We start from the raw sequence: 72,089 nt of genomic DNA, 5'->3' as shown, positions 1-72,089 counted from the left end.
AACCCCTAAATTGTGAATTGAATGTTGAAGTCATGAGATGTTAGCATGTTGTTCATTCCCATGTACAAGATTATGCCTTCCAAGTGTTTGATAAAATGTATAGATGAGTGAAGGTTGAATAATGCTTATTTTCTATGCTTTTAATATTGTAGTATGGTCCTATTGTCAATGATATTGAGTCCTGGGAGTTATAATACTCGAAATTTAGCTGTTTACTTAGTTTTTAGCAGTTATAGAAGTGTCCTAATTGTACCATGAGCCATAATACTTAGTCAGTTAACATGGTACGTGCGAGTTCAGTCAAGCTCGATCCAGTCTTGTGATCAGGGTCATTTCAGTTGGGAGTAGGATTCAACACCGAGCGAACCCAGGGATGGGGGCATTCCTACCAGTTTAGGGTGTTAGGGTGTGACCCTTAGTAGCAATCCCTGAGTTACAGAACTACGTAGACAGCGTAGGTTAATATGTCTTCCTGCCAGTCTAGGGTTGGCATACATATTTACATCTCATGAGTCTTCCTGCCAGATTAGGGTTGACCCAGCCTTTGTTAGTAACCCGTGGTACGGTACTAATACCCTTCCAACTGGGGTTACAGGTTGGACCCCAATCAACCTATATTGGGGTATGTCGGTTAGATGAAAGCTCCCACAGTTTCAGTTTCAGTACTCAGTTCAGTCTTGCTCGACCATAACATATAGTTTACCAGTTATATAGTTATCAGATTTCAGTATCTCAGTTTACAGGCTACTTCAGAACCTGTTTTATGCGTGGTCATGCATTATAAGTCTTTACAGTTTTCATGCATTTTTACTCAATACTTCATATTATACATTTAGTCAGTTATTACTCATGAACATGAACCCATGCATATTAGCCTAACCTCATTTAGCATACCAATATATTCAAAAGTACTGACCGCCTACCCTTTTCTTGCGTTATGATGTCTTATATCATAGGTTCAGATGCTCGAATTCCTGATCGTACTTAGACGTTCCAGTGCATCAGCAGCAGCAGTCGTGGTGAGTCATCTTCTTTCGAGGATGAGTTATCTTCTATTCAACTATGTCAGTAGTTCAGTTATTTAGTCGGTCGGAGTTAGTTGGGGGCTTGTCCCATCAACTCCACAATCAGACAGTTTATAGGCTTTCAGACTAGTATAGACAATGGTCGATTTTCAGTTGTTATTCTCAGTTGTTTTATCAGTATGTTTCCAGACGTTTTAAACCATGATTCAATATTGATTTCAGTTATTAAAACTTTATGGCATTACAGTTGGAATTCCGCATATGTTGTTTATCAATTTTATTCAGTGCTCACAACAGATACCAACTCATGGGTTAGCTTGTGGTCCATGGGACCGTCAACATCGTGTGGCATCCAGGGTGTACTCCTGGGGCATTACATATAGACAACCTATCCTAATACAAATATTGGTGACTACTTCTACATCTCGAATCCATGATATCTTGTAAATCACAAAGACATAACTTTAATTAACCCTTTACTTAGTTACTAGAAAACTTATCCGTGCTTCCCACAGTTGATAATAATATTGTACCGTTGAATTCTGATGGGATGCTCCTCCTTTAACCAGATGTTTCGATTTTGAATCTTGAGAATTAAAATGTTTTTAATAGAGTAACACTTTTCTGATTACATGGCTCAAATCTAAAGTAATTGTGCTCTAATATAAATAGTGACTATCAAATGAAAAAAAAAAGTATTTTAAAAGATTGTATATTAAGATATTTATTTTTGGTACATCACAAGCACAATGCCTTGAGAATTATCAAATACATTGTAAGTAGGATCCATTTATATCCATATGTGATATCAATTTAATAAAAAAATATATTATTAAATTTCTTTTATAAATAGTACTTTACCTTAGTATACCTTATCGATGAGTTTAAATGTATGAATTCATGCATAATGACGCCTCTCTTAATCTTTTAGAAAGAAAATTAGGTGATTATATACTAAAAATAATATTGTTTAATTTCAGTTAAGAAAATGTACTTGATGATAATATATTGTCATTTACCTAAAATCCTAGATCATACTTTATCATAAAATATCATTTAATTTAAAAAATAAAAAACGTGCACAGTATACAAAAATGGAGCAATTGTTCCCTTCTAAATTCTTTTATTGATATCTCCTTTTCGTTTTCATTTTATCTATGACACTCTCGATTTTCTTATATTTATTCATTTGCTTAATTTTGTTACTTCTTCTTCTTCTCCTTCTCTTTCTCCTTCTCCTTCTCCTTCTTCTTACCTTTTATTTCTTCGTTTTTTTTTTTATTGTGAACCAACCTAAATATAAATTAGCACACCAAAATTGTCAAAAAAGAAAGAAAATTAAAAATATTTCCAAGATAAGAAAAAAAGGTAATAAAAACATTTTAAAAGAGGAAAAGAAAAGTAGCTTATATGAAAGATCTAAAAGAAAGTAGGGTGGTAATCAATTGGAATGTCCAAATCCCAACCGTTGTTGTTTATTGTCTTATTTGAAGTATATATAAAAAGATTAAAATTACATTTTAATTCAAAATGAATATCATATGCATTATACACTAATTAAATTCACAAGCAATGAAGTGGAAATTAAAAGAAAACTAAGAGTAACTTATTATTAATTAAGAGGCTTATGATGGCGACTGAAGTTGTTATAACTTATCATTAATCGATAAAGAATATAATGAATGAAATAAATCAATTTTCTTATTGCCACTATGATAATTTGAGATAAATATTTATACAAAGACAAAAAGTATGTCACATATAGGAGTCGGAAAAATTACATATAAAAAACATATATTTGCACCCCTAAATGAATAAAAGTGAGGTTGTGAAGCAAATAAAAATGAAGAAAATACAAAAAAAAAAAAAAAATTGATGGAAAATAAATTCAACGTACACATCACAAAATTCATATAGTGGATTAGTAACTTAAAGAATGTATTTGACCATGAGATTGCTTTTACTTTCTTTTTTCTCGAGTTGAACTTCAAAAAAAAAAGATTTTTACTTTTTCTCACTCCAAATTACTCATAAAATTTAAAATAATTTCAATTTATATTATAATTCAATAAAACTCTAATTTTCAAATATCATTTTCACTTTGAAAACTACTTATTCTCAAATACTCACAATTTTCATGCTCAAACATACCTAAAGTTTCTATCAAAATACAATCCAAAATTTCCCTTTTTGTTGGCCTTGATAAAGGACATTGACTTAGTAATCCTCGATAACAAAATAGATACGTTAAAATATTTCTTCTCACCAAATTTCAATATTCCACCTTTAAAAAAATTTAATTGAATAACCAAATATTATAACGTGCAGTATGAAGTACGTCGGTAACTTAACATGTTGGATAAGATATTTCACGAACTGATAAACATACAAGTCAAACTTCTTGATAGATTTCTCTTAGCAATTAGAATGCATATACCAACATAAGTTGTAATATATACCAACATGAGTTGTGGTACATGGAGGGACTGGTGGGACTGCTCCTGTTGGGGGAGCCACTTTAAAAATAGGCTCTTACAATGCACAATTTAAATTAGTCGAGGTCTCAATACGAGTATCAAATATCAAGATAAAAAAATTAGAACGTAACTAAATAATGATATGAAATATAATAATTGTACTAATTTAATGACATCAAATATAATGGTTGTACTAACTATTTGCATCCAAAAGTCTCATAATATTAGAAAAACTTACATGAGAAGTCCACCTCTAAAACAAACCTTTTTTGCCTTCATTGATGGAAAATCTCCAAGGCTTCTTCAAAGGTATGACCTGATTAAAATAAGGGAAAATTTCAGAAATAACAACTATAAAATCTTGATTGTAACTTTTATAGCAACAGTTTCATAATTACAAAAAATAGCAAATTATATTTTATATTTAAGTAAACTGTTGCTATACAAATATATATACATCAAGATTTACTGTCTTTGTTTTACTCAAATTAGTTGAGTTAAATAAGGAATAATTATTCCATCTAATTAAATTTCCATAAATTACTCTTATTTATATTAGTAGATTCCTTTTCCAAATCAAACTCAAATATGAAGATTATTATTTTCATGATCTTCAAAATTTTAAAATATCATTCTCTTGTATCTCTAACTATTTTTTCTTGTTAGTTTTTTTCATTTTTTTAATCTTTCTTTTTCTTTTTCTTTTTCATTTTTTTCTTTTCACTTTATTTTCTCTCTTCTACTTCTCTTCGTTTTTTAATTTATTTATTTTTCTTTTTTCGTTTTCTTCTTCTTCTTCTTTTAATTTTTTTTGCTTTTATTTTTACACTTCTGTTTCTAGTTTCTATTTCTCTTTCTTCTTTTTTTCCTTTTTCTCTTCTTTTTTTTCTAGTTTTTATTTTTTGTTTTTGTTTTTTTTTTATTTTTTTATTTTTTTTACTCTTCTATCTCTATCTTTCATTTTTAAAAGACAAATATCTATATCATATATATATATATATATATATATTCAAAAAATATACAAAATAAAGAGACATACAGATTTGCATATGTATTTACGGTAAAAAAACATACATGTATATTTGCATATGTATTTACAGAAATAAATATCTGACTCACATGTATATATAAACATATAGGACACAAAATCTCTATAAAAAAATGACAATTATATACATATATATATAGGTAATAAAAAAATACATGGTACATATCTTAAACAGTAAAAGAAAATAAATAAATAAATAAATAAGTACATATATTACCTTCTAAAATGACATAATATGTATAGTTCAAAGATAAATTCTACACCGTATAAAATACATATAGCTCTGCATATGTATTTACAGAATACATACCTGATCCATATGTATATTCTTATTTTATATGAGTCATCTTTGTATTTCGAAAATACATATGAAGATATATAGTATAGTTATGTTTGTTACTGTTTAATATGAGTATGATATGTATTTCGTAAATACATATGTATGTTTTGTACTGAAATACATATCCACATCTGCATGGCTATGTATTTTGTATGTTTTTTTGAATATGTGTATGTGATATACATATTTATCTTTTCAAAATAAAAGTTGGAGGTAAGAACAAAAAATGAAAAAAAAAATATAAAAAGAAAAAATGGGAAAAAGAGAAGTGAAAAAGAAAAAAAAAAGGAAGAAAGAGAAATAGAAGTATAAAAAGGAAAAAAGAGAAAAAAGAAGAACAAAACGAAACTAGAAAAGGAAAAAAAGATATGAGAAAGGAAAAAAAACGAAAAAGAGAAATAGAAGAGAGAAAATAAAGTAGAAAGAAAAAAATGAAAAAGAAATTAAAATAAGAAAATAAAATGATGAAAAAATAGGATGAAAAAAAACTAATAAGAAAAAAAAGGTAGAGATATAAGAGAGTGAAAGACAATAATGATGTTTTATATTGAAATCTTGAAGATAATTATCTTCAAATATAAAAAAAGGAAGAAAAAAGAAAACAAAAAAAAATGAAAAAGAAAAAAAAAGAAATAGAAGAGAAAAAATAAAGTGGAAATAAAAAAATAAAAATAAAATAAAATAAAATAAAAAATGATAAAAAAAAAAGATGAACAAAAGGTGAAAGATACGGCTATATTTGAGGAAGGTGAAATAGTGGAATAAAAATAGGAAAATGCAAAGTAGTGAGAGTAAAACATGCATTTGCTTAGTTGATGAGTAAAATAATATTACTCTTGCTATAAAATGTAATTTTACAAAAGTATCGTTATTTATTGTAATTATAATCTTAAGTATGCTACTTTTTGTAATTTTTTCTTAAAATAAACACTCAAAAACATGAAAGAATATTATAATATTAATATCAGAAAAGATACAAATATACCTTCAAACTTTAATAAATGGTACAAATATATCCTCCATCATACTTTGGGTACAAATATATCCTTGTTGTTAATGAAAAGGTATAAATATCCCAATGAAACTTAATAAATGGTACAAATATACCCCCTGTCATACTTTGGATGCAAATATACCGTTGCCGTTAATGAAAAAGTATAAACCTTCTCATTAACGACGGAACACGTGTCACCATCATATTAGTTGGCCCTTTTTAATTTATTTTATCTGTGAATAATGTAATCTATCCTAAATTATAATTCATACCTGATCCAAATAACCCAATCTGACCCATGTAATAGAGAAGCTTCAAGAGATATATCATGCGTCTCTATTCACGAGTGTTTCTTTCTTCCACTCTCTCACACTCACACTCTCTCACTAACCCAAAAAATCCTAACAAATGTGTCAGTTTGATTCATATTTCGATCAATCTGCCATCTAGAATAGAGTAAAGATTTGTTTAATATTGTAATTTTGTTTAATGTTCTGATGTTAGATTAATATTTTGATGTTGTTTAATGTTCATCATGAACGCTTGTTTTTTTTTTTTTCTGATTCATGAATGTCGATGAATCATAAATTGTTTTTGATTCATGGTTGTTACTACCCACTTTAAATTCATTGTACACCATTGTTCACCAACTTCAAAGAGTGAACAAGAAGACAACATTTTAAGAACAAAGTTTGGACATTTTTCGGCCAAATCAAGGTCCTCATTGTATCACAGGTCGGGTCGAGTTATTTGGACCAGGTATGAGTTATAATTTAGGATGGATTAAATTATTCACAGATAAATAAATTAAAAGGGACCAATCAATACGATGCTGACACGTGTCCCATCGTTAATGAGAAAGGTATATTTGTACTTTTTCATTAACGATAAAAGTATATTTGTACCCAAAGTATGATGGAAGATATATTTGTACCATTTATTAAAGTTTGGGATATATTTGTACCTTTTCATTAACGATAAGGTATATTTATACTTAAAATATGACGAAAGGTATAATTATACCTTTTCCGTATTAATATTAATATAACCACAAAAGTATGATTTCCATCAGTATCAGTACTTCCACTATACAACGAGAAGTGTCCATTTTGCATCTTGACACGCCAGAGTTTGATGTCTAACTATCTATGATTTAGAGTCAACACCATCTCCAAGGCATTGATGGTCCAGGATAAGATTTGCACTTCGAAATCAGCTGGTGGGCTGAATATATCAAATACCTATTTATAAAATAAGACAACTATGGTAAAGAACATTTGGGATTTGGCTCACAAAGGAGATACATTGTGGATTAGATGGATTCACACTTATTATATTAAAATACAGGGCTTGATGAACATGAGGGAACAAGGACAGGCTTGCTAAATTGTTTGAAAAATTATTGAAGCCGAGGATACTATATAACAAATTCAGTTCATACCTAAAACTTGAAAAAGATTTACCTGACAAATGTTTTTTTTATTGCTTAGAAGTAATCGGCAGAGGATTGAGTGGAAGTGCCTATTGTTTTACAATGCTGCTTCGCCCAAGGCAAGATCTACTATGTGGTTATAAATGCATGAAAGATTACTTAATATGGATAGATTGCTTAAATTTGGTTTAAATGTAGATCCCAAACGCGTCTTCTGTCAAGCAACTAATGAAAGCAGAAATCACTTATTCGCAGAGTGCTCATTTACCTGAATAAAATTGTTGCAGTGAATTCAAATGCAGACTCTACCACCTATTACATGACTGATCATAAGCATTGGCGTATCCAGAGGCGGAGCCAGGATTTCAACGAAGGGGCCCATATTCAAAGAAAACTTAGGATTTCAACTAAGGGCTTCCATATTCAAAGAAAATTTAGTGGAAGGGATTCATCCCTTACTAAGACCTCATAAAAAATAATTTTAATAATATGTAAATAATATATTTTTCCGTCGAGGGGTTCGGCCGAACCCCGGAACAGAAGGCTGGCTCCGCCCCTGGGTATATCCAATACAGTAAGGGGATATCTCAAAAGGCTCAAATTGTTAAATTAGTAAATGAAGCTCATGCCATCCGAACTGATAGAAATCAAAGGAACTTGAGCATAAAAGTAGAGATTAAAGTACGCTATCCCCGACAAAATCAAAGCCAAACTTATGCATTTATAGTTTTCCTTATCAAAGATTAGGTCTAAAATAATCTATTAGGGGTCGTTTGGTAGAGTGTATTGAAATATTAATGCATCCATTAGTTTAATGTGTATTAGTAGTATCTTGTTTGGTATACCTTTTTACCCTATGTATAACTAATTCAAGCATTAGTTATACACTCTATTGTGTATTGAGCATTAATTGTACACTCTATTGTGTATTGAGGTGTGTATTACTAATACTTCAAAATCCATGGCATTAGTAATGCAATAATGGATCTAATGCATACATTAACATGCTTAAAAACCCTATTACCCCTCAAAAAAAATTTCGCATCCTTTTCCAATATATATATTGAGAGTAATATGTAAAAAAAAAAAATAGAAATTATGTAATTCATGTTTTTTTTAATATATCGAATCAAACACTGCATAAGAAAAATTCAAGCATAACTAATACAAGCATAACTAACACAAGCATTACTAATACAAGCATTATTAATACACTATAGTTTGCATTATTCTTATACACTCTACCAAACGCTCCCTTAGAACATTTTGAGCTTGGACTTGGATTTGAAAATCCTTATTTTCAAATCCAATTGAAACTAGTTGAAAATTTTAAAATTATAATTTTTTGGGGTAAATAACATAAATCCCACTAGTTTTCTCCTTAATTACTCTCCCTCTCCCTCTCATTTAAATTTCTCTCCCCCGAATTTTAGATATTCATATACATAAGTCAAGATGATTTATATTAGAAACTAATGTATCTAAACTAACAATTTTATCTATATTTATAAAAAAAAAAATTCATCGTCATTTATTATATCCCCCAATTAACGTCTTATTTATTAAAGTTTGATTAATTAATTCCTTAAATTAAGTAACAACTTTTCAATTTCAAATTTAAAACAACAAAATCAATTAGTACAATCAAAATATCTCCCTTTAGATTATTAAAGTTTTGTTTTTCGAATATCTTCTTTTAAAAAAAATTTGAAGCTTTGTTTTTCGTCACAATTTATCAATAAAATGAACATTGGAATTCTCTTTATTCGATATTTCATGCCCTGTAATCACAAACATTGCATATCAATATTAGTTAATTCTAAAATCAAATTTAGTCATAAAAAGTGCAAAATGATGAAGAAAATTTCATAAATAAGTCAGATATACATACTATACATACCTATTATATGTTTCTGATTTGCATTAACTTGAGCTATTTAGTTCTTATTCATAATACAGTTATGTATCAGAAATGGCATATCATTATATATATGTAAGAAAATGTATCCATATACATAGGTATGATATGTATCAAATTTTACATAATATCATCCACACTAATCCTGTACATAGCACAGTTATGTCTATGAGTTGGAATAAAACATAATACAACTGATATTGTCATATATATACATAACTCGCTATGTATCAGAAAAAATAAATTGGCTTCACTATATTATCCATTCATATACATAACAATGTTATGTATATGGACTGAAATAACAACATATCCCGTTCAAAGGATGTTGCTTCTGTATTTTCGTCTTTTTATGCAGATGGACGGATAGATAACATAAGGAACCAATGCAGACCAAAGGATGAAAAATTGCTCGTCATTAGCAATTCTAGCTATAGGATGTATATATATCTTGCTGCACATAATGCTCTCTCAATATGGTATAATTGAAATAAAATAGCGTAAAAAAAAAGAAGAGAAAAGATGAATTTTGGACTTCAAAATTAAAGGTCTGAACTTTAGATGTTATGACGAACATGATATCGACGGCTTCAGGGGTGATGAATTTAGAAGGAAGAATACGGATTGAAAAAAAAAAGCCGACGAAGAATTTTGGTCTGAAGTTTAGGAATTAGGATTTTGTGGCGGAGAGGTTGAAATTCTTTGCAACTTTTTTGGGGAGATTCCAACCAAGATTCCAATTTTCAAATCCACTTAAATTTCTCTTTTTTTGTAGCAGTCTTTTTGGATATCTCTTTGTAGTTCTGGTGAACAAAAATGTGTGTATATCCATCCAATCACATAGTTTTGCTTTTTTCTATGCTAGAAGTTTGGAATAACGGCAAAGGATCTAATAGATGAAAGAAACAAATTCTGTATTATTTTATTCAAAATTTGAAAACCCTTAATTGATGTACCTTGATTTTAGACACTTTTTGTGGAAACATAAGTGTAGGAATTGAGATATTGTATGTATATGAAGTTTTGAGAGAAAAATTATAAAAAATAAATTATAATTACTTTTGCGATTTGAAATTTTATGTAACAATAGAAAGTTAGATTGTAGTTTTAAGTATTTTTTACTAATTTTTTTCTTGCAGTATCCAGAAAAAATGCAAATATTTTTCAACCAACATTATTAGAGAAAAATTATTTTCGTTGTTGGAAAAATTAAAATACTACTCCAAAAGTGTGCTTCCGTTTAAGGAGTATATTTCAGTTGACAAAGAATTTCAAAAAAGTTTAAAGATGTTATAAAATAAGAAAGAATAAAGAAGAAGAGTAGAGAGAATAAAGAGAGTAATTGTTATTTCTTCTCTTGAGGGATGATTTACAATGGAGGAAGCCCTTCTATTTATAGAGGGAATTTGCCCTAGTTTCACAGTAAAAGACAAATACATCAAATCCTAATAGACATTAAATAGATCTTGATAGATCTTGATAGACATTCACTATAATTGATATATATCATAACACTCCCCCTTGAATGTCTAACAATACGCATATATGCTGCCTCATTAAAAATCTTACAAGGAAAACCCAGTGGGACAAAACCTCATAAGGAAAAAAGAGTACAGCGCGTATTAGCTCCCCCTAATAAGAACATCCTTGAACCTTTGCATTCCGATCATGTGCACCATCTTCTTGAAAGTTGCAGTTGGAAGAGACTTGGTGAATAAATCAGCCACATTTTCACTTGAACGAATCTGTTGTACGTCAATATCACCATTCTTTTGGAGCTCATGTGTATAGAAGAGCTTTGGCGAAATGTGCTTCATTCTATCTCCTTTTATGAATCCACCTTTCAGTTGTGCTATGCATGCTGTATTATCTTCATATAAAATTATGTGTACTTTGTCACATTTCAAGCCACATTTTTCTCGAATGAGATGTATTATGGAACTCAACCACACACACTCTCGACTTGCTTCATGAATAACTATAATCTCAACGTGATTCGATGAAGTGGCTACAATAGACTGCTTTGTTGATCTCCAAGATATGACAGTACCCCCACATATAAATACATAACTTGTTTGAGACCGAGCTTTATGTGGGTCGGATAAGTATCCAGCATCAGTATAACCAACAAGATCGAAATTGCAATCTTTAGAATAAAATAAACCCATATCGATAGTCCTCTTTAGATACCGTAATATGTGTTTGATCCCATTTCAATGTCTCTTAGTAGGAGCAAAACTATACCTTGCTAGCAAATTTACTGAAAAGGCAATATCAGGCCTTGTAGTATTTGCAAGATACATTAGTGCACCAATTACACTAAGATATGGTATTTCGGGACTAAGGAGTTCCTCATTCTTTTCTTGAAGTCGAAATGGATCCTTATTCACATCAAGTGATCGAACAACCATCGAAGTACTTAATGGATGAGCTCCATCCATATATAACTGTTTCAACACCTTTTCTGTGTAGGCAGATTGATGGACAAAGATACCGTTTGTCAAATGCTCAATTTGCAAACCAAGGCATAACTTTGTCTTTCCGAGATCTTTCATCTCAAACTCTTTCTTTAGGTAATCAATTGCCTTTTGAAGCTCTATTGGAGTTCCAATAAGGTTTATGTCATCGACATAGACAGCAAGTATAACAAACTCCGACTTTGTTTTCTTTATGAAAACACATGGGCAAATTTTATCATTCATATAACCTTCTTTAGATAAATATTCACTAAGACAGTTATACCACATACGTCCAGATTGCTTCAAACCATACAATGATCTTTGCAATCTAATGGAATACATTTCCCGAGGCTTTGAACTATATGCTTTCGATATTGTAAATCCTTCAAAAATTTTCATGTATATCTCATTATCAAGTGATCCATATAGATAGGCTGTTACCATATTTATCAAATATATTTCAAGTTTCTCGTGGATAGTGAAACTAATAATATAACACAATGTTATTGCATCCATAACTGGTGAATATGTTTCATCATAATCGACACCAGACCGTTGTGAAAATCTTTGTGCAACAAGGCGTGGTTTATATCTTTGTATTTTATTTTTTTCATTTCTTTTTCACACAAAGACCCATTTATAGCCAACAGGCTTAACACCATTAGGTGTTTGAGCTATGGGTCCAAAAACTTCATGTTTGGCGAGCGAATTCAATTCAGATTGAATAATTTCTTGCCATTTTGGCCTGTCATTTCTTTGTCGACATTCTGTGACAGATCGAGGTTCAAGATCCACGCTATCTTGCATGATTTTTGTTGCAACATTATATGCAAAGACATGATCCACTACTATTTTAGATCGATTCAGATTAGTTTCAACATCACTTGAATTTATGGATAGTTCCTCATTTTCTTGAGTCTTAGGCTCATTGATTCCTTCAGGGATATCAACATTGCTCAAATCTTGAACTTTCGTATGTGGATCTTTCGTAGTGCCATCTTGACCATTTGTTTTTCTTTTTTTAGGATTTCGATCCTTAGAACCTAATGGTCTGTCACGCTTCAAGCGTGCTTTAGATTCATTAGCTATGACACTAGTGGATGGTCCTATAGGGACATCAATTCGAATTGAGACATTCTCTATAGGAATATGTGATTTAGTAATCCTTTTCAAATCTGTAAATGTGTTCGACATTTGATTTGCAATTCTCTGCAGATGAATAATCTTTTGTAGTTCTTGCTCACGAATAGAAGCACGTGGATCAAGATAAGATAGTGATGAATTTTTCCATAAAATTTCTCTTTTGATGTCACTATCTTCTCCCCCTAATTTTAGAAAAAGCATCTCATCAAACCGACAATCTGCAAATCGAGCAGTGAACATATCTCCCATTAATGGTTCAAGATAGCGAATAATGGAGGGTGATTCAAACCCAACATAAATTTCTAACCTTCTTTGGGGGCCCATCTTGGTACGATTTGGTGGTGCTATCGGCACATAAACACCGCACCCAAAAATTCTCAGATGAGATATATTAGGATCTTGACCCAGAACTAATTGCAATAGAGAAAATTTATGATAATTTATCGGTCTAAGACGAATAAGTGTTGCAGCATGCAAAATTGCATGACCCCAAACAGAAGTGTGCAACTTAGTTTTCATTAGTAATGGTCTTGCTATCAACTGCAGACGTTTAATTAATGACTCAGCACGGCCATTTTGAGTATGAACATGGGGTACAGGATGTTCCACTCTTATCCCGATCGATAAGCAATAGTCATTAAATGCCTGGGATGAAAATTCTGCAGCATTATCAAGGCGAATAGACTTAATTTAATAATCAGAAAATTGTGCCCGTAATCGTATTATTTGTGCCAATAAGTTTGCAAATGCCAAGTTGTGAGATGACAAAAGGCACACATGAGACCATCTAGAAGAAGCATCTATTAGGACCATGAAGTATCTAAATGACCCACTTGGTGGGTGAATTGGTCCACAAATATCCCCATGTATACGTTCCAAGAACGCGAGAAACTCAATCCCAACTTTTGTTGGTGATGGTCTCACAATCAACTTGCCTTGATAACAAGCATTACATGAAAATTCACCATTCGAAAGAACCTTCAAGTTCTTTAATGGATGCCCATTTGAATTTTCTATTATTTGTCTCATCATTATTGATCCTGGATGTCCCAGACGATCAAGCCAAAGTACAAAAGTATTGAAATCAGTAAACTTCCAGTTTACTATAGAATGTGCCTCAATTGCACAAATCTTTGTCCAATACAGGCCAGAAGATAAAGCAGAGAACTTTTCAATAACACATGTCTGCCTAGAGACATTTTTGGTGATACCAAGATATTCAAGATTCTTCTCATCAAATGTCTTGATATGATAACCAGTTTCACGGATATCTTTAAAACTCAACAAGTTTCTCCGAGACTTGGGAGAGAACATAGCATTATTTATGATGAGTTTAGTTCCCTTGGGCAAGATTATAATGGCTTTTTCGAAGCCTTCAATCAAATTAGCACTATCAAAAATTGTAGTAACATTAATCTTGTCCATGTTTAGATGAGAGAAATATTTCTCGTCTTTGAATATCGTATGTGTAGTGCCAGAGTCAATCAAACAAATATCGTCTTGAAAATTATCCATATCTTCAACCAAATAAAATATATATTAAGTTTCTGTACAAAGTGAAGCTTATAAGAAATTGTTAATCACAAAAAATAATATGTCCAAATTAAAAACTATTGAATATAATATTTGATAAAGAATGTAATATATTATTATTATAATTAATAATATGGAACATTAACATACAATAATATAATATTGTTATATTATATTTGTACAGGACGTTGATATGCAATAACAATATAATATTACTATATTATACTTGATAAAGAATATGATAATATTATTGTATTTTATAATATGGATAATTAATGACATATATATGTGGACATTATAAAAAAAATATCAATAGGCAAACATTATGTGAATCAATAGTACTATCATCGCTGTCATTTTAACATGCAAACAATATTAGCATGCAAACAATTTGTCTTTTTTTTTCTTTCAAAAACGTGTAGTACTGGAGAAGCAATAGTATTATTATGTTTTTTTTTTCCTTCAACAAAAAAATAGAAAAATTAAAACTCAATTTAATTTAATAATAAATTACAATAATGTAATTGATCTAATCAATAATAATCAAAAACTAATAATCATGCAAACAACTACTTTTACATGATTTTTTATTCACTAACTATTATCAATAAAAATAAAATAAAATTAAAAATCATTCATTCTTTCATGTTTACGGAACCATCACCAATCAAGTGATCAATTTTTCCTTCAGCGTGCTCGAAAAAGTCTGCTACATCCAAACATGTGATGTCAACATTATTTTCAGAGAGAAAGTTAGCCTCGGGATTTCTCTCTTTCTTCTTTAGTGATGCTTGATAAAGATCAACCAAGTGCTTGAGAGCACAACAATCACGTGAATAATGTCCTTTTCCGTCACATCAAAAAGAAGTAACTGCTTCACGTTTCTCATATTTTCTCCTTTTGTTTGATGAATTATTAACACCCAAAACAGGGTTTCTTTCTCGGTCATCACGACCATGACCACGACCAGGGCTGTGACCTTTTCCATGCCTAGCATGGTGAGCGTGCACATCATTCACCTCAGGGAATGGTGCAGATCCAGTTGGTCGATTCTCGTAATTTTTCATCAACAATCTATTATTTTGTTCAGCCACTAGAAGATGAGAACTCAGTTCAGTATACTTCTTGAAACCTTTTTCTCGATATTGTTGCTTTAATAGCACATTCGAGGCATGAAAAGTGGAGAGCACATTTTTCATCATACATTATCATTGACCGTCTCTCCACAAAGTTTCAATTGAGAATAAATTCAGAACATGACAGAATTGTATTCATGAACAGACTTGTAGTCTTGAAATCTTTAATGCATCCACTCATATAGTGCTTTCGGGATGATGACCATATTTAAGTGGTCAAACCATTCTTTTAGGCTATTCCACAATACGAGTGGATCCTTAGTAGTAAGGTACTCAATTTTCAGAGCTTCGCCAAGATGATGATGCAAGAAAATCATAGCCTTAGCACGATTTTGACTAGATGCTGTATTTTCATTCTTTATGGCATCTCCAAGACCCGTAGCATCTAGGTGGATTCCAGCATCCAACACCCATGAAATATAGTTCTTGTCCGAACTTTGAAAGGCAACGAACTCACACTACGTAAGATTGTTAGCAATATGGAAAAAGAAAGAAATAAAAAAAATAATACCTTAGCCTTAGCCTTCAAATTTGAGACGGTAGAGTCTCGTGCTGATAACGTGTTATAAAACAAGAAAGAATAAAGAAGAAGAGTAGAGAGAATAGAGAGAGTAATTGTTATTTCTTCTCTTGAGGGATGATTTACAATGAAGGAAGTCCTTCTATTTATAGGGGAAATTTGCCCTAGTTTCACACTAAAAGACAAATACATCAAATACTGATAGACATCAAATAAATCTTGATTGACATTCACTATAATTGACATATATCATAACAAAAGAGTTTTCACATTTTTTTACACTTTTGGGAACAAACCCAACAAAAGAATTTGGATTGCATATATGCCTATTTGTCCAAATAATATATACATTATTTCATATAAGTATTTATTTATCAAATTGACCATTGTTCATATACAATTTTGACTTTTGGTTGTTCAAATATACAATTTTAATTTTTTTTATTATTGACAAGGAAGTTTGAAATCAGATTTTTCAGAAATGCATAGGACAAATTCTGCTCCATTTTAATATACCGCAAACCAAATTGAAGAGGAAAGTCGTATTAAACAAACATCCTACAAAAGTATGATAAGAAAAACATGTAAAAGGTTTCGAATGTGTGATACTCATTTGGAAGACCACTTGCTCAAACAATAGTCGGACCTCTCTATAACATCACCTTATTATATCGGCATTTCATTATAGTGACCTGATTTTCTCCGAAACTGATTTTTCATGTTATATTTTAGTCTTTACAACATGTTAGCTATAACAACAAAGACGTTTATTATGACGATACAATCTTAGTAAAATTATTCCTCTATAATAAGATACTCAAATATTATATAATAATATTTTGTAAAAAAATATTTTATGTACGAAATAAAATGTCAAAATATTTATGGTAATCATTATTAATGTCATGCACACATTAACTTTTAAGTATGAATTTTTAATTTAAAGAAAAATTATATGTAAATGATGCACATCAGTTATTTATAACTTTACGAGAAAAAACTATTATTTTTTGTCTTTTTTATATTCATACTTTATCTAATTTTACATATTTTTGTTTATAACAGTTAAATAAAATCTAAATGTCAAATAATAATATACATATAATAACTTTTTTTATAGTAATCATAAAATGTTCGGACAAACGCCTGTCAGTATAGAAATATTTGACTGTAGTTAGCCAAATATTTGAAATTTGATTTTAAAGAGAAAATTGGGTTGATAGTAATAAAAGGATTAAAATCGTTTACACCTCCAAACTTTACTGTAAAAATCAAACCCCCCTCAACTTTGAACAATAATCATTCTCCCTCCTTTTTCCTATTTGTTTTTTTTAAAATCATATTTATATAAACATTTATATCTCTTAAAAAAAACCTTTTTTATAAAAATATTTTTTTATTTTTAATCTATATAACATATTTTCTATAAAAGTTAAAAATTATTTTTAAGATAATAAAATAAAAGTCAGAAATGTTAATTGAATATATAATTTAATGACAAACTATAATATTATAAATGAGCAAAAATAGTAAAAGTTAATTTTATTAAAAATCAAAACTCTAATATATATTTATACGTGAAAATAATACGTAATTATAATTTTATAAATATATTTCAATGTAGGTATACAAAATAATTAATAGTCGAGGGTCTTTCAGAAACAATCTCTCTACCTCTCCGAGGTAGTGGTAAGGTTTGTGTACCCCTACCCTCCTCAGACCTCACTTAAAAAATTTCACTAGATATGATATTATTGTAGATGTATATTTGTTACAAATCAAATGATTGTTGTTGATCAATTTGAAATTATAATTTAGAAAATAATTCATGTTAACAACCAAAACTCGTTTATCTATATAAACATTAAAGAATAAGAGAAAATCAAAATATGCATCTATACACATAATTACATACTCACATACATGCTTAATACATATAATATAAAAAAATTGAATGTAAAAAGTACCTTTAGATTTTGTAATTAATTATAAAAGAATTTACTAATAATGTTAAAAGGTGGGCTTGAGAATTTGTATACCTGCATTGAAATATATTTATAAAATTATAATTATCTATTATTTTCACGTATAAATATATATTAGAGTTTTGATTTTTAGTAAAATTAATTTTTACTATTTTGCTCATTTATTTCATTATAGTTTGTTATTAAATTATATACTCAATTAATATTTCTTAATTTTATTTTTTTATCTTAAAAATAATTTTTAAATTTTATAGAAAATGTGTTATATAGATTAAAAAATAAAAAAATATTTTTATAATTTCTTTTTAATAAAAGAAATACAAATGTTGATATAAATATAAGGGTAAAATAGATCTTTTAAAACATCAAATAGAGAAAAGAATGGAGAATGATTATTGTTCAAAATTGAGAAAATATTTAATTTTTACGATAAAATTGAGGGTGTAAATGATTTTAACCCGGAATAAAACGAATACTAGGACTATTTCTTTTGTATTATGGACGGGCAAAAGCCCAAAGCTTAGATAAATGCCAAGGCTGAAAAAGTGCCTTCATAAATGGACAAAAAAGCGATCACAATGTGTCCAAAAAGTACGCAAAGCCTTCTTTCACCTTCTAAAACTCAATGAGTGCATATCAGTTCAACCAATAATTCACACATTATTTCTAACGAACTGCACACTTTTTCATCACTGTCCACTGAATATTGGCTAACTCATACTGACCTATTACTTCACTAATGATCCATCTGTGAATCAATTTGAATTGATACGATATTTTAAAAAAATTGATTTTTAAAATTTGTAGTATAAAATAAATCATAGACATATTATTTTATTAAAAATAAAATAAAATAAAAATTTTAAAGCTAAATTATTACTTATTAAATATAAACATGTTTCATTCCTTTTTAGATGACTAAAAAGAAAAACGAGTTATACAAAATTGAAACAAAGGTAGGCGTATGCGTTCAAATTATTTTACGTGAAAATTATGTACATCTCAGCTAATTTTAAGAGATATGTGCTATATTACATTAGCAACATGTACCAAGTGACTCTATCTACGCTGCTATATTATATTATATTATATTATATTATATTATATTATATTATATTATATTATATCATATCATATCATATCATATCATATCATATCATATCATATCATATCATATCATATCATATCATATCATATTATATTATTACCATTAACAGGATCTCACTAGGCTAGGGTATGCCGCTCAGCCTGCCAGACCTATATAACAACATTAACAGGATCTCACTAGGCTAGGGTATGCCGCTCAGTATGCTAGACCTATATAACAATATCGGATTTAGCCATAGTCGGACAATCAAACCAAAATACCGATCGAAAAACGAAAGCATTTTTACATAGCTTAATGACTATATGGAACCTTTTACCCAAACAAGGGGCTTGTCAGAGATTCAATAAATTTATGTTAAACCCATGTGTCTAGAAGTTCTAATTGCGCAAAAAGTCACCCTGTCTTCTTTAGTATAATGGGCGAAAGAGGCACAACTTACTAGACGTAGTCACTGAGACAAGGTCAACATAAGTTTATTAAACTCGACTGTACCACCATTTTGGAGCCAAGAAACTATATAGAAATTCCTTCATATTTTGACAGAGTCTGGATCTTTCATAATTACTATGTAGACGAAGTTAGATCTTCAACATAGGTATAAGAGGTTTTTTTAGCCAGACATAGTCACGGCTGGAAGAGGGCAGAAGTTGTATTAAAAGTACAACAAAGAGAGAAATAAAAAGTACCTTAGATTTGGTCGGTTGCAAGGCTTGAATAGTAATAAACAGTGGCTAATGCCCTTTATTTATCTTCAGAATATATTACAAGGGGTAGGAAGTAGAGAGAAGGGAGAGCTAGAGAGAAAACTGAATAAAAGAAAATGAAAACTTCTACCTCTCTAACAAGAATGAGGCGTCTATTTAAAGAAAAGAAAAAGAAATCTAGCACAGTATATAGTGGGGTCCTGTGCACAGTATTTTTACTTTTCTAAATAAAACAAGCATAGTAGAAGTTTTTTAATAATGATTGCAATGGGGCCTGCTGTCTGTCATACTTTGTCTTTTCCTTTTTTTTTAGCTAATAAAGAAGGACTTCAGTTTGTTCCAATTCTTCATTGGGGAGGATATGTGTTAAAGGTAGTGGTTGTGAATCAAAAGCATCTTCAGTATTTTCTTCTTCTTTGCTTGTGATGCTTTTCATGGATGTATCTGAACTTTGTTCCACTGTCTTTGATAATTTGTTCCATACTTCGGCTAGATATTTTTCAATCATTTCTAGCTTATCTCCTTCGTGGACAGAAATTCTTTGAGAAATATAATTTAAGCCTTTGTCATCAACAATTTTCTTTCTGGGAGCATGAGCATTTTCGACATTTTTTCGAATAATGCTTTTGCGCAGTTCTTTTCCATAAGGGGGTTTTGTAACTGGGTCGATACGAATCAATTTATCCCAGAAGTTACAATAAAAACCCTATATATTTCAGGAATCTGTTCTTTTGTGAATCTGAATTCGACATCCCACTTGTGAATCCATGGAATTGAAAATTCTATAAAAAAAATAGATTTGATCAAGGGTGTTTAATTTGCAGACATGTTCAGAAATATATAATTCGATTAAAAATGGTGAATGCTTCTTCCATTCTTGGTAGAGATGAAGATATTCTGGTGGCAGAATTTTAACTGTGGGGCCATGATATGACCACCATTAGAGAAACCAATTGGGAATTTGATTTTCAAAGATTTTTGCACAAATTTTAAGAAACCAAGTATGTTTGTGTCTAGACTTATTGTAATAAAGTGTTTGGGTAAAGGCTTTAATATAATCCCAGTAGGTAAAAGAGACTTGAGAATCTTTCACGGTTAAATATCTTTCAGTCATGGAGGTTGTGCCCCAATCTTCAATAGAAAGGAGTTTTTTAATCACCATTTTAGAATAACCATGCACATATTCAGTTGTAACTTCAGCCAATTGATGATGTTCTATTTCTGCGCTACCAGTGGCAGCTAAAATATTTTCATAATAGGATCTTGTTTTAAATGATTCTCCTGCAAAATAGAGATGAGTTAATAAATGTTTTTGAAGTAATCTCCACGGATCTTCCTGATTGCATATTTGAGAATTTTCAATAATGAGTATTAGCTCCTTTTTTTCAAGCTTCTCATAATTGGGCCTATCGCCAGTATTTTCTGAAGCGATTGTCACAAATGAATCAGCCTTTTTAGCAGACATATAGGATTGTATTTGTTCATATAAAGGATGATCTTCTGGAATATCGGCCAGACAAATTGAAGGGCTTATATTTTGAGTTTTTTATGAAGAAGATGGTCCAGCAATATGCTGTATTTTTGAATTTATCAAACTCATATTTCCTCTTTGTAATACGGGAAAATTAGAAGAGCTTGAAACATAAGATGAAGATGAGGATCCCCTTACTCTAGTGTTTTGATTTTGGCTTCTGCCGCTATTTCCTCTCCCTCTGGCCATCATCCATGGGGGTCCGGTACCCATAATGCTGTATAAAGTAATTATTGATCAGCATACCAAGCCATATATTCAGATAAATCTTCATAAAGTGTATCCTTTGTAATAAGATTAGTGATGACTTTTCTCAGAATAAGCATGTGTATGTCAGCATTCATAGGAGTTCCCTTTATAAAATTAATTAGAAATCTGTGAGAGAAGAAATGAATGAAGAACTTCATTGTTTCCTTTTGATCCTGTAAAACAGGGAGTGGTGTAAAGATTAATCATTTAAGTTAATATCAAACCAATAGATGTGATTAACATGAAATTCGTTAGAGATTAATTCTTCTTCAATTATGTCATTAACAAGTTTTTCTAGAATAAGAAAATGAATATCTTCATTTAAAGGTATGCACTTTATTATAGTAATTATTATTTTTTCAGAAAGAAAGTATTTGTAGAATTCATTTAGTTAAAAATTCTCGAGATAAAAAATCAGGTAAAGAATGTTCACTACCCCTTTTATATTGAATGTCAAAATCAAAAGGGACTAATTGAGCTTGCCATCTTGCAAAAATTAATTTTGAAGCATCATGTTTAAAGTCCTTATCAAACATATACTTAACAGATTGTGCATCAGTTCTAACAATAAATTTTTGGTTATATAAATCATCTTGAAATTTTAGAACACACTTAACAATAGTTAACATTTCATGGGCCACAGTGGCGTACTTTTTTTGACTTTTAGACCATTTTCCTGAATGAAATCTAATAAGACGTTCAGTATTATCATAGGGATTTACTTGTTTAAGTATTTCACCATAATCAATATTAGATGCATCGGTCTCAATGATTTTTAACCAATCAGGGTTGGCTAAAGTTAAGCAAGGAAGAGTTTGAACTCGTTTTTTAATTAATTTAACGAGATCAGTGTGGACTTGAGTCCAAGGTTTTTTATAATCCTTCTTTAGCCTATCATATAACGGGGCAAAATCCCTAGACAAATTTTTATAAAAAGGAGAAATATAGTTAAGACTTTCAAGAAATCTCTACAACTGAATTTTATCAGTAATAATATCAGGAAATTTTTCAGCAAAGTCCAAAGTTCTTTGTATGGACTGAATAGTGCCTTTCGAAATATTATGTCCTAAAAATCGGATATTCATCTGAAACAAACTCATTTTTGGCTTAGAAATAACCAAATCATTTTGTAAAATAATTTGTTTGAACATATTTAGGTGTTTAAAATGTGATTCAAGGGTTTTTGAGAACACAAGAATATCATCAATATAGACTATTATAAAATCCATATAAGGATTAAAGATGTCATTCATAATTTTTTGAAATTCAGAAGGAGCATTTTTTAAACCAAATGGCATCGCATTCCATTCATATTGTCCAAAAGGGACATTAAAAGCAGTTCTATAAGTATGATCTTTATCAATTTGAATTTGTCAATAACCAGATTTAAGGTCAAATTTAGAAAATATGTTGGCATCATAGAGTCTAGAAAGCAAGTCCTTTTTATTAGGTATTGGGTACCTAATTCATTTTAAAACTTTATTCAGGGGTTTATAATTAATGACTAGTCTAGGCGTACCACGTTCCTTTTCAACAACATTATTAACATAGAAAGCACTACAAGACCAAGGGGATTTTGAGGATTTTATAAGACCTTTTTGCAAGAGACTATCAATCTCTTTTTTACAGAATTAGTACATTTGGTAGGGTCGAGATTTTGTGGGAATTTTGTCTTCACTGAAACCATCTTCATAAGGAAGAGAAACAATATGTTTCTTGCTATCCCAGAAGGCATTAGGGTGATCAGCACAAATATCAATAGTCAATTGATCAGAAATTATTTTTATTTTTTCTTGGACTTTTATCGATTTCATTGTCTCATGAATATTTATACTCATTATTTCTAATGGTAAGAAATTTACCTATCGTTGCTTCATATTAATTAGAGCATTTATATCTCTTGTTACAGGATCAGTAACAAAAGGGTAAGAAATTTCTTTACTTTTATATGTAGCCTTAAAACCGTTCGCATCTATATGAGTATAGGGATAAATAACATTTATAAAAGGTGTTCCTAAAATAATAGGAGGATATAACTGATTTTTTACCCCCAAAAAAAAAAAGAAATACGGAATGCAAACCTTATTTCGATATATATGAGTATTAGGCAATTTATAGTTAATATCAAGTTTATGATTAGATGCAGACTTAATTATGTGGGTAATTTTTTCAAAATATCTGGTTGGAATTAAACCTTCTTGAATGCAGCTGACATCATCACCACTATCAATCATAACTATATTAGTGATGGAAAAATCTTTATTAATTAAAATAGTGCAATTTATATACCATTTATGAGCAGTAACAATTTGCAGCATACCCAAGAAATAATCATGCTTTAAATCTATTTTCTGAACAATATTATCCATTTTTTTAGAATTTTCAAAATCCTTTTCTTTCCTTTTAGAATTAGATGAAGTAGTATTTTCAGAAATGTTAGAAATATCTTCTTCAATTTTCAAAATCCTATGATCTGAGACCATTTGATTTTGCTTTAAAGAGATAATTTCTTTTTTTAACTTTTCAACTTCTGTTTTCAAATCATCAAAAGTTGTATCTCTTCCCAAAATTTGACTAATAGCGAGTCTTCTATTGACTTCTGAAATAGAGTAGGGCATGATATCAATATTAGAATCAGTATTTTTCTTGACATATTTACTATTAGTAGGTTTAGAATTACTAGAATTGTCGGTTGATGTAGAAGCAAGATCAATAATTTTTTGACGAAGCTTCTCATCAGTTACTTCTTTTAGTAATTCTAAAGCACTATCAGCAGTAATTGTGCAAACATTTAACTCTTAAGTCTTCAAATTGAGATTGAAGTTTATAAAACACATCATCACAATCACAATTATCAGCATTACAATCAGTACAAGCATTAGTCGTAGGTTTTTCATGATTTTTATTATCAAAAGAATTAGGTAAATCAAAATCATTTTCAGATTCAGATTCATAATCAGATTCAGAACCAGAAGTATATAATAAACCATAGACTTGGTCATGCATCTCATCAGAGAGTGCTGAAGACTTGAGTTTTTGAAGTTTACAATTAGGAGCTATATGACCATATTGGTTGCACCTATAACACTTGATTTTTGCTAGGTCTCTCTTAGATCTATTTTTCAAAAATCTGAAAGACTTTTGATTGAATTTTCTAACTTCACGCTCTTCTTTGGATCTACGTCTAGATCTTTTTCTTCTATAGAGTTTGTCAGAATTATTGTATCCACGACCTTTTTTTCTAGTAGAAGGAGGATTTTTCATACTAAATTGTCTGCAAAAATTACCTAATTGTTTTTTTTCTCTAATTCTGTCTAGCTTAATTTGTCTAGATAGTTTTAATTCATTACAGAGTTTTAGATCTTCTTCAGTATAAGATGCTAGAAGTTGGCCATAAGTGAAATTCGTCTAAGGGATTGCACCATATTAACCTTTGATGACTTTTCTAACTCTTTCAACAAAAAGTGGTGGAAGACCATCTACAAATATAGCCTTCCAATGTTCAAACCTAGACTCGGGCAGATCCATGACCCTAGAAAGAAAAGTATCTTTATACCATCTAAATTCGTCCAAATGTCTACACCTCAGGCTATTTAAGAGGGTACGAGTGTTTTCATGTTGGTTAGTAAATCTACCTCCAAAGTGTTGAATAATGGTGAGCATAAGGGTATAAACAGCGTCTTCCCTATTTGCTGGAAGATCTCGACCTACGTTATCAATCCCAGGCAAGAGATTTCTGGCTTCATAAATCTTATTTTTTTCATTATTAGAAAGGAAATTGTTCCACCAGCCCCGATGTTGGCCAGTAAAACCTGCAACAATCATTTTAAATATAGTAGTATCTGTGCAGACACGTGCACCTGCATCGTCTTTAGGGCTAGAGACTTTTGCAATAGTAGAATACATTAACATACGATGAATCAAAATAGACAATTGTCTTTCAGATAATCCATCTAAATTTCATTCATAAATATGTTCTCCACTATACGAAGTGTTTGTGAGGGACCAATAGTGTTTGTGAGGGACCAATATCTTTCTTCGATCATGACATCTTGAGGAGTCGGTCATAGGTAATAAGCACTTTGCATTCAAGGAATATCAACATATTTCTTTCCCGACTATTTTCTTACGAAACCTCTGAGTTTATTCAACTCTGAGTGGATTTCTACTCCTACCGAAGGGTTTTTGTCATCATCAAAAAATTATTGGTTAAGAATTCAATAGTATCAGCAAAATTATTAGACAAATCAATGGATTTAATATTTAAACCAAAAAATTTCTTTTCGAGTAATTTTTCAAGTTGTTCTAAATCAGAGGGTCTTCTAAATCCTTCAATGTTAGGTGGTCTTTGAATATGAGGCTTAGCTGTCAAGTCTTCTGTCGTACTTTCTGATGTAGAAACAATATTAGAAGACTTTTGACTATCACTTAGCATTTTAATCATATCAGTCATGACATCAAGTTTTTTTTTCAAGAGAGGAAATGTGTTCTCCCAGAACCTTTACATAAAGACTCACATAATTATTTTGAGCGATTATACTATTAATTTCAGAATTAGTGATTTTTTCAACTTCATTATCAATAAATTATTGAAAGACAGAGAAAGTTAGACCTGTATTATCAGGCAATATAAAAGATGATTGAGAGGGTAAATAGCTTGTGTTATAGTACCATTTGAATCTTGGTAAGATCTTTCAATAACCTTGACATACAAAGGCAAATATGCAGACATAAACCATGGCACAAAGTAAACAATTTGATTATGCAATGCACACATTTCATAAAATTCTTCAGAGATGTTTTTTAATTCATCAGAACAATATACTTCAAAAAACCAAGTTCTAAAAGGTTTCCATTTTGCAAAGAAGAATTCTTTTTTAATATAATTTCTTGCCAGTGAACCGGAACTAAAATCAATTAGTTGTGTCATCATAACTTAAATAGAGTTAATATCAAATTTCATTTCAGATGGAGTAGGATTTTCATTATCAAAATCTTGCACTATATTAGTTTTAGAATTTATTTTAATTTTTTCTACACTTCTAAATGTAACATGCGATTCTGCAGAATTTATAATATGCAAAGGTGCAGCATGATTTCTAGCCGGACCATAAACTGGTTCAACTAGGGAAATATGGTGCATAGCAGGTAACATCCTAGGAATAGAAAAGGAATTTCGATTGTAAATAGTAGAATTATCATTAAATTGTAGACAAATTCTCCCGTCAGTATTTTGAGTTACATGGGTTAACTCTTTATTTGTCACATGCTCTGAAGTACAGAACAAATTATTAAAAACATGATTGAAAAATATCTAGCCGAAGTACGAAACAAATATCTATTCCAGAAGTCAATAGAAGACTTGCTATTAGTCAAATTTCGGGAAGAGATACAACTTTTGATGATTTGAAAACAGAAGTTGAAAAGTTAAAAAAGAAAATTATCTCTTTAAAGCAAAATCAATGGTCTCAGATCATAAAATTTTGAAAATTGAAGAAGATATTTCTAACATTTCTGAAAATACTACTTCATCTAATTCTAAAGGGAAAGAAAAGGATTTTGAAAATTCTAAAAAAATGGATAATATTGTCCAGAAAATAGATTTAAAGCATGATTATTTCTTGGGTATGATGCAAATTGTTATTGTTCATAAATGATATATAAATTACATTATTTTAATTAATAAAGATTTTTCCATCACTAATATAGCTATGATTGATAGTGGTGCTGATGTCAGCTGCATTTAAGAAGGTTTAATTCCAACCAGATATTTTGAAAAAACTACCCACATAATTAAGTCTGCATCTGGTCATAAACTTGATATTAACTATAAATTGCCTAATACTCATATATGTTGAAATAAGGTTTGCATTCTGCATTTCTTTTTTTTTTAATAAAAAATCAGTTATATCCTCTTATTATTTTAGGAACACCTTTTATAAATACTATTTATCCCTATACTCATATAGATGCGAACGGTTAAGGCTACATATAAAAATAAAGAAATTTCTTACCCTTTTGTTACTGATCCTGTAACAAGAGATATAAATGCTCTAATTAATATGAAGCAACGACAGGTAAATTTCTTACAATTAGAAATAATGAATATAAACATTCATGAGACAATGAAGTCTGTAAAAGTACAAGAAAAAATAAAAATAATTTCTGATCAATTGACTATTGATATCTGTGGGGATCACCCTAATGCCTTCTGGGATTCCTTATGAAATGGTTTCAGTGAAGACAAAATTCCCACAAAATCTCGACCCTGCCAAATGAATACAGAATTAGTAGAATTTTATAAAAAAGAATTGATAGTCTCTTACAAAAAGGTCTTATAAAATCCCCTTAGTCTTGTACGACTTTCTATGTTAATAATACTGCTGAAAAAGAACGTGATATGCCTAGACTAGTTATTAATTATAAACCCCTGAATAAAATTTTATAATGCATTAGATACCCAATACCTAATAAAAAAGACTTGCTTTCTAATACTCTATGATTATATTATATTATTAAACTCATTTTATTTTGCAACTTCTGTTTTGTCCTTAATTTTTTGAGGTTCATTTCAAGAACCATAAATGGACAAAATACAGTTTCCAAATAGTAGCATTATTGTATCACAAAAATGTCACATTTTTGATCACTCAACTACTCCTTCCTTTGCCAATATTAGGGTTTCAAATGGGTCTTTGAAGAAGAAGAAGCCAAAGTTCTTACATTGCCTTAGCTTGCTCAGTTCTACAAGTATAACTTCTCTTAATCATTTAATCAGGTTAATTTTACTCTAAAGTTCTAATCTTTTTTTTTTTTGTTCCATTTGTTTAAAATTCGACGAGGGTTAGTTAAAAAAGAATTTGTGTAGCTTCTGAATCTTGAATTCACTTCACTTTGTTAGTAGTGCTGAATATGTTTTCTTGATTGATTGGAAATTTTTGGGATGTGTTTATTAGAAAGTTGAGTGCTTTAGTCCTTTTTAATTTGATCAAAGTGGTGGAATTTTCTTGAATTTCACTGGTTCCAGTGTTTCCAATTTAGTTGTTGAGTCTGATTATTGGATGGATAATTTCTTTATTCCAGTGAACAAATTTTAATTCTTGAGTTGACTGGATTGAAATTTTGCTTGATAAATATGTTCTCCTAGCACCCATGGGTGTGCCCTAGTGGTCAATGAAATGGCCTGAGCACCATATCCCATTTGTTCTAGCCTCATAGAATTAGTCCAGGTGCGCACAAGCTAGCCCAGACAAAACAATAATAATTTTTACAAAAAGTTCTCCTGCAACAAGAATTGCGCGATCAACTATGAAAGACATGTTTTGTGACAATTGATGATTCTACTACTTCACATGCAGAGGGAGGAGCGTTAATAAGAGGTTTACTGGTGCATGTTTTGTTTTGTCGAAGATGGCTGGAATAGACGGTACAACTGCAGTGTCAGATGCCAGAACCGGGAACATGATTTTCGAACCTATTTTGGAGGAAGGAATCTTCCGTTTTGATTGCTCTGCAGATGATAGAAATGCAGCATTTCCGAGTTTTTCCTTTGTTGATCCAAAAGTTAGGGAGACACCGATAATGTCCATCCACAAAGTTCCATCATATATTCCTACTTTTGAATGTGTCATGGGACAACAAATTGTTAATATTGAGGTAATACTTTTAGGCCCTGGCAGTTCACTGCATCTCCCCTTCATGTTAATAATTAAGAAGTTTTGACTGTCATTGATGAAGATTATTTCAATTCAATTAAGCTTCCACCAGGTACCGCATTCTATGGAACTGGGGAGGTTAGTGGTCAGCTCGAAAGAACAGGGAAAAGGGTGAGTTTCAAAAACAATTTTGTTGATAAAGATATTCTCTATATGCTCTTCTACCTTATCTTAACTCTCTTTAATCCATAGTTTATGAATTATAGGCAATGTGATAATGAATTTACAAGAAATTATGCTTATATAGAACAAACTATCCTCCATACAAAGATAAATCAAAAGCTACTTCCAAGATGAAACTTAGATGACACTGCCAGTCTGATCTCATGACATATTAATAAGAAAACTGTTTCTTGAACCTATAACCTTTCACTGCAGAAGCTAAGAATAGCTCTGCTCCTTAACATGTTCATTAAGGGACTATGCAACAATAAAATCTAGCTCAGTACCTAACAAGTCGGGTTCGGGCATATGAATTTTCATTGACCATGATTGTGAGAATTCATCATGAATTAGCTAGTTTATATTGGTTCCAGCCTACCGCAACCCTCCTCCGTTACCTAGGTTTGGGACCGGCAATGTGAACAAACTCACATAGGCGGTGTTATGTATTTAGGGACTATGGTGTTGAAAGTTGCATTTTGACCAAGACTAACAGATCATGTGACAGCAGACCATGCATACTGCACATCTTGGAAGAGCTTCACTCGCCTTTAATACTTTCCTTAAATTAATTGGAAAGAGGTTCAAGTTCTGTGGTTTCTAACACATAACACATAATAAATGAACTTCTGGAAAGAGCCTAAGCTGTGAACAATCAGCAGTTGACAACTTGCTAATAGCTGGTCTATATTGTTGATTTTGGAATGGGTGATGATACGTAAATAAATAAGTGCACTTATTTGTGATCATTTGGTGATTTTCCCAATTAAAGAACCAAATGTATCATCTTATTTCCTTCTAATGACGGGAATAAAGTATAACAAGAAAGGCCTCCTAAGACAAGAAAGGAAGTACCTATGAAGAAACTTGACTTCTTGACCTTCCAAGCACAAGATGGAAGTGGTTAACCGTTTTAAAAAACCAGAGGAAAAACACGTGCAAATTTGATTTTTTTATTTTCAGATTTTGACATGGAATACTGATGCATGGGGTTATGGTCCTGGAACTACCTCCTTGTATCAATCACACCCGTGGGTGCTTGCTGTTCTTCCCAGTGGAGAGACACTTGGAGTTCTGGCAGATACAGCACACCGTTGTGAGGTATAGCTGTACTACTTCCTACACCCTCAAGCACTTACATATGTTTGTGTCCGTCTTCGTGTGTCTGTGCTACAATTGATGTGTCACTGATTTATTGTTGTCATTCGAGCAGATTGACTTGCGACAAGAAGGCAGTATAAAATTTATCAGTCGACAATCCTATCCTGTTGTTACATTTGGCCCATTTCCTTCACCAATTGATGTTCTCGTATCTCTCTCTCATGCAATCGGTAAGTTTCTGCACTATTATGCTTAGTATTCTCAGACATATACAAGGTCCTCTTTAAATGATTTTTTAATTTCGGAGTAGAAAGCAATGGCCCGAAAAGATATCTTTCACTTCGGGTTTTATGACCCTCGTTTTGATTTTGTCACTAATTGTATAAAAGTTCTGCTCACAGGTTCAATCTACGTATGATTATAAAGCAACTGAATGCATCTTTTGTAATGATAGATTTTAGTAAATCTATATTTTCATTGTGCTGCTGCTTTCCTCATACTTCACAATGTCTCATTTTCTTTAGATAATAACTCACTGCATTTGTCTAAATGATTTTTGATGCAATTTATGTTAAAATAAGTTCTTTTAATCTTGTTGCTTTGTTCTTGTGGATAATTAAGTTCAAAATAAAGAATCTTCTATTGCCCCCCAATGTAACGCCTCGTGTCTGCACCCAGGACGTCACACGGTGCTTACAATCCCGAAGGATCACAAGCTAACCCATGACTGGTACCTGCTGTGAGCACTGACTAAAAATATTGAAAAATATATGCGGAAGTATAACTGAAAATGCCATAAGGTTCTCAAAATACTGAAAGAATAACTGAATGTACTGATAGTCTGAACTGGTCTAGCCTGAAAAGCCTCTAAGTGAACTGTCTGAATGTGGAGTTGATGGGACAAGCCCCAACTAACTCCGACTAACAAAATACTGAATCTACCGAAATACTGAAATAAATAGTATCATCGATGGATGATGACTCACTACTGAATCTGTTGCGCTAACTGAATCTGGCTAAGCGCGGTCAGGAACCTGAGCGTCTGAACCTATGATATGATACATCATAGCGCAAAGAAAGAGTATGCGTCAGTACGTGGAATGTACTGGTATGCTAGATGACGTAGGCTGGTATACATGGGTTCATATGCATAATATGATAACTGACTGTATGAACATCATGAAGTAACTGGATGAGAGTACATGCAAAACTGTAACTACTGAACATGCTGACTATGCAATACTGTGCATATCGTATCTGTCTGGATTGGACCGACGCTGATGTACTGATTTCTGATAGCTGAATACTAATAACTGAATGTTTAGACCGATACTGAAGTACTAAATTCTGATGGCTAAGTAACTGATAACTGATAGTCATGATTTTGTAGTTTTTTACCGAGTTCTGAGGCTGAATATTGATTACTGAGTACTGAATGCTGAAACTGTATCTATGGGAGTGTTCATCTAACCGACACACCCCTGTTATAAACTGAGTTGGGGTCCAACCTGTGACCCTAGTTGGAAGGGTGTTAGCACCTTGCCAAGGGATACTAACAATATTGGGTCAACCCTAATTTGGCAGGAAGACTAATGAAATGTATAAATGGTTGCGTCAACCCTAGTCTGGCAGTAGGACGACTTACCCTACGCTGGCAACGCAGTTCTGTAATGCAGGGATTGCTACTAAGGGTCAAACCCTCTGCGGGCAGGAATGCCTCCATCCCTGGGTTCGCTCGGTGCTGAATCCTACTCCCAACTAAATAGACACTGAACTAATCACTAGGCTATACTAGGCTTGACTGAACTGACACTGATCATGTTAACTATCTGAACTGGACTGAGTTCACTGAGTACTGTTAACTGACTGAGTACTACTGTTCTTGACCTTTACTGGGACTATTCTATAACTACTGCAACTAAGTAAACAACTAGATTTCGGGTAACAAGTACCCCCAGGACTCGATAGCATCAATAATAAAGCATGACCAATCTTGAAAAACATAGCAATAGTCAATTGTTCACAATTCATTCATTTGGGCCTTTAGTTAAACACTTGGAAGTCATGAACCTATACATGAATGAGAACACATGCTAACGTGTCATGATTACATTATTCAATTCACATGGACATTCTATCAAACACTTGGGGAGCAGGATTGTTATACATAATAATGAACAACACATAAGCGTCATGACTACAACTTGAACTTGCAAATTCAAGGATTGTAACATGGGAATTACATCAATCAACATACATGCTATCTTATATTCAGGAAACTCATAACAAAATCTTAAATTGAAACCCATTTAACCATACAAACAAGAATACAACCCAATTTGCACATTTAAATTCATGAATCAATAACTTGTAGTTTAAAAAGGGTTCTTGAACTCCAAGGGTGGAAGGAGACCCAAGGATGAACACCTAACATACCTTGATTGTTGATTTCGTGAAGATTGTAGGGAATTTCTTGGAACTTAGACTTGACTTGAAGAATCTAGAGCTTGTTCTTGAGAGGATTTTTTGAATAAAAAATGAAATTTTGCCCTATTGAGTGTTTAATTTCGTGTTATAGCTGAATTGGGTGAGGGAAAAAGGACTAAACTGCCCCTAGGCCTCTTTTTCCGTGTAAATAACCCTTGAGGCGCGATCCCCAGAAACGAGGAATGGACCTCACGACGCGACTCCCAGAAACGGGGAGTGGACTTCGCGGCGCAACTCCCAGAAATAGGGAATGCACCTCGCGACGCGCAGAAAAGGGGAATGGATCTTGCGTCGCGAGCCTATCGTGAGACCTTACTATTTTGGACATCCAAACTCACCCTTTCGCTGGTCCGAAAATTTCGAAACTCACCCGATTTGACCTATTAACATCTTGGATCATGAATCAATTTAAAAATCGTCAATCCAAGGCCGGAAAGATCAAAAATAAAGTCATTGAAATATTGAGGCCAAAATGATTCTAAGTATAAATACTTAGCTAAAATTTCTAAGTCTGGGACCTCTTTTGATATGCTAAAAAGGATTGAAATGACTAGAATTTTGCGGGGCCTTACAATTCTCCCCTCTTGGGAACATTCGTCCTCGAATGAGACTGACTGAACTGAGAGGAACTAAGGAACTGTACTTACATGCATAACTGAATCATGACTGAACTCTGGAGACATGATACATGAATGGACTGTTTCATGAATGCATGACTAATATGAGAGTATTATGCAGCTGTAACTGAACATGGAATAGAGTAAATCTAAGAAAGGCTGTTACCTTAGTTTGAGTCTGAGTTTGCGGAGAAGAGGTGAGGATACTTAGTTCGCATGTGTGCCTCTGCTTCTTAAGTAGCTCCCTCAAAGGACTGATTCCGCCAAAGAACTTTGACCAAAGAGACTTCTTTGTTCCTTAGTCTGCGAATCTGATGATCGAGGATTTCGACTGGGACTTCCTCATAAGAGAGACTGTTCTGAACATCTACACTTTCTATAGGGACTACAACTGCTGGGTCACCAATGCACTTCTTTAGCAATGACGTGAAACACTGGGTGCACTGATGCTAAGTCTGTAGGTAACTCAAGCTTATAAGCTACCTTGCCGAAGCGATTGAGAATCCTATAAGTACCAACATATCGGGGATTGAGTTTCTCCTTTTTGCCGAGTTTCTTCACTCCCTTCATGGGAGAGATTTTCAAATACACAAAGTCTCCATCTCAAACTCGAGGTCTTTCCTTCTCACATCTGCATACAATTTCTGTCGGCTCTGAGCTGTCTTAAGCCTGTCTTAAGCCTCTCTCTGATCAACGGAACCTTCTCTAAGGCATCAAATACTAGGTCAGGCCCTACTAGTGCGACCTCACCAACTTCAAATCAACCAATGGGAGATCTACACCTCCTCCCATTAAGTCCCTCAAACGGAGCCATCTGGATACTGGAAGTACTACACTTCCATTCTAGGACAGGTTCATTCGGGAACTGGAAATATACAACTCTGTTTCTACAATCAACTGAAGCATAGCACGAATGAAGCCAATTCATGCCTAGAATGACATCAAAATCAGTCATCTCTAACTCTATTAGGTCTGCTGAAGTAACTTTCTGAGATACCACAACCGGACAGTTCTTGTATACCCCTCGGGCTATGATAGGTTTACCCACTGGGGTAGAGACTGAGAAGGGCTTTGCTAGGATTTCGGGACTAACTCCGAAATCAACAGCTATATATGGTGTTACAAAAGACAAAGAGGCTCCTGGATCTAGCAAAGCATAAACATGTAAATGATAAACTTGTAACGTACCAGTGACCACATCAGGAGAACTTTCCTGATCCTGTCGGGACTGAAGTGCATAAAGCCTGTTTGGTTGCCCACTGGTGGCACTGGAAGCGGCACCCTGCTGATTTGGGCGATCGGACTGAGTTGGGGGACGATTATGCTGACTCTGGGAACCCACCTGAGGACATTCTCGGATTATATAACCTGGCTTGCCACACCCGTAACATACATCACTACCAGCCCTGCAGACACCCTGATGGTTTCTGCCATACTTCTGACAAAGAGGATTTGTTCGGGCATTACTAACACTACCCTGAAACTTAGAGCCTGACGCCCTATCCTTATTACCATTTTTGAATTTCGGTATCGGAGCACTGGCTGAGAACGGAGCTAGAACTGAAGGTTTCGGGCGGAATTGAGAACGATTACCACCCTCTGACTTAGGTTGAGTGAAGTTGAAGCTACCCGTTCTAGCCTTTTTACACTCCCTCTCTTTCTCCTTCATCTTCTGCTCCTTTATTTGCTGCGCATGGACCATCAACCTAGCCAAGTCCATCTTCTTAATTAGCATTGCGGTCCTACACTGTCAGATACACCAGACACGAACTTACTCATCTTAGATCTGCTATCACATGAGGAGCATATCTGGTTAACTGAGTAAACTTGAGAGAATACTCCTTCACTGTCATGTTGCCCTGTTTCAAGTTAATGCATTCTAACACCTTAGCTTCCCTCAACTCCAATGGGAAGAACTTATCTAGAAACGTAGTAGCAAACTCCTCCCATTCTATAGGCCCTGCGTCTGCAGCCCTTTCTGCTTTCCACTGCTTAAACCACGTATGGGCCACATCCTGCAACTGGTATGCAGTTAACTCAGCACTCTCACTAGCGGTTACCCCCATAATATATGTGACCTTCTGCACCATGTCAAGGAATTCCTGTGGGTCCTCTTCAGACTTAGACCCTGAAAATGATGGAGGATTCGTTCGGGGGAAGTCCCGAATCCTAGGTGCAGCAGTATTGGCCACTAGGTTGGCCTGAACAGCAGCTGGGCGTCCATTTTGGGCTGCTACAGAATGGGCTAGAGCAGTGAAAGCTGCTTTGAATTCTGCGTGAGAAACATGCTCATCCAGGGGATTTGCTTGGACAGGCGGAGGTGCTGGCTGGTTCCCAGTTCTACTTCCGTTGGTCTTTTTGGGAGGCATGCTCTGTAAACGGAAGGGAAAACTGGATTAGACAGAGAGTTTAACTTGGACTCATGCTCACTCGCACGACATGAATACTGAAAGAAGGGAAACTTTTCCTAAAAACGCCTCGTAGCCTCTTGTCCATAAGTGTTGCACGCTACACGCCCATGCACAAGACTCTACTTGACGCGGCTTTCAGACTCCCTAAGACTCTTTAGAACCTTAGGCTCTGATACTAAGTTTGTAACGCCCCGAGGCTGCTCCCTGGACGTCACACGGTGCTTACAATCCCGAAGGATCACAAGCTAACCCATGATTGGTACCTGTTGTGAGCACTGAATAAAAATACTGAAAAATATATGCGGAAGTATAACTGAAAATGCCATAAGGCTCTCAAAATACTGAAAGAATAACTGAATGTACTGATAATAATACTGAAAATTGAATACCGTCTGAACTAGTTTAGTCTGAAAAGCCTCTAACTGAACTGTCTGAATGTGGAGTTGATAGGACAAGCCCCCAACTAACTTCAACTAACAAAATACTGAATCTACCGAAATACTGAAATAAATAGTATCATCGATGGATGATGACTCACTACTGAATCTGTTGCGCTAACTGAATCTGGCTAAGCGCGGTCAGGAACCTGAGCGTCCGAACCTATGATATGATACATCATAGCGCAAAGAAAGAGTATGCGTCAGTACGTGGAATGTACTGGTATGCTAGGTGAGGTAGGCTGGTATACATGGGTTTATATGCATAATATGATAACTGACTGGATGAACATCATGAAGTAACTGGATGAGAGTACATGCAAAAATGTAACTACTGAACATGCTGACTATGCAATACTGTGCATATCTGGATTGGACTGACACTGATGTGCTGAGTTGAGTTTTGGTAACTGAATACTAATAACTGAATGTTTAGACTGATACTGAAGTACTAAATTCTGATGGCTAAGTAACTGATAACTGATAGCCATGATTCTGTAGCACTCTGAGTTTTTTACTGAGTTCTGAGGCTGAATATTGATTACTGAGTACTGAAACTGTAACTGTGGGAGTGTTCATCTAACCGACATCTCCCGGTTATAAACTGAGTTGGGGTCCAACCTGTGACCCCAGTTGGAAGGGTGTTAGCACCTTGCCAAGGGATACTAACAATACTGGGTCAACCCTAATTTGGCAGGAAGACTCATGAAATGTATAAATGGTTGCGTCAACCCTAGTCTGGCAGTAGGATGACTTACCCTACGCTGGCAACGCAGTTCTGTAATGCAGAGACTGCTACTAAGGGTCAAACCCTCTGCGGGCAGGAATGCCTCCATCCCTGGGTTCGCTCGGTGCTGAATCCTACTCCCAACTGAATAGACACTGAACTGATCACTAGGCTGTACTAGGCTTGACTGAACTGACACTGATCGTGTTAACTATCTGAACTGGACTGAGTTCACTGAGTACTGTTAACTGACTGAGTACTACTGTTCTTGACCTTTACTGGGACTATTCTATAACTACTGCAACTAAGTAAACAACTAGATTTCGGGTAACAAGTACCCCCAGGACTCGATAGCATCAATAATAAAGCATGACCAATCTTGAAAAACATAGCAATAGTCAATTGTTCACAATTCATTCATTTGGGCCCTTAGTCAAACACTTGGAAGTCATGAATTTGTACATGAATGAGAACACATGCTAACGTGTCATGATTACATTAGTCAATTCACATGGACATTCTATCAAACACTTGGGGAGCAGGATTGTTATACATAATAATGAACAACACATAAGCGTCATGACTACAACTTAAACTTGCAAATTCAAGGATTGTAACATGGGAATTACATCAATCAACACACATGATATCTTATATTCAGGAAACTCATAACAAAATCTTGAATTGAAACCCATTCAACCACACAAACATGAATACAACCCAATTTGCACATGTAAGTTCATGAATCAATAACTTGTAGTTTAAAAAGGGTTCTTGAACTCCAAGGGTGGAGACCCAAGGATGAACACCTAACATACCTTGATTGTTGATTTCGTGAAGATTGTAGGGAATTTCTTGGAACTTAGACTTGACTTGAAGAATCTAGAGCTTGTTCTTGAGAGGATTTTTTGAATAAAGAATGAAATTTTTCCCTATTGAGTGTTTAATTTCGTGTTATAGCTGTATTGGGTGAGGGAAAAAGGACTAAACTGCCCCTAGGCCTCTTTTTCTGTGTAAATAACCCTTGAGGCGTGATCCCCAGAAACGAGGAATGGACCTCGCGACGCGACTCCCAGAAACAGGGAGTGGACTTCGCGGCGCGACTCCCAGAAATGGGGAATGCACCTCGCAATAGCGTGAGACCTTACTGTTTTGGACATCCAAACTCACCCTTTCGCTGGTCCGAAAATTCTGAAACTCACCAAATTTGACCTATTAACATCCCGGATCATGAATCAATTTAAAAATCGTCAATCCAAGGCCGGAAAGGTCGAAAATAAAGTCATTGAAATATTGAGGCCAAAATGATTCTAAGTATAAACACTTGGCAGAAATTTTCTAAGTTTGGGACCTCTTTTGGCATGCTAAAAAGGACTGAAATGACTAGAATTTTGCGGGGTCTTACACCCAACCAGCGCAGAAATGTCACTTTCCCCATTTATTGTACCTTGTTTGAAGTAACAGTCTCAGTAATTTGAACTCAGGAACTGTGTTTATGCCTCCAAAGTGGTCCTTGGGTTATCACCAATGTCGATGGAGCTATGTGCCTGATGCTCGTGTTCGAGAGGTATGATCATTTTGTAGTCTTTTACTCTCCTCAGTTGTGCTTTTTGCAGTTTCTTACTTTGTCATTTTGCTCTGGGTACCTGGATGCACTTTGCCTTCTTCCTTTATTTCTTTTGTCTCTCTTCCTTTGCAGCCAACTGTCTCTAATTTTCTTACCCTCTTCTTTTTCCCTCCATTTGTGTGGTTTGATTGTTCGTTCTGTCTACTGGGGTTGTTTGGGTGGGGGTGTGTGGGGTGGGGAGTAGGGGAAAATCTAATATTTGATTATTACTCTGCTAGGGACCATACCAACATTAATATTGTCCTGACTTCAAGGCTTTGTTTCATTTGTTTGTTCTTGTCATCCACTTATGTAAAGTTTTGCCTTTTCCCCTCATTTTACTAAGTCTTATAGGTATGTATCTGGCTTTCTATTCTTATATTTCTTTGTGTCTTGTTACATCATGCAGATTGCAAGGACCTTTCGGGAGAAGAAGATTCCTTGTGATGTCATATGGATGGACATTGACTACATGAACGGTTTTCGATGTTTTACATTTAATAAGGCACGATCTTTCTACTTCACCCTGATATCATTGATTCTACAGCCAGTTAGTCCAAGTCAATGATCTATTTGCCAGATGATGATCAAAATTTTTATCTCCTGCCAACTGACATTATTTGTTCATCACCGGCATTAAGTCATAGGCAATTAGACTGGAGGGATTGCTTGCAAATATTTCCTTCTTATATGTAATAGCAAAAACTCAAACCTCCAACCATATATTTCATTTGGTTTCTATTGATAAAATTCCTTCCTATCCAAAAAGGAGTAATGCATAAAGCAGGTAACTGAAGGGGAGCCTTGCTGGTAAAGTCGTTGCCATGTGACCTGGAGGTCACAGTTCAAGCTGTGGAAACAGTATCTTGCAGATGCAGTGTAAGACTGCATACAGTAAACCTTTGTGGTTCAGCCCTTCCCCCCAACCCCACGCGTAGCGGGAGCTTTAGTGCACCGGGCTGCCCTTTGCTCTTTGCATAAAGCAGGTAACAGGGAAAAGGATTTTTGTTTCTTCTCCTTGAAACTCCGTGAAGAGAATTTTGTTCTCTTCTATTACGTTAGCTTAATATTCTTGGGCTGCAAGCTTCTTAAAGTTGTAAACTATGTTATTTCTCCTACTTTCCAGTTATCTTAAAAGCATTACATTTTTCATTTTTAGTATTCAACTTGGGAAGCTTACAGCCTAATGCTTCTCTTCCCTTGTCCATTCTTTGCACTTCCTTTTTGCAAAATTAATATTCACAAATAGACATAATTTATTAATTTTATAGTGTCCTTATCAAGTTTTTGCATACACCCCACCCTTCCCAATTCCCACTTGTGGGATAAACTAGGTATGTTGTTGTTGTTGTGTGGATAGTGTCCATATCAAAAATTTGTGTTGAGTCTGTTTGATGCATGGAAATGCTTGCTTTTGGTATCTGATATTCAACAGGTTGTACTTCATTGGCATTAGATATTGTCACCTCTTTCTCATTTTTATCTAGTTATGATAACTAAGCTGAACGTTTTTGTACCTATGTCAAAATCGACACATCTTATAAAATTTTCTGGACATGTTGTCAGGAGCGTTTTCCAGATCCAAAGTCCCTTGTGGAAGAACTTCATCAATCAGGTTTCAAAGCAATCTGGATGCTTGATCCTGGGATTAAGTATGAAAAGGGATATTTTGCTTATGACAGTGGTTCTGAAGCAGATGTATGGGTTCAAACAGCTGATGGGAGGCCTTATATTGGTATGTGTTTATCCTGCAGTTTAAACCTTTTTTTTTATACTTTGTATACATTTTCAGATTTGTCATATTTTTAATTTTTATCTCCATATTTAGGTGACGTGTGGCCTGGTCCTTGTGTGTTTCCGGATTTCACTCAATCGAAAGCCCGATCATGGTGGTCTAACCTAGTTAAAGATTTCATTTTCAATGGTGTGGATGGTATATGGAATGACATGAATGAACCAGCTATTTTTAAGGTGGATTATAGAACTTCAAAAAACTTACAATGTTGCACTGCTTTTTTCATCTGTTTTTTTTTTTGGTTGCAGACAGTGACAAAGACAATGCCGGAGAGCAATATTCACAGGGGAGATCCTGAATTTGGAGGTTGCCAGAATCATTCGTACTATCACAATGTATGCCTACTTTTCCTGCAGTAGCTTTCTGTGAAAGTTGGACGTGAAAGCATTATAGAAGCTCTGAGAGAGAGCTCTACTGTTGTGCTTGTTGATGATACTTCTGTTCCTTTACCTCAATAATGTAATATGCTTATAAATTGACTTGGCTTCCTTTTAAGGTTTATGGCATGCTCATGGCAAGATCAACCTATGAAGGGATGGAGCTAGCTAATGGAAACAAGCGCCCTTTTGTTCTCACACGGGCTGGGTTTGTGGGTAGCCAGAGGTATGCTGCTACATGGACAGGGGATAACCTTTCTACATGGGAGCACTTGCATATGAGTATCCCCATGGTTCTTCAACTGGTTAGTAGCTAAGTACAGTCGCCTATGCTCTAAGTTTATGTCAGAAGCAGGCTTTTCCCTTTTAAAATATTTTATCCTAATAGGGTACTGAAAACTTTTAGATGTTTGTTTAGCAACTTATAGATGTAGTTGTTATCTGTGCAACTTGTGAGGTGCATCACATGATTCGCCAAATTAGAAAGTGAAAAGTTATAGGTACTTATTTCTTTTACAAGTCCTTATGGTTATGGATAACCAATACCCTCAGGTTCCAGAAACTCTGTTGAATGGATATCTATAAAGCTTCAAATTGTTCCCACAAGAATGTCTGATCTATGAAGGTACGGTCATTATGATTGAAGGTCAATGATTATACCAGTAAAAGGTATCTTCAAAATATCCTTAGGATGCACAAGGCAATTTTTTGGATTGGCAATAGTTTTGCCTGCCACAATGTTGAAACATACTCCTCTTGTGGTTCTTGAGGCTTTGTCATAGCTCTCAGGTCCAGTTACAACAGGTATCTGTTTAAAAAGTACACACAAGGTAAGCATGATTGCGTCCTATTTGACATACACTAGTAAGCACACCAATCATATGTATTTTTACGAGTTATATTCGAGTTTGGTGCTTGCCGCCTGCCACCGGCTAGGCACCCCTCATACCTGTGTCTGGCACTATTCCAACCATATCTATTCGTTGTTATTTAATTTTGTTAATATGGCTCATACTGTTTCTTGTTTCTTAGGCATGCTTCAACTAATTTTTTAAGAAGAAATGTGATTGTTGCATTATGAAGGATTTACTAAAATGGAGTGTTCAATATTTTCTGGTTGAATCGCTCTAAATCAATTATAAAATGATGAAGTTTGCTAAAGGATAGGCCAATAAATAATGTGTTTTGATGTTCTTTTAGTTAATGAACTGCTTGCTTTTCACGCTGAGACGACAGCGTTTGAGAGCTTGTATGCGGGGCTAGAGGAGAAAGGAGGGGAGAAAAGATTGTTTAGGCTGGCTAAGGCTAAGGAGAGGAAGGGGCGTGACCTCGACCAGGTGAAGTGCATTAAGGGGGAGGATGGTAGAGTGTTGGTGGAGGATGGTCACATTAAGAAAAGATGGCAGTCGTATTTTCATAGGCTCTTGAATGATGAAGGGGATAGAGTTATTGTGTTAGGGGAGCTGGAGCACTCAGAGGAGTGTTGTGATTTTAGTTATTGTACGTTTTAAGGTAGAGGAGGTCAGAGAGGCCGTTCGCAGGATGCGAAGGGATAGAGCGACGGGACCTGATGAGATTCCCGTGGATTTTTGGAAGTTTTTTGGCGAGGCTGGTTTAAGGTGGTTGACTGATTTGTTTAACAACATTTTTAAGTCGGCGAAAATGCCCGAGGCATGGAGATGGAGTACTATGATCCCTCTTTATAAGAATAAGGGTGGCATTCAGAGTTGCAACAACTACAGGGGTAATAAGTTATTGAGTCACACTATGAAGATTTGGGAGAGAGTGGTCGAGTTGAGGTTGAGGAGGATAGTGTCTATTTTGGAGAACCAGTTTGGATTTATGCCCGGGCGCTCAATGACGGAGGCAATTCATTTGGTGTGGAGACTGGTGGAATAGTACAGGGAAAGAAAGATGGACCTGCACATGGTGTTTATCAACTTGGAGAAGGCATACGGCAAAGTCCCTAGGGAAGTTCTTCGGAGATGCTTGGAGGTGAGTGGGGTCCTGGTGGCGTATATCAGAGCAATCAAGGACATGTATGATGGAGCTAAGACCCAGGTGAGGACGGCGGGAGGCGATTCAGAACATTTCCCTGTCTTGACAGGGTTGCATCAGGGATCTACTCTTAGCCCGTTTTTGTTTGCTTTGGTGATGGATATGCTGACGCGGTGTATCCGGGGAGAGGTGCCTTGGTGTATGCTGTTTGCAGATGATGTGGTTCTGATTGATGAGACTCGGGGGTGTGTGAATAATAAATTAGAGGTGTGGAGACAGACCCTTGAGTCTAAAGGGTTCAGGTTGAGTAGGAGCAAGACCGAATATTTGGAATGTAAGTTTAATGGCTTGAGGCAGGAGGACGAGGTGGAAGTGAGGCTGGATTCTCAGGTGGTGTGTAAGAAGGATAGCTTCAAGTATCTTGGGTCCATGATTCAGTGGAATGGTGAGATTGACGAGGATGTCTCTCACCGTATTGGGGCGGGATGGATGAAGTGGAAGCTCGCCTCGGGGGTGTTGTGTGATAAGAAGGTGCCGCCCAAGCTTAAAGGCAAATTCTACAGGAGGACGCGTATTAGGGTAGAAGGTTAGTGCCAGTTTGGGTTGGTAGGGTAGGGCATTACTTGGTGGGTGCATTATTCTTGTTATGATACCTTGTTGCATGTTGTGTTACGATTGCTTACTATTCTTTGTTCACTATTCCCTATACGTGGTGTATTTGTTGCCTTGCCATCTTGTTCCATGCCTTTTGTACGGATTTCATTACTATTCCTTATCTTGAGCCGGGGGTCTATCAGAAACAGTCTTGCTACTTCTCCGAAGGTAGTGGTATGGACTGCGTACATCTTACCCTCCCCAGACCTCACGATGTGGGAATACACTGGGTTTGTTGTTGTTGTTGATAAAGTATCCATGAGACATGTCCTTTATGTGTTTTGTTATGGTAGATTATGGCTACCCGAAAGAGTTGTTTGATATTAGTTTCTGATTCCTTTCTTGGTTCCATGTCTGTGCTTCTTAGGACATGGTTATGTCAATGCAAAGATGGTGGATTCCATACCGCCCTATCCAAGATTCTTTAATCTAGTACTTAAAATTGGTATCTCAAGCTATTAATATTGATATCATTGTTTCACCATTTTTTGTTAAGAAATCATGGCATTTATTTTCACGTGACACGAGTTATTCTGTTTTGCTTAATTTCTCACAATTAATTTCCAGGCCATGTGTGTGTTTCAGACATATGTATTATGTATGTTCTTTACTGGTAACAGGTATTGCAACAAATATATCAGTGTGATTTCGCATTGTACTGGGTTGATGCATTGCTCTTCTGATGACGGCAAACTTTATATTCAGGGGCTCAGCGGTCAGCCACTTACAGGACCAGATATAGGCGGCTTTGCTGGAAATGCAACTCCTCGGATGTTTGGGAGGTGGATGGGTATTGGTTCACTGTTTCCCTTTTGCCGTGCGCATTCGGAGGCTGACACAAATGATCATGAGCCTTGGTCATTTGGGGAAGAGGTCCACTTCTTTTCTTTAATAATGAGTAGTCAAACAATTTTGCAAGTTCCGTTTAGTCAAATGACTTATTTCTGTGTCATATCCCGTGGTTCAGTCTGAAAATCCCATCTGATTGTGTCAAATATCGAAGTTCTGGATATGCTTCAGAGTGTAATCTGGTTCCTGATGGGAGTTTTATTTTTCAAGTTATGCTCATTCATTTCCTCAAGCACGTGCACTCTCATACCTGTTATCAATGGTTAATCTAGTTTCTTAGCAATAACTGTCTCGGATAAAATTGATCCTCATTCTGAAGCTTCAAACATGTAGATATTATAAGATCAGTCTCATGACAATGATATGCTCGTAATTCACATGTATTCTCTTCTATGGATACCAAGTAGAGAAATGTGATTCTGTTTCATATTTGATTGCATGAATGATAACAGTTCGTCCCACTTATTTATATGAAATCCTTTTCTAGAACATCTCTAATTAATTAAATATACAAATCACTGCCAATCAATCTAGAACTACGAAACCCTATTATTCACTCTGGATATACAAATCCATATGATCATCCTGACTTATTTAATATACCATTTATAAACATTGATTGACTTTCTATGACAAGGGTAAAATGGCCATTTTATTTGCATTAGTTCTTACACTTCTGTTGCAAGCTTAGTACATTGATTCTTGGAGAAAAGTGGAATTTATAACTGTATATACGTCTGAATAGTTAACCGTTGCTCTCTACATGGTTTTGTTCAAGAGTTGCATTGCTTTCTGAGTTCCTGTAGTTAATGGTATCTTAAACAAAAAAGGGAAAAAGGACACATAACTTATTGCGGATGTACTCTGCCCCTGATGTACTTCAGTTTCTGTTTACTTTATCTCCTGAAGTATGGGTTGATGATTGGCGTAGTTGTGCCAATAGCTTCAGATTGATAAAGATGGATATACTTGGATATATAGCTAAATTGTGCACACTGGATTACTCTAGTTTCTTTGAGTGTCTTGAAGATAACTAACCAGAATAATAGTATACTTTTTCTTGTCTTCTCTGTATGTAAGATTTCTGATTTGACTTGGGACATTACTTCTTAACAGTGCGAGGAAGTTTGCCGCTTGGCATTGGAGCGGCGGTACCGTCTTTTGCAACACATTTACACACTCTTTTACTTGGCACACACGAGGGGTACTCCGGTGGTTGCTCCTATCTTTTTTGCTGGTATATTTTTCACAACTCAAATTTATTTAGCTCCGCAATAAATGTGCATGAAAGCATAACTGATATTGGACAAGATAGTCAAATTATACAGGATTTATGGAGTTTTAGCAGGTTAATCATTTGAATGGATTTCTCAAATGTTAGTTGTCATCCTTAGGAATTTCTCATTTGCTTTCTGTAAAGCCCCAAAAAAGACAAGTTGGTCTATGGTTGTGCTCTTTGTGCAAGTTTTTAATCCGAAAATAACAAATTAGACATTTCTAATTTAGAATTCTGTTTCTTTTGATTCCTCTCCCTATCAATAATATCAAATCTATTACTGTTAAATTGAACAACTTCAATTTTATAGTAATCTTTTGCTTACTCTTGCAGATCCAAAAGACACTGAGTTGAGGAAGCTCGAGAACTCGTTTTTGCTGGGACCAATTCTTGTATATGCGAGGTATAATTTGTTTTCTTCACAGATGCAGTATTAGGTGACTGTAGAACTCTTTATAGGTGGTTTCCTTTGCATTTTATAACATACCCATTGATACTATTCCTCAAAGTCTATCAGTTAACTTCATAGGTGGCTTATCTTTTTGGTTTATCATTTTAATCTAAAAACGTAGATTAAAGGCAAACCCAAATGTTTTGCTTGTACTAGAAGGTGGCTATGTAATACTATCAGAAGAGATTAAAAAAAGGCGGCTTTTCTAATGACTAGGAAACAGTTAGGATGTTACATATTCAACTAGGTTGGTAATAACAGGCTATTGTGGCCTACTTTTGTTCCAATAACTGTAAGCCTAACAGACAGTTTCTTTTATTATTTGCCAAGCGTTTGATATCGCGTTTTTGAGACGGTACTAACTCTATCATGCAAAACCTCTTTATTTCATGCTTCTGGTTGGCTTTTGCCTCAAAATCAGACTGCTAGGTACCTTACACCACCTCGACTATTCAATGATCTCCATATCATATGGCAACAATCATCCTTGTCTAAGCAACATGGTCTGTTATCTATTTTGTGAACATTGACTTCATATATTTTGCTTATCAGCCAATGAACAAATGGATTATTCATATTTCACTTCCCAAATGGCATTGTTAAAGTACCTCCACATTCACCAGTCAATTGACATGCATAGAAGTCACTGATCTAGAAGTGTGAACGAGATATTGCTAACTAATAATTCTTTATGATGCAGTTGAGAATTGAGACTTCAGATGGAGAAAGTTGGTTCATTTAGCCTATCCTGATCCATATTTACTTTGTTTGGCTGTTTATTTTCATATTTATGATCAGTGTGGATGGTTTAATCTGTCAAGTGCTTGTATATACTAACTCACGTTGTACTTGAGCAAGGTTCATTTGGCCTAACCTGATCCATATTTACTTTGTTTGACTGCTTACTTTCATATTTATGATCAGTGTGGATGGTTTAATCTGTCGAGTGCATGCATATACTGACTCATGTTGTACTTTAGCAGCACTCACCATGATGAGGAATTGGGTACAGTTCAGCACCATCTACCAAGAGGCATTTGGTTGAGTTTTGATTTTGATGATTCACATCCGGTATTTGTATTTGAGAGCTGGATTTAGCACTCCATTATCACTGTTTGAATTTGTTTTTAATTATCTTTGTTTTTATTTCTTTAAAAATTTTAGGATTTACCTGCACTATATTTGCGTGGTGGATCGATCATCCCTGTCGGTCCACTTTATCAGCATGTGGGTCAAGCTAATCTCAGCGATGATTTAACATTACTCATCGCCTTGGATGAAAATGGTAAATTTCTATCGTATAGGTCGTACTCCTTCCATTTTAATTTGTTTGTCTTACTTTCCTTTTTAGTTCGTTTAGTGTCTTACTTTCCTTTTTAGTTCGTTTAGAAAAGAATGTCTCTTTCCTTTTTTGGCAACTCTTTGATTTCAATTTTCCACATGGCATGTTTAAGACTACAAGATAAAAAGAACATTTTGGTACCTTCTATATGTCTTTAGATTAAGACCACAAAATTCAAAAGTTTTCTTTATTTCCTTGAACTCCATGCCAAATTAAAACCAGACAAACAAATTGAAATGTAGGGAGTATCGACCCCCGATTTTTTTCCCGGATAAATTATGGTTAACAGGGTTAGTTGGTTTAGCAATTATCAGGAATCTCATCTTACTTTATTTCCATCACAATTGTCCTATTTCATTTCTTGAGTGCCAAAGTCAACTAAATTTTGTAACTAAATGTAATTCATTTTAGAATATTATATTCTTAATGCCGCTAGAATATAAACTAGATTTAAAGGAAACCTCAAAAGTGTTCCAAATTTTCAAATTTGCATTTCAGAATATGAATAACACATAGATAAATCAAAAGAAGGATTCATGAAGTTATCAATTTATCAGGAGATACCAGTTTTTCTTTTCATGGGACATTCTAGGATAAGTTATCCTGAATCAGAGTGACAGAGCTAGGACATGTGGAATTTTGAGGGATAATGGAAAGAGTGACCGGAGAATGAGGGAATTGGTGTTAAATCAAGCCAAGAGAAAGACTTTGAACTTCTCCAAGATTCTTTTTCTTTCTCCTGAATGTGGATAAAGAGTTCTTTAGCAGCTGCAGGACTCAGCATCACCCATACTTTTGCAATTTCAGGTAAAGCTGAAGGTTTTATTTTCGAAGATGAGGGTGATGGATATGAATATAGCCAAGGTGGATTCCTGTTGACAACATATATCGCGGAGTTTCAGTCTTCTATTGTTACTGTGCAAGTCTCCAAAACTGAAGGAAATTGGAGAAGGCCAAAACGCCGATTGCATGTTAGGGTATTGCTGGGTAAAGGTGCTATGGTATGTTTCCTCCTTCCTCACATATATTAGATTTAGCAACAAGAGAGACCATTTAAGACAGATGTGTTTAATTGATGATTGTTTGCTACGGGTGTCCTTATCCAGCTTGATGCTTGGGGTTCTGATGGAGAGATTATACAATTAGCAATGCCATCAGAAACTGATGTATCGAGCTTGGTTTCTGCAAGTGAAGAGAAGTACAGAAGTCGTCTGGGTAAACCAGCTCTTCCACTTGTCCAGCTTTGCTTTTTTATAATCTTTTGTTCTCTCTCCAACTTACTGCACAACTCTTGGACTCGCATGAAAAGTGGATTTCTCATCAGAGTAAATTGAAGTGTGCAAAATTTATTTGTTATTCAAGCTTACTTCCTAGATAGTATAGCACTGTTTAAAAGTAGTACCCAAGTCAGACACCTACACCCACTGGACACACCCTGTGGTTTCTGCTCAACACAAAAAGCATGCCCTAGAACTTCTATTGTAATTCTTTGACATAAACACTGGCATCACCCATTTGTGGTGCTTTGTTGATGCTGGATGCATATGCACAAGAGAATGCTACAGTATTGCTGCTTTTATTAAAATTCTTTTGCTGGTATAAAAAAAAGCGCGATGATCTGAAAAAATCAATAGGTTCCAGTTAAATTTAAAAACATGATTTGGTTAAGGTTTTCCAAATTCTTTTAATGTATCACCTGTGGATGCCTGAAATGATACCAACTGGAACAGTATATATTTAATGTCTCGCTTATTAAAAAACATGTTTTAATTTCTGATCAGAAATTCTACAATTGTTCTGGCTGCTGCTGTGGGTAATCAGATAGATCGAGTGATTTCTGTTTAAGCCTTGAATGCATAAATACTGAAAACATGTGAGTTTAAAGGAGGATACAAGGGAAATTTTTTGCAGGTCTTATTTTTCAGAATTTTCAGGGTGTGAGGCCTGAATTGTGTAAGGATTTATTTTGAAAAAACTACATTGGAACCTTATCAGCTGTTGAATGCAGTGTGTTCTCTATCAACGAGAACTAAGCAGCTGGTTTTCCAATTATCAGACTCATAGATTTGCAGAGTAATTGGGATTCTTTACTTTTGATGTCTTTTTTTTATATGTCTACCAATTATAGAACATCTTATCTTTTTCTGTTCAACTTCTTTCAATGCAAGTTCGTTTGTTTGTTTTTCAAAAAAAAAAAAACTTAAAGAAAGTGTTGTTTCCATGTTGTAAATTAATTGCAGAAAGTGCTAAACGTATACCGGATGTGGAAACTGTCTCTGGACACAAAGGTGTAGAACTTTCAAGGACCCCAGTTGTTCTGAAGAGTGTTGATTGGGAGCTGAAAGTGGTCCCTTGGATAGGTGGTAGAATCCTTTCTATGGACCATATTCCTTCAGGTATTGTGAGCTTCATAGTTCTTCTTTCTTCAGTTATTCGATAACCTTTCACATTCTTTGCCCTTTTTGCTGGTATTCATCAAGCTCATTCATGTCCATTAACATTGCATGTATATATTTTTTTTTAACATCAGTGGACCTGTACACCGAAAAGTGTTTGGACACTGCTTAAATAGGTTATGTTAAGTATCTTGGAAAGGTTCATTTAGTCGTCTACTCATTCGAAGTGATCATTTAATCAAAATCTAAGCTATACACACTCACTTATTGTCTGTTGTACAATTAATTTCTCTAGAATTGTTTCCACAGCTAAGAAGTTAAGATTTTGGTTGTCATTATAAACTGGCACAGTTTAATCAAGTTATAATCTTTTGATATCTGAACAGTGATTCTCTTGTCCTTCCTCAGTTATTTATACAAATACAACTAAGTTTGAATTGAGAAATGGTTTTTCCATATTTCGATATTGGAAAAGAGCCTTTCGTTGTTAAAACATTTTTATCCTTTGTTCTTCTCCAAGAATCACTGCTGTTTGAGTTCTCATCTTTTTTTTTCTCTTATCTTTACTTCGCATCTCTGTCCAACTAGGTTTCTCTCCTGTTCTGCTCATTATTTGGATTTTGGAAACCTATAAGTTTGGTAGAAGTACTGATATCAGAAGAGATGTTGATTATTTATACTGTATTCATCTATTTCCTTGTAACAGGAACTCAATGGCTTCATAGTCGGGTGGAAATAAACGGATACGAGGAATATAGTGGCAGTGAATACAGATCAGCTGGATGTACAGAGGAGTATTCAGTTATCGTGTAAGTGAATAAAAAGTTCCTCATGTAGCATTATGTTTCAAATAATTTCTATTTGGTATAATTAAGTTCTAGTAATGACGAGGTGTATTCTTCATTGATCAAAAATGTAAAACTAAAAACGTGCGTTTGTGAATTCAAGTTTCCTATTTTCCTTGAATGAAATGGTAAATCTTTTGAGATTCAATTTTAGGGGAGACTTTATATCCTCACCTGATAGAAAGTTGTGCATGTCCCGTGGTCCAGAAGAAAAAAAAAGAAAGTGCAGCTGAACTTCGAAATGTGAAAGCAATGAAAAGCATGAGTGAACATAATAAAAAGGAGCCATAGTTGGGATTGAGCTGAAATACTTTCCATTGAAATGTGAAAGAGAAAAACCAGCAGCCTTGTAGGGTATGCCTGTTTTTGTAAATCCTGGAAGGCATAGTGAAACTAGGTCTGAAAATTATAGTTCTCTATGGATATAATTTTTAATGGATTACTGATTTGAAAGCAGGGAAAAGAAACCTAGTACTTTTAAAAATTGTAGGATTAATCTGTCAACAGATATTTTTTTATCGTTAAACTTCTCAAGCGGCTCCCTTTATGGTTATCAATCGTTAGAGAGTGTCTTTCTGAGGTAATTAAATTATCTGGATAGTTCTCGACTCAAATCCATGAGATATTACTTCAACTTTTGAAAATATTCTGGTTGTGATTTTCCTTAATCACATTTTCAGAGAATTGGTGCACTGTTTGAAATATCAGAGGGGTCAAGTGTTTGGCTTCTGATATGTTCATCACTTTAGAGGGAAAAATGGATTTGAATTGGGTAATGTTGGGTGATAGTTTCCAGTTATTGATATGAAAAACTGACTTGGAAGAATTGATGATGTTTTTCATGTTGGGAAAGGGGCATATATTTCTCTGATTGTATCCACTGGATGATAGAACTTCATATATGAGATCGTTGAAAAGCTTTATGTGATTTGGCTATTGCATTTTTTTATTTTTCTCCCATCGCATAAAGGAGTTCAGTTTGGTCTTATATGCTAATTCTTCACTTATGGAACTCTTTCTGTATTTTTTTACTAATAAAGTTAGAATTTTGATTTCATTTTTGTATATTTTCCCACAAGGGGACTTTTTCTTTGCTGCTGTTCACTGTAATTCTACCTGTTTCATAGACAAGATCTGGAACAGGAAGGAGAGTCAGAGTCTCTTATGCTTGAAGGTGATATAGGCGGAGGATTAGTTATGGAACGACATCTATCTTTGCCAAAAGACAACTCCAAGGTTTTCCGTATTGATTCTGGAATTGTAGCTCGCGGAGTTGGTGCTGGTTCTGGAGGATTTTCTAGGTCTGTTCTAGCCTACATCTTATTATTGCAGACAACTAGTAGGATCTCTCAAAACCACCAGTTCTAATATTGGTTTTCTTACTTACTGGTGCTGCATGGTTGGGAATCTCGTAGATCACAAAATTTACTTGTCCTATTTGCTAATGAAGCTCTAAACTTTGTCAATATGACTTATTTATCACCTAATATGGTCCAGGCCAACCCATGGGGAGCCCTGATATTTTCTATCAGTTTTAGTTTGTTAAGGCAGATTCCATTTATATTACATTTGAATGATTGCTTAAGATCGCCTAACATTTTCTTATGTTACAAACTGAAAAGAAATCCGCATTGCTCTATCCAAAATTGAGCTTAATCCATTCCCTCTTATTTCTGATGGCTTTTGGCATCTCAATACTTTTATTGTGTTGGTAGGCTTGTGTGCTTGCGTGTGCATCCAATGTTCACATTGTTGAACCCAACGGAATCATATGTGTCTTTTACCTCCATCAATGGTTCCAAACACGAACTTTGGCCAGAATCTGGAGAACAAGTGTTTGAAGGAGATCTTCGTCCAAAGGGTACATTCTACTCCTTTCTTTTGCTCACCTGGACTGCTCTTTTAATTTTTAATTTTTATTGCGCTTTTGGTGCTTATATTACTCTAAGAAAACTTGTTTTGCTTGACTAAAGGATACATTTTTTTCCAAACCATTTCATTTTGTAAAAGCATAGCAGGAAGTAGAAGTAGATTATAGTGGATGGCCAGAACTTGGTTGTAGGCACGTCACTATATGTAAATTTCTACGAGACTGGACCAGGTTTTGTGTAGTATGGTACCTTAATAAGACTAGTGAACTCACCAGGCCTACTAGTGAACTCACCAGGCCTTGCTTCTTTAGGGGATAGTAGTAAGATAGGACTGGAAGAATGAAAAAGGCAAATTGGAAGCTATTTATGGCAAGATTCCAAATGAAAGGAAGTACACAAGTTGCACGAGTTACCGGTCAATGTTCAAGACTTCCAGTAAGCAACTTTTTAAAATTCCCCTTTCCAGGTATTCGGAAATATTCTCCCCATTTGGTCCTTTTTTCATGCTTATTCCCTCTTCATCAGTTTCATCTTTTCAAACTTCACGTGAGATCTAGAGGAAGATATCGAAAGGGACATGGAGATGCATTACCCTGGTCTATTCAGATACCTTAAGTAGGGATTAGAAGCTTCACACAATGTCATTTATCAAATAGGGAAAGAAGAATAAAGCTCCCCACTTGTGGGACTACGCTGGGTATTGTTGTTTTTGAAAAGAATGAAGCTACTAGTAAAGTGTCTAAGCATCTAACTGCAAATATTTGAAGGATTCATCTTTTCCTGGAACGTATGCTGAAGACTTAATAACAAATACCAATCTGAAGACTTAATAACAAATACCAATTTGAGTGAAGGTTTTAGCTGCTTTATTCCATATGAGTTGCTTTCTTTGATCATCTGTTTGCACGTACACCTATTTAGCCTATTTTTATTGTTGCCATTGTGGTAATTTTTATTATCATGCTGGTGTCCCAATCAGCTTGCTTCCACTTTGACTATTCCATCAAGTACCTGCTATCTTCCCCCAACACCAAAAATGGGTAATTCTGACCACTTTGGCTTAGGCAGATGGAAAGAAATCACCTAGTGTTTTTCGTTTCTACTGTGGTTTTAACCAATAGTCTTCAACGTTTTATACCACTTCATTGACTGCTGGCGACACCCTTGGGTGTTGCTGTTGTGATAATTTGTTCAGTTTTCATGAATAAAATCAAGGTTGCAATGTCTGAACAGTGTTACCATGTTGATGCCTTCTCTTGAATTATTCTTTAGGTGAATGGATGCTTGTTGATAGATATCTTGGTCTGGGATTAGTCAATCGATTCAACATCGATCAAGTACACAAGTGTATGGTGCATTGGGGTGATAGAGCAGTGAATCTAGAGCTCTGGTCTGAAGAGAGGCCCGTCTCAAAGGAATCGCCTCTTAAAATATCTCACGAGTACGAAGTGCAAAAGATAACCTAAAGCTGTGACCAGCATTGACAACTTGTTCACTGTGCATTTTCTGGGCTTGAAAAACAGTTGACATTTTCACTAGCCATGGCTTATGTAGATGTTATAAAGGCAATAAAATTGATGACTTAGATGTCATCCTCACCTTCCTCCAGCTTATCATTGGTTGTCTGTTCAGGGTTTCAAACTCGATGATGTAACTAAACACGAATAAACAGAGTTTTTCGATAAAACCTTGCTAGTCGGGGAAGACCTCCTAGGAATAAGAGATTGAAATATGGTCCTGGAATGTTATTAGTTTGGGTATGTAGACCAAACGATTACATTAATGCAAGCCTCTTGCTATAATTGTCAGTTTCACTGGCTATGTACATGGCACAAAGTCAATAAAATCCCCCTGCTGCTGTATATATTCTAGTTTGTAAATGTCATAATCACAATTAAAAAGCCTCCCAGTTTGCAATCAATTCTGGTGGATTAATAAAAATGCATTGACTCTTGACAATTAAAGAAGTTTCTGCTTCTTTCTTCTTGTTATTCCCATGCCCCTCGGAAAAGGAAATGATCTTCTATGACCAGCTATGATTTGAATAAAAATAAATAACCCTAAAAAGATTTTATGTATTTTATTTATAAATTTCTTGTATTATAATTTACCAATCTCACATGAAAAGGGTCAAATAATCAAATAAACATTTGTGATTGGGTCAGTTAGTATTCCTAGTTTAGATCTACATAACCAAATTTTCGTGTTAAAAAAAGATCTCTCCTCTTCTCACCTTTCATTCTTCTATGAATCACCCATTTCAAATTAAAAAACTCGAAAAATAAGTAGAATTCTTGCTAATAGTAACACCATGATCACGTCCTTCTTCTTTTAATAACAAATTGGCGCACATATAACATTTATCTTTTTCCTTGATATTGTTGGATGTAATAGACCTTGTGGTCCGGTCCTTCTCCAGATTTCACGCATAGTGCAAGTTTTAGTGTTTTTCCTTGAACCCCGTGCAATGACGAAAACTTTAGTGCATTGGGCTGCTCTTAATGTTGGATGTAATGGTTTGCTAAGGTCATAACCGATGTGATTATTTTAAAGAAACCTATGTGAAAGTAGCAATACCAAACAAGTTAAGTTGGTTATCAATAACCACAAAGTTGAGCAACTAATGAAAAGCCTATCCCCTTTGCATATAGCTTCAATCATAACCACCCTATCCCAACCCCTTTAATTTAATCCAATTTCTTGTATATACACACTCAACTCCATTCATCCATCTTTATCTTTAAAAACAAAAGCAAAAACATAAAACTTATGACACCATTTTCCTTGTAGAGAACATGGTTAAAGGGCCTTCTCCATTAGTCCCTCTTCTTCTTGTACTCAGCCTAGGATTACTCCTCCATGGCCAAAACATAATTGAAAGAATCTCACTAGCTCTTGATATTGAAGACATAGAGTTCACTTTTTATTTTTTCATCCCTCTTTTAGCCATTGTATTTGTATACTATACTACTCAATCAATCATAGCATCTCTTGTTGTTATACTACTGACATACACAGTTTTAAAAATCCTTCTTGGTCCTCTTTTACTAGTAGTATTACTATGTTTAGCAATTATTTATGCATCTTCTTTACAAGGTTACGACAATTATTATTATTACCAGCAGACCAGAATTTATAGGGTGAGAGATCATGAAGATGAATTTAGAAGATGGGGATGGTTGGCTATTATTTTGATCTTCTTGGCTTTTCAAGTGTTGTTTTCCATAGCACAAGGTAATGAGTGGGGACTTGCCATGCTTGCTCTTGTTATTTTCTTCTTATTTTACTTTTCTAGTGACTAAGTCTTGATTGTGGACATAGTAATCTAGTACTTTGTGCTTGTGGATGTAACAAGTACTCAATAGAATAGTCGAACTGCGCTTAAACTGACCTTGACACCATCATTATAAATAAAGAAAGAAAAATTTTCTAGTCAATGTAGTAGTACTGGCTAGAGTTTGGTATTAATAATATTCTGTATTAACACAAAATAACCACTAAAAAAGAAGGTTCCATAGCTGTTGATCAGTCTAGGTATGTACATTGTATTTCTTAGTTTTTGAAATGGACTTTTGGATATGAAGATGAAGTGTAATGTCTACTTAATTATATATCATGTTTTGCTCTTTTTCTTTTTCTTCTTTTTTTTTTTTTTGGATTGAGGAAAAGAAAATCTTACGTTTTAAATCCTCATCTTCATGGAGAATTCAATCTCGTGCATGTCGGAGACAACGTGAGTCGTTCTGCCATTCATGCAGGTCGCTAGTGTATTCATGTTGGCGATTTCTAATGTGAATTCGGCAAGTCATCCCCATCATTAAGTTTTTTCTGTTTTTTGGGTGTGGTTTCTTAATCTCTTGACCATAAAGCTAAGTAGCTGTGGACTTGCATCTCCTTTGCTTCATGGAGTAATTGGTCTATGCATAGTCTTCATAATATCTAACCTAATTTTACTTATACTATTTATTAGTATGTAAAGCTCAAGAAACTGTTCAAAATATCATAAAAATAAGGGTAACAAATAAGAACACCGAGCTTTGTATCCTAATTATAAGAGACCATCTAAATTTCAATAATTACAATATTTGTGGAAGGCATTGGTCAGCTACATCGGCCAAGTCGCGTGTATCTTAGATACACACTGCTGTTGAGGCACTCGGCCGTATCTTTTACCTAAGACACGCATGTTGGGTAAAGACAATTGATTTTTGATAATTAATTTAAAATTAAGTGAGCTTTTATAGATAGTCCCTTCATGTTTGACTTTGTTATTTTATCCTAAAAATAATACTACTGACTTTCTATGGATGGTCTAAGAGCCTGTTTCACTGTTTGGATGAACTTATAAATCAGAAATCAGAAATTAAGAATTCTAATACTTCTTCGTTCTTTTTTTTGGTATGGTTTCATACGAAAAGATATTTATCAAAATTATATTACATACAAATGATTTTATGAAACAAGTAAATATACTTTGTCCATTTTTCCCATTTAAATCCAAATCATACCAACTATTGATGATTCTCAAAATTTAATACCAAATCAAGCAAACAAATGAATTACATAAACTCGTCTTAGTTGGATTTTTCGGTTTGGTGTAATTTCTCAATTTGTTCGAACATTCTTATTATTAATTGAGTAATTTATTTACTGTGAAGGCTGTACATTAATGTCAACACAAAGGGTGTGCTTAAACCATATTTATATTTCAAAAGACACGTGTGACACTGTTCTAATCTAACTTACAGAGTCTAGGAAAGATTCTGCATCTTAAAAAATTCAATTCATCTTAATTTTCTGAATTGAACTACACCGATCTTCGAAGCATCTTGTGTTTTTTTCTTTTCATATAGTCCACCAAATACATACCGGAACCATGTTCCGGTCACTTTTGTTGTCTCATACTATCACCATTATTGATCCAACACTTTTAAGACATCAAATGTACACTCTCGCATGACTCACCTGATCCTAACTGTGTTGGATCCTTTGTTATTCAGTACCTGTAAGTAGAGACTATGCAAAATTGACAGTATAGCTGTGTAACGCTCACTAAGACCTTAAAAAGGCTTCCAAACTTTGAAAATTCAGCAACTCTTTGAACCTCCTAGTCATTCAAAAATCTTCTAAAGTTGAGATTTTATCTATTATGGTCTCAATATTCCTCTTATCTTTTCTTCAGATTCAAGAACCAAATTACAAATATTTTAATAATGATATTTTAGAGGATCATGTCCAATATATTTGTCATTTTAAAAGATGTTCTTCTTTCATGTTCAGTGGCTGAAGTTGTTTTTGTAGCAAAAGTATTCCGGAAAACCATGATAGATCTGCAGAAACATAGGCAAGGACAAGAAAGCGACGAAAATAAAAAGAGTTATGTATAAATAAAAGGTGCCCATCTCAGTGAAAATGGGAAAAAGCTTATCTGGAGGTATATGTTAACTTCGATGAATCATGACATGCATCCTGGACTGAATGCTTGATCCGATACCACAAGGAGGGTTCATTTCTTTTTTGATCCGATGAATCATAACTAAGTATCCATATTAATCACTGACAGAGGCACAACTAAGATTTTTAGTTTATGGGTCCTGAACCACAATTCTTTTTTACACATTGCATTCTGAATATATTATTAATGCTTATTAAATGAATTTTGTAGCATATTAAATGAATTTCGTAACACAAATAAAGGGTTTGAGTTGAAGTTATTGAATTTTGTTGAACCCGTAGCTTGCATTGTGGCTTCGCCACTAGTCATTGATGGTTTTCTCCACAAAGCATGTTCTTCGATATTGTATCTCCATAACCATTTCATAAGGAGAAAGTTGTGTTTTTAGATTCAGAATACCAAGTCTTCCTTCCTTTTTGCTATGATAAAATTGTTCCAATTCACCAAATGGGAGCAGCCCTTAGCTTCCAATTCACCAAATGGGAGCATCCCTTAGCTCCATTCTTTTTTGGAATCAAGGCCACATAAGTCGTATTAATGCTTTTTCACGGAATTCGTGATTATAAAAAATTTTCAAGTCTCCACGATGTCTTCCTTCAAAGTTTCAAACAATTCTGGAAAAAATTTCACACTGAATACCCGTCTGGACCCGAGGCTTTGTCAATTGTATATTACAGTTTAACGCACTAGCACTTGCTCTTTATCAAAGTCCCTTTGAAACCACAATTTTCAGTCTAAAGTGACAATTAGTTAGTCATCATTAAGTCTTCCCTGTTCCTCCCAGGAGTGGCTCAACGGAGTTGGTGGCCTTAGCCACCAATTCTCAAACTTAAAATTAAAATACAATGGGACGATAATCAGATCAGAGTTTTGGTAGCAAAGATTGTTTTATGTTGTTGAAATCCTCATCCAATAAATCGTGAATAAAAATCTGTCGATTCTTGATGAGATATAGTGATCATTTCCTCAGTTCCACGTATAATTTTCCCCAAAGAAAGGAGGCTTTATTAGTTCAACATCATCAATAGTCTCTCAGAGTTCAATCGTTATTGTACTATGTCACTATTTCTTCCTTCAGCTGCAAATCCTGTGTAATAAAATGGGACAATAATCAGATGAGAGTTTTGGTAGCAACGATTTCCTTATGTTCAAATTTTCATCCCACTCAACCAAGAACAAAAATCTGTCGATGCATGATGAGATATCGTGATTATTCCCCTAGTTCTGCATACAGTTTCCCCCATACAGAGGAGGAACTATTAGTTCAAATCTCCGAGAATTTAAGCATTGTTGTTGTACGTCTACCACTATCTTTTTCTATCTGCTGCAAATCTTGTGGTGTTAAAAGTTTCAGTAAACCACCTTCACAAACCCTTCTATATCACATCACCAAAATTTCAACTACTTCCAAATGTGCAAAATGCACCAACATGTTGCTCAATAGCTGCTTAACCAACCTGTACGTTGCCTTCTAGTTTTGTTTCCAGAAAGCAGTAATCGCCTGCTTTCCACGTGGGAATATATAACTATTCTCTTTGCACTTCTATTAAGTCCCATATTTCTCGACTCCCTTGCTTGAATTTAACATTGAATTCTGATTTCTTAAAATCATTCATACCTCCCCGGTTCTGATTAGGAAAACTTGTGGTGTTTGCTGTGTCCGCCCCCTTCTTAGTTAATGGGGCACAGCAGGTTCGACATCATCTAATACAAAAGAGAGAATTCCATTCACATTAACCTTCAAAATTGAGCCCGTATTGCTTACTAAAGTTGATCACATTCTTGTATACCCATAAAGAAGATTCCACTTCAGCTGCCAGTATAAGATTCTCCCTCGAAGGAGCTTCTTCGGTCAGCTACAGTTTTAAGTTCTATAAACATCGGCAAAGGAGTTTCTGGAATTTCAGCAGGAGAACTTCACTTGATGGCCTCAATCGCCAATTAAAAGAGGTCCCTCTTATTCTCTTGCATTTTTACGCCATACACCCAATTAATGTATTAGTGCAAACACGCCATACGCCCAATTAATGAATTAGTGCAAACACCCACAACGCCAATTATCTTTATTTATCATTGCGTCCTAATTTTAACCTCGTGATTCATACTTAACTAAGAAACTTTGTGCCCCAAAAGAATGGCAAAGTAAACAAACCATGATATATTTTCATCAAGAATGTCTAATATCCTCCAATCATACAGAGCTCATCGTACTCTACCTCAAATCTCAAGAGATTCATGAGGCAGCAAAGAACCAACCAAATCCACACAAAAATATGTACATCAACACTCAAGATTAGTAGTACCTACTACATAGGTCTATTACCAGTCCAAAAAAGAACATAACAGTGACTTTTAGCTTGATATCTCTGATCTCTCTGTTTTATTAGTGGCTTAGTGATACCCAAGTGGTGCCGGTGAGTCCTTCAGCTGTTGTCCCTGGTAATGAATGTCCTGCAATCAAACCCACATAAATTAGTTAACCAACTCTTTGGACAAACGTCAATCATTTCAAGAAAGTTGAGATCATCAGACACATGAATACTTACAGATGCAAAGTGGTTGACATCACGGTGATGAGCCTCATCAGCCCTAACAACCAAGACAACATCGCGGAGAGTGGAGTCCTTAGGCAGGCGCCAGTAATCAATGGCAATAGCAGGAGCAGGGACGTTCTCAATGTTGCCATTGTCCAATTCCTTGAGGAACTCGGTGTAGGAATGGATAGCTTCTTCTTCCAGATACCCCACGATACGATGAGCCAATTTGGGAGAAAGAATATAAGTAACAAAGTAAGCGTTGAAGAAGACACCTTGCACTGCAAAGACCAGAGCTCGCTCGTACCACTTTGGCTTAGCAACTTCCATGAAAGTCATGAGATGCATCCTCTCATTTTCAGCTTCTTCTAGTAGAGCTTTAATCCATCCACCACTCTGTTCGAATCGCCTCAATGACTTGCAGTGCAACAACATACCTCCCACCATTCCTGGCACTGCTGCCACTGTTTCTAACATCATTGCTCTGCAACCATATCTCCTCTGAACCACATTAACAACACACGAAAAAAATTAAATCAACTCTGGGTTCTTATATTTCCTTTTCCATTTGAAATTTTCAATTGGATTCATCATGAAGTAGGAAACAAAAGAGGTTTTTACAAGCTTTTCATTCCTTTCATTTGTTTGTTTCTTCCTATGTACTTATCCTAACAACATCAGCAACTACTATTAGTATTTTTACTGAACGCTAAAAAGAATGACAACTATCACCATTAGCGAATGAGGGTCAAATAATTATTCTTAAATAACACTTTTTCGAACTTTTTTCTGTGTGAATTATTTTAACTGTAACTAATTGTGTATAATAAAGGTCCGTTAGTTGAGTCTGAGAAGGGCCGCACCAAGAGGTGTGACGTACCTAACCTAATGCAAGTATTAGTGGTTGATTCCACGTTATTATGACGATAATAAAACCTTCCAATATTCTGGGATTTGGTATTAAAGACTTTCTATAACATACCTGAAAAAATATATCAGTGGGGTATCGAAGGAACTTAACAGTCCAATAAGCAAATTTGTCCAAGAACGTAACTGGCGCGTGGTGTTTCGTCAGATCTATTGACGTATCAGCTTGGTAAGTCTCCCATGGCTACATCACAAAAAAATCCACCATTAATCCCAACAAATATGTTCTCCAAAATATTAATAATAATCCTTCATACCAATTTACGTGACACTTTAAAAGTTTGAGATTCAAACAATTAAATTTTTCATATAACCTTCTAAGTATTTTGAATCGTGACTTATATTTTTTTATATAATTTTCAAATATATATATTTTGTTACAAAAAATTGATTTCATGTTTGAGTTCACAATTAAAGTTGAACTGTTCGAAATCCAAATTGTAAATAAAAAAATATGTGAAAAGCAGATTAAACTTACCCTAAAGCAATTCCATTTCCATTCAGTACCATCAGGTTTAGTAGCCTTTGTCTGCGGAACACCCCAATAACTCACTACAGATTTCTCAACACCACCGCCTGACGCCGCCGCCGCAGAACCGCCGCCGTTCTCCGCTTTCTGGTCCTTCTCTGGCTGCTTATCATCATTCAAAGCCACAGTACTAGCACTACGTGAACCCATCACCGAATAATTCCTAGCCCAATTCACCACCGATTTCTCCGACGGACTCGCCGGAAACCGATGCAACATTCCGGCACCGACGACACCGGAAACTCCGGCTCCGGCATCACTTCGCAGAAGTGCAGTTGAAAAGTAACGTGGACCCATATGACCCATCATTAGTCGGGTCATCCTTGTTGCTCCACGGGTCATCATACTCGATAACTTGCTCCGATCAAAATATATGAAAGAAATTATTTACAGGAATATTGGAAAGAAACTTGGGGAAGAAGGCAAAAGTTTATTTTGCTATATTTTGTAATTTATGTGGAGTTCCTATATATAAGGCGAGATTAATTAATTTCGTTTTATTTTTTTATTTTATGGTTGGTTCGAATAAGCTTCGCGTGAAGACTGTGTGGGACCGGCGGTTACCAAAATATAGTATTTATTTATTTATGGCTGATAATTATTGGCATTTCAGATATTTAAAAGACGAGCGGTTGGTAAATTCTAGAGGAAAGTGGAATGACTAAAATGCCACTGTTTTGACTTGAAAATCTTGTACTCCCTCCATTTTATTTTATATGTCATCATTTTTTTTTATTCGTCCCAAAAAAATATCGTCTGTTTTTATTTGGTAGCTATTTAAAGACATAATTATACTTTTATTCTTATTGATCCCACTTATAAAGATTCACTTAATTAAAAATACTAATAGTATATTATTTTAATAAAGGATAATTTGATAAAAAAAATCAAGTCTTTACTTATTTCTTAAATTTCATGCCCGATCAAATAGCGACACATAAAATGAGACGGAAGAAGTATTTGAATATGACTAGACAGTCAACTAATTCCATAAAATTTTTTGCATACTGAATTAACGATAATTTCTTCGTTGCGTGTTTCTTATCAATTACACGTGTATGTTAGATTAGCATGCATTGATATTTTATTTTATTTTTGTTTCGTGCACTGATATTTACTTTATGTATAAAAGAGTACTAAATAAAAATGTTCATGTGAAAAAGGAAGAATCTATTGGGGTGAATTTATCTTGATGAGATTACTTGTCATACTTAATAGGTGTCATAATTCATAGTTCAATTTGACTTTGTATAACTATAGTTGTTTTGAGGATAGAGCTAGAAAAAATTGAGGAGATTTATTTGATGAAAAATTAAATTATTTTAAACTTTATTAATTTTGATTTCACAACTGATTTCGACTAAACGTCATGCACCTTACCACCTTACTGAAGTTATTATAGTGTCAACTGTCAACTATGAAATAATAAAATGTAATTGGTGATGAAAATTCATCAAAAGCATAGTATATGGTCAAATCAAGTATACAAATTCCAAGGGCATTTCTGGAATTATCGGAATTTTGCAGTTTCGTATTTTATTTCCCTTTTTGTTTGGAAGAAAGCGGGTCTTGGGGAACAAGTAATAGGAGGTTTCGTGTGTGTGGACCAAGCTGAGTGTGTCCAAAGTCGTTGAATCATGCATTTGCCTTTATTGTAAGCACTATTATTATTAATTAGTTAGTTTCTTTATTAAGCACAACTAAAAAAAAGAAAAAAAATATTCCACCCACTAAAATTATTTACAATTCAGAAAAAAAAAATTATAAGAATCTATTACATGTAATTTTATTTTATATTTTTATTAAAATATTTTTATGATTTAAATTCGTAAACTTTTTATCACATAATAATCATTAAACACAAATTTAATTATTTTTTTTTCATATTACTCTCGTAAAAGTAATTCTTTTTGAAAGCTTATTTGTAAAATTCCTAAAAAGTCTTTTAAGAAATGAACTCATAAAATTGATTTCTTATTTATAATATTTTAATCACCATATTAACTGAAATGTACCCGATAAATATGGAATTGGGGACTAGTTGTTTTGTTGCCAATAATAAGACAGAGTAGCAAGCAGCCACAAACGACTATAATTCTCCCACGTCATTACATATGTCACCAAGAGTTTTTCAATTATTTTTCTTAATTTTACGTAAAGAATAAAAAGTAAACAACATAAATCACAATACTTTACTACCTAATTACTTTTTCTACTTTTATAATAATTACATAAAATCTCAAATATGATACATTAGTTAACGTCATGATACATTAATAAATTTTTAATTATGATTAAAAATGAAAAAAATTATAATTAAACCTACAGTTGAACAATTAATACGCTTAATTAAAAAAATTATTATTTAAATTATCTAATATACGTCATTTAATAACTTAGGATAACAAATATCATAAGTTTTCCTATTATGTAAACTTATGATATATTGTATTATGAGTAACAAATATCTCATTTAATAACATTGAGTTCATGATACACTACAATTCATGACACATTACATTTATTTGTGGTTACTAATACATTATTATATTTTTTGCTTAATACTTTATATGTGTAAAAATTATCTGATACATTGGATTAAAAACTAAATATCTTATGATACATTACTTTATATGCAAATACAATAGTATTATATTTACTATTGTATTGTTAATTTAAGTTTCTGGTACATTAAATTATTTTGGTTGAGATACATCACTATAATTAAGTTTGCATTATACTTGACTTATTTTTGAAAATAACTGATACATCATATAATTTACATTAAGATATAAAATTACAATTAGCTTATATGACACATTGCTGAAGAGTAAAAAAATTTTTGATGCATAATATAGTCTGACAGATGGACGAAGATTAATTAATAGAAATTGTAATAAAAACAATCAAAAGTTTTGCTTAAATATCATAGCCACTTTGTCCAGAAAGATTTGATATTTCAATCTATTTTCACAAAAATCAATGTCGTTCATATCATAATGAAATGGTGGAAATTAAAAAAGAAAGTTAATGGTGGAAAGATGAAGTTGTTAGATCTAATTGAGTAATAGATGAGAACATGGTGGAAATTCAAAAGAAAGTTAATGAAAGTTGTAACTTGAATGTTGAAATAGAAGATGAAGATGAGAATATGGTGGAAATTCAAAATGGATGAATTGAGAAAATCGTGGGATATATTTTCTGATTTTTGGCTTGATTTGTCGCACAATAAGAGGATGTGAGTGGATTTTTTTTGATGTATCAGAAAAAAGACAACTATTTTGAGTAAAAAGAAATTTTTATAATTAGTTTAATTGGATGCAATTTTAAGTAATAATAGAAACTTAAGATATGGTATAAGAATAAGACACAGGTCTTGATCGAATGAATTCAATGTTTAGTTATAAATTCAGAATTTTTAATTTATTAAAATTCTGTGACTCACGTATATTTTTATACACTATTATATTAAAAATATTTAGAATATAATTCATAACTTATATTTTAATTTTCATCTGTCACACATAGGGATTTAATCATATTCTTTTTATATAATCGTTTGATATTTAAAATTTACTAACAAGACTAATTCAGAGTAAATGAGTTCGGATTCTTTACTCATTATAGTTTTAACATTTTGTATAACACTTGATAGAGATTCAGATCAAGAGCTAAAAAATTTATTCATTCCACTGCATCTCCTCGATTATCAATTGAACATGATGAATTGACTACCTTTTATTGAGTTATTTCTAGAATTATTATGCTAATTATTTTGATACAAATTTTGAAATGGCACCTCAAATTTGGCTTTTAGTATGAAACAAATCAGCTGACAAAATTCAAATAGTTTAATATTTTAAATTCTTCAATATATTTATTGCAAGTAAATATATAGCAACTTCATTCTTTAGCATCATACTTGATATTTGTACAAAGAAAAAAAAACAGCTCAATATTAATTTAATACAAAAATATAGAACAAATTAATGGGAAAATTTAACAATAGAGATTATATTAGTTATGTATAGATAAAACTTTTGAGATATTGTTTTAACTTTAATGATATCCAATTGGAGCAGCAAACTCCTTCAACTCATGCCCTTGACACTGTATATCCTGTATAACAAAAAAATTGAAATTATTGCAAAACATAAAACTATGTATAAATTTAAATAATAAGAGAGGAGAAAATGACAAAAGTAGTCCCTCTTGTTTGGGGTAAGTTCAAAGTAGTCGTTTAAATATGACTCTGAGTAGTTTTGGTCTTTTATTAAGTTCTCTATAAACGGAAAAAAAATTGGTTTCCGTTGGATATTTCAACAAATTGTGTCTATTAGATTTGATGGGTACTAATGAAAAAAGAAAGATCTTACTAAGAAACATTAGAAAGTCTCATTAAATCCTAGAAACTGCAATACGAAAATTAGACTAAACATCAGAAATAATAGAATTGTATTTGACTCTTAAATAACTACAAACTCTACAATAAACCCAAAGTAGCAGAAACTGAAAAAATCTTGGATTGTCCCGTTAAATCCCCTTTTTTTTTTTTGGCTATTTTTGTCAAATATAATATAAAAAATAAAAATAAAAAAAGTAACTAAAGGAATCAAAACTACTCACAAATATATTTCAAGAGCTATTTTAAGCATATCAAAAACATAAGGGACCATTTTGATTATTTCTCTACAAGAGAGACTCTTAAAAATGGGAGAAGCTAGCCCACTTTCAATTTGTTTGCTTGATTTTAATCCGAAGAGGTTTAATTAAGAAAGCATCTTTTTAAAATTTATGATTTTAAACTAAAAGTATATAGAGTGTATTAAAATATTTTTTAATCTTATAGGCTTTAATGTCTCTTGTAGAAAATTAAAACTAAAGAGTTGTCAAAAACAAAAAGAAAATATTTTTTTTGAAACGATTAAAAAGGAAAGTAAGATAAAAGTATACGGAAATGAAAGTGAAAATCTCACCGAAGCAAAGTGATTTAGGTCACGATGATGTGCTTCATCAGCTCTAATAACAGTAACAACATCTTTAAGCGTCGAATCCGCAGGCAAACGCCAATAATCAATAGCAATAGCCGGCGCCGGTAAGTTTTCGAATTCTCCTTTTTCTATATCAATCAAAAACTCAGTGTATGAATTCACTGCTTCTTCTTCTAAGTAGCCAACGATTCGATGAGCCAATTTTGGTGATGCCAAATAAGCCAAGAAATAGGCGTTAAAGAATACCCCTTGTACTGCGAAGACTAATGCACGTTCGTACCATTTAGGGTTTGATAGCTCGATGAATGTCATGAGATGCATACGTTCGTTCTCAGCTTCTTCGAGGAGGGCTTTGATCCATCCACCACTTTGCTCGAATCTACGAAGGGATTTGCAGTGGAGGAGCATTCCCCCTACCATACCTGGCACGGCTGCAACGGTTTCTAGCAACATGGCATGACACATGTGACGTCTCTGTGAGATCGAAACAAATTTTATATATATACCATCAGTACATATATTTTAAACTTTTGATACACATAAAAAGTGCAATGCAAGAATGAATACTTCAACTACGGTTGAAAATTAATAAAATATTTAAAAAATCGGTTCAATCATATACTAGTAATACAAGATTATTTAACTATAATCATTATCATTATTTTAGTAATAAGAGAGTCATGCAAGATGTTGACCTGGAAGAACAGGTAGGTGGGGTACTTTAAAGTTTGAACAGTCCAATAAGCAAATTTGTCCATGAAATTGGTAGGCAAATGATGCTTCTTCACATCAATCGACGTATCAGCTGAGTACGTCTCCCATGGCTGTAGAAATAAAAAAAAATGTTTAAAATTACGAGTTTAAATTACATATATCATTGAAATAAAATATTTTTATGCTATCAAATGATCCAAAGAATATTAGTTTAAATACTGCTATGAAATTTTCTTACACTAACGATATATATATATATATATATATATATATATAAAACGTAAATTTGTATATTTATTTGCTTACCCTAAAGCAATTCCACCTCCACGGTGTACCATCTTGGTTGGAGATTTTAGGAGGATCCACACCCCAATAGCTAACGATGGCCTTGGTCTTAGCCTTGTCGCCGGTCTCACCAACCAACGTGTGGGGTGGTTGGTGTGTTTTTTCCTCTTCTTTTGTCGTACCAGAAGCCATACTACTCCAATGGCAAACTTGTACTAGGCCTCCACGGGGTGAAAATGAAAATTCGCCCCGTAGTTGCCTCATAAGCAAGCCCGACATTTTCACTGCGGCGCTACGACTCATATTGAGATGATTGAAATCAAATCAAATAAGAAATAAGTAAAGGAAGATTACTACTTGTTTTGAATTTTTGTTGTTTGATATTTTTATGGTGAAATGTAGGGCTAGAAAACGTTGGTTTATATAGTGTGTTAAAGTTTGAATAGTTTGAGGAATATGATGTAATAGGTCAGAGGGTATGAGAAAGTTCTTGGAATTGACTTTTCCTTTATAGTATTGGGAGAGTGATGCTTCTTGGTCGTGGCCAATTTCTGTTTTAACTTTGACTTGGTAATAAAAAGTGTATTTGATCAATAATTTCTGTTCCAACTCTTTGACGGTTTAGGATGTGCTCCAAGCAATTTTGACAAGTAACCTATGTCCAGTTAGCCCACAATCAGTTTTACAAACATCCCATTACATAAGGGTTAAAACTTACACATACAAGGTGTATACACCAAGCCAATACATGTATAACATGTGTTTGAATTTAGAGCTCGTATTACTTAACCATAATTAATTAACATGTATTTTACTTGATTTAATTGCTTAATTATGGTAAAGAACATTAATTTAGTGTATACATCGGGTATGTGTAAGTTTTACCCATAAGATACTCCCTCTATTTCCTTTTGTGTGTTTTTGCCGTTTTATGTGAGTCAATTTTACCAAGTTTAAAAGCTAAATTAGATTAGATTAATTTAGTTTTTTAAAATTAAAATTTAGATATTTAAAAACTAATGAAAAATACTATAAATTATCATTTTTCTTTTTTCCAATTTGATTAAGTAATACATCTTAAAATGTTGATTACAGTTTGTATCATTTGACTCAAAAAAAGGGGAGCATATAAAAAGAAATGGAGGTCATATTTAAGATTTATTTTAGGTTACAAATTTTAATTTTTTATTTCTTTGTTAAATTTTATACTCAATCAAACACCATTATATATACTAGTTTAGGTGTACACGTCTTACGCGTGTACCTCACTTTAATGAGTTCAAACATTGCATTAAATAGAATATTTATTTAAATAATAAAGATGAATATAATTACTAAATTTTAATATTTTTTGAGTATGTAAGATGGAGAATTAATTTATTAAACCTAATCTTTATCAAAAATATTTTTAAAAGTCGATCGACATTCATCTACCATCTGTAAATTGTAACAAAACAATATAATACAATGATAGAGACATCAAAATAATACAATTAAATGTAATCTTTACACACAAAATTTTTCTCAAAATCGTCCGACACTCATCTACCACCTGTAAACAATAACAAAATAATACGATAATAGAGATATCAAAATAATACAACTAAACCTAACCTTTACATAAAAAAATCCCTCAAAGCCGACCAACATTTATCTATCGCCTGTAAACTGCAACAAAACAATACGATAAAAGTGATATCAAAATAATACAATTAAACTTAAATTTTACACACAAAAATTTCTAAAAGCTAATCGAGATTCATCTACGAACTATAAACCACCACAAAATAACAAACTAATAGAGATATTACGATAATACAACTAAACCTAACCTTTACCTAAAATAAAATTTCAAAACCAACCCACATTCATCCGACATCTATAAATTAAAATAAAACAATAAGATAATAAAGATATCAAAACAATAAAATTAAACCTAACCATTACACAAGAAATTCTTCAAAGCCAACCGACATTCATCTACGACCTATAAACTATATAAAAAAAATGTAATAGTGACCACAAAGCTTCGATTTTGATTCAACTAATTATTGTCTGAGCAAAAATTTTGACCCTAAAGAGTGATTTTGATTGAAAACAAATAAGATATATATATACACGCATGTTGAATTCTATTATGCTGACAAAAATAGTGAAAAAGTTGAGGGTTAGAAAATCAAGCAACCACCATCTAGACATGCAATCGAATCAAGTTAGACGAGCATCAATCATATTCTCCCAATAGGCAAATCGGTTTGTTCTCTAGTTTAGCGTACATCTCAATATTTATAGAAGTATTTCCTTAATATAATCCTATTTTAGAAGTATTTTTCTAATTGAGCAGTAGAAAGAAAAATATTAATTAATTCTCCTACCATATATTTTAGGAAGTCTAATAGAAAGAAAAATATTAATTAATTCCCCTGCCATATATTTTAGGAGTCCCATATATTTTAGGAAATCTAGTTAATATAATAAAAAATAATTAAATAATAAGTTAAAAAAATAGTGAAAAGACAATTTTATCTAAAAAAAAAGTCTTTTAGTGAAGGAAAAAAAAGTTTGATTCACTTTTTTTATAGATATAAATAGATTATAGATTATAAATTATAGATATAGATATAAATTATATATTATAGATATAGATTATAGATTCAAATAGAAGTAATGTTTTGAAATGGCGAGTAAACGCTATTACTAATCAAGTTTGGAGCCCCAAATCACCAAACTTCTTGTCTGAATGCTCACTCTAAGAACATTCTTGCTTGTATTCCAAGTTCAGGTATTTTGTGCTTGGATAATTAATTGGTGTTGGAATAATATTTGATTGAAGTCAGAGAAATGATATTTGAAATTTATTAAGCGTCTGGATGGAAAACCACCTGATAATTGAAATTGGTGTAATTATTAGAGTAATTATGAACCAAGTAATTACACAACTTGGTAATTACGATGACTTATTTATTTGCCACAATATAATTATAGTGTAATATTTGGTTGCACAAGTGTAATTACATTGTTATATTAATTATTTAAAATAAATTTAACTAACAAAAATTAAAAAAATTATATTAGACATATAACAGCCTTTATAAATAATACTAAATTAAATATTACACATGTGTGTGTAATTTAATTTACATGTATAGGTACACTTTAAAAATTTAGATGCTATATAATAAATTTGTTGTTTAAATTATTTAGATGAGAATGTAAAATGCTAGTTTAGATAATGTGGGTCTAATATTGTAGGTCATTATGACATAAATAAAGTTCAGGTCTTTATCATTCAAAGTGTACACTTACAGAGAAATAGTTTAGTTACTAAAGTTGTTATTTGAATTGTGAATTATAAGCTGAATTATGATCTGACAGAATAAGTTGTTCTCCTCATGTAAGCATAGCAGCATAAGATCATTACAGTAAGTGTATCTCAAATATAAGATGCATCTTTTGGTAGAAAGATGATTACAGTGGTATCTACTGCCAAAAAAAATATTTAAAGTCCTTTACCTTAAAAAAAAATATGAAAAACATTAAAAATCTTCTCTGGCTTCAAGTATGTTTTTTTTAATAGGATCTAAAGTAAAAAAGACAGTATTCGGAATGTAGGAGCAAAATTAGACGAAAACAACAGAAACTAACTCGAGAAGATTTAGTAAAAAGGAGTAAAGGACACCCTCAACACTTAATTTGAAAAATAGGCATCATTTTTTTTTTTATTTAATTTTCTAGGATTTGGGAGAAAAGGGTGGGGTATGGGTTAAAATGTAAAAACAAAAACGTTTTTGGCACCTCTTAAATCTTTTTAAAATACTTTTCACACCCTATTTTTTCATAAAATACCAAAAATATTTTCTCTCTCCTCACTTCCACTCACAAAACCATGGACCTTTCCCCTTCGTCTTCCCCCAACTTCCATTTTCGATTTAAAA

At 33.5% G+C, this 72,089-nt stretch overlaps 3 protein-coding genes across 5 annotated transcripts; 1 reads left to right on the top strand and 2 right to left on the bottom strand.

Moving 5' to 3' along the window:
• Window positions 1-28,141: 28,141 nt before the first annotated feature.
• Window positions 28,142-54,583, top strand: LOC107870450 (alpha-glucosidase 2). Of its 3 annotated transcripts, none has more exons than XM_016716986.2 (23): window positions 28,142-28,380; window positions 28,961-29,258; window positions 29,360-29,428; window positions 30,443-30,580; window positions 30,693-30,810; window positions 38,744-38,826; window positions 39,275-39,370; window positions 40,432-40,600; window positions 40,694-40,836; window positions 40,909-40,995; window positions 41,157-41,342; window positions 44,395-44,562; window positions 45,655-45,775; window positions 46,148-46,217; window positions 47,249-47,336; window positions 47,430-47,550; window positions 48,415-48,608; window positions 48,714-48,822; window positions 49,848-50,003; window positions 50,710-50,812; window positions 51,976-52,149; window positions 52,564-52,709; window positions 53,992-54,583. In XM_016716986.2, the coding sequence occupies exons 1-23, from the start codon at window positions 28,187-28,189 to the stop codon at window positions 54,183-54,185; spliced, it is 3,225 nt and encodes a 1,074-aa protein (XP_016572472.1). In that variant the 5' UTR covers window positions 28,142-28,186; the 3' UTR covers window positions 54,186-54,583. The 3 variants fall into 3 exon arrangements, with proteins under 3 accessions (XP_016572472.1, XP_047251375.1, XP_047251380.1); XM_047395419.1 differs by having other exon boundaries at window positions 47,246-47,336; XM_047395424.1 differs by having other exon boundaries at window positions 28,215-28,352; window positions 47,246-47,336.
• Window positions 54,584-60,309: 5,726 nt separating this feature from the next.
• Window positions 60,310-62,746, bottom strand: LOC107870439 (ubiquinol oxidase 2, mitochondrial). Its single transcript, XM_016716977.2, has 4 exons — window positions 62,114-62,746; window positions 61,691-61,819; window positions 60,721-61,209; window positions 60,310-60,625 (listed from the first exon to the last, which is right to left on the bottom strand). The coding sequence occupies exons 1-4, from the start codon at window positions 62,507-62,509 to the stop codon at window positions 60,566-60,568; spliced, it is 1,074 nt and encodes a 357-aa protein (XP_016572463.1). The 5' UTR covers window positions 62,510-62,746; the 3' UTR covers window positions 60,310-60,565.
• Window positions 62,747-66,011: 3,265 nt separating this feature from the next.
• Window positions 66,012-68,552, bottom strand: LOC107853552 (ubiquinol oxidase 2, mitochondrial). The gene is made up of 4 exons (XM_016698547.2): window positions 68,176-68,552; window positions 67,851-67,979; window positions 67,141-67,629; window positions 66,012-66,283 (listed from the first exon to the last, which is right to left on the bottom strand). The coding sequence occupies exons 1-4, from the start codon at window positions 68,455-68,457 to the stop codon at window positions 66,224-66,226; spliced, it is 960 nt and encodes a 319-aa protein (XP_016554033.1). The 5' UTR covers window positions 68,458-68,552; the 3' UTR covers window positions 66,012-66,223.
• Window positions 68,553-72,089: the final 3,537 nt, after the last annotated feature.

The sequence above is a fragment of the Capsicum annuum genome, chromosome 1, assembly GCF_002878395.1.
Source record: "Capsicum annuum cultivar UCD-10X-F1 chromosome 1, UCD10Xv1.1, whole genome shotgun sequence".
In the NCBI taxonomy this organism is placed as follows: Eukaryota; Viridiplantae; Streptophyta; class Magnoliopsida; order Solanales; family Solanaceae; genus Capsicum; species Capsicum annuum.
This window is presented reverse-complemented; position numbering and strand designations above follow the sequence as displayed.

Excerpts from the sequence above, each read along its gene's own strand:
- LOC107870450 (XM_047395419.1), top strand. The coding sequence starts at position 28,187 with ATGGACAAAATACAGTTTCCAAATAGTAGCATTATTGTATCACAAAAA. Across the intron at positions 40,996-41,156 it reads ATCATTCGTACTATCACAAT|GTTTATGGCATGCTCATGGC; the intron begins GTATGCCTACTT and ends CTTCCTTTTAAG. Across the intron at positions 50,004-50,709 it reads TATGGACCATATTCCTTCAG|GAACTCAATGGCTTCATAGT; the intron begins GTATTGTGAGCT and ends TCCTTGTAACAG.
- LOC107853552 (XM_016698547.2), bottom strand. The coding sequence starts at position 68,457 with ATGAGTCGTAGCGCCGCAGTGAAAATGTCGGGCTTGCTTATGAGGCAA. Across the intron at positions 67,980-68,175 it reads GGAGGTGGAATTGCTTTAGG|CCATGGGAGACGTACTCAGC; the intron begins GTAAGCAAATAA and ends TTATTTCTACAG. Across the intron at positions 67,630-67,850 it reads CCACCTACCTGTTCTTCCAG|AGACGTCACATGTGTCATGC; the intron begins GTCAACATCTTG and ends TCGATCTCACAG.
- LOC107870439 (XM_016716977.2), bottom strand. The coding sequence starts at position 62,509 with ATGATGACCCGTGGAGCAACAAGGATGACCCGACTAATGATGGGTCAT. Across the intron at positions 61,820-62,113 it reads GGAAATGGAATTGCTTTAGG|CCATGGGAGACTTACCAAGC; the intron begins GTAAGTTTAATC and ends TTTGTGATGTAG. Across the intron at positions 60,626-60,720 it reads ATGTCAACCACTTTGCATCT|GACATTCATTACCAGGGACA; the intron begins GTAAGTATTCAT and ends GTTTGATTGCAG.